The sequence below is a fragment of the Topomyia yanbarensis genome, chromosome 1 (genome assembly GCF_030247195.1).
Source record: "Topomyia yanbarensis strain Yona2022 chromosome 1, ASM3024719v1, whole genome shotgun sequence".
Taxonomy (NCBI): domain Eukaryota; kingdom Metazoa; phylum Arthropoda; class Insecta; order Diptera; family Culicidae; genus Topomyia; species Topomyia yanbarensis.
In genome coordinates this window covers 151064680-151136768 of record NC_080670.1, presented here as the reverse complement: position 1 = coordinate 151136768, position 72089 = coordinate 151064680, and the positions used below count along the sequence as shown (strand labels likewise).

The following is a 72089-nucleotide window of genomic DNA, read 5'->3' as shown; positions in this document are numbered from 1 at the left end:
TTTAAAATTAAATCTTCATTCCTTCTGACATTTTTTTTAAATCGGTAAAAATTCGGTTACACATGTCAATTTTTTCTTTTTTGTGTTACAGAAATTTATGTTTAGATAAAACTACGCAACTTTCTAGTATATTCGATTAATGTATTGTGATCCACCTTGGAGTTACAATTATGGGATCAATTCTACCCGGGGATCAAGTCTCCTCAGTCTCCCCTACATATTACAAATTGTACAATGTTCATTTTAAAATCGAAATTTCAGATACCTCCCGAAACTTTTTTTCTGGATCCGCCCCTGCCCGTATCACAACCAACCCCCTCCCCCAGCCTTCTGGCTATGCCACTGGAATCAGTATGATCCATTTTCGAGTCTCGCGTTCCTTGCTGCAGGATAAGCAATGACGATGACGAGGTTAGTGAAGTGTCTGTCGCCGTGACTCACAATTGATATCAGCAGTTCAGGAATATTCTACTTGTGATCAGTATATTAATCCAGGAATGATCATCAAAATATGTTGCGGTCTTTTCTTTTTAAGTTTTCATGGTGCCAGTAGCGCTGACACTTAGTATGATTTTATGGGCCCATCCTCATCACGGGATTCTTAAAATCCAGAGGCCCTGGCCCGCGCCCAGTGTGCTCATTGGACCGGCAATTTTTTCGAGGAGAATCCGAAACACTAAAACAAAAACCGTACTTTATGTAAGGTATGTGTCCTTATGCACAAAAAAATTGATATCGTCCAAAAATTTTCCCATTTGGGAATTTGCATAAATTCAGGCGTTTGGGTCTTCAAACCATAAGACAGTTTCGGTTCATATTCTTCGTCGGCAAACAGAACTTCTGTACTTACTATCGAGACATCACTCGGTATAAGCCAGTTGTTTAGTGTTCACGCAAGACGTGTGACTTTTTGGATTTTAGTGTCTAACTAGTGCTAATTTGGGTACTAGCTTAGATACATCGTCTAACTAGACACCCAGTTGGTGCTAGTTACTGACGAGGAGAATCCGAAACACTAAAACAAAAACCGTACTTTATGTAAGGTATGTGTCCTTATGCACAAAAAAATTGATATCGTCCAAAAATTTTCCCATTTGGGAATTTGCATAAATTCAGGCGTTTGGGTCTTCAAACCATAAGACAGTTTCGGTTCATATTCTTCGTCGGCAAACAGAACTTCTGTACTTACTATCGAGACATCACTCGGTATAAGCCAGTTGTTTAGTGTTCACGCAAGACGTGTGACTTTTTGGATTTTAGTGTCTAACTAGTGCTAATTTGGGTACTAGCTTAGATACATCGTCTAACTAGACACCCAGTTGGTGCTAGTTACTGACGAGGAGAATCCGAAACACTAAAACAAAAACCGTACTTTATGTAAGGTATGTGTCCTTATGCACAAAAAAATTGATATCGTCCAAAAATTTTCCCATTTGGGAATTTGCATAAATTCAGGCGTTTGGGTCTTCAAACCATAAGACAGTTTCGGTTCATATTCTTCGTCGGCAAACAGAACTTCTGTGCTTACTATCGAGACATCACTCGGTATAAGCCAGTTGTTTAGTGTTCACGCAAGACGTGTGACTTTTTGGATTTTAGTGTCTAACTAGTGCTAATTTGGGTACTAGCTTAGATACATCGTCTAACTAGACACCCAGTTGGTGCTAGTTACTGACGAGGAGAATCCGAAACACTAAAACAAAAACCGTACTTTATGTAAGGTATGTGTCCTTATGCACAAAAAAATTGATATCGTCCAAAAATTTTCCCATTTAGGAATTTGCATAATTTTTTCGAACTTTTTTCGGAACACTGCTAAATCAAGTGGTAATTAGCTCTGCAAACTATATGCCAAATATGAGCTTTTTCCTATAGCTACAGTTCACTCACAAGACTTTACAAGTTTCTATGGCGAAATATATGGAAAATCGGAAATTAAAAATCAGAATGCAGTAAAAACTCCCACAGGTACTCTGCATACCTTCAAACTGTAGTGTAGCTTTTTTAATAACGAATAACTTTGTTGAAAGTTGCACAATGCTTGCATGTTACCGAACAAAGTTAACTACGAAGATCAAAAGAATTTTTGAAAATGTCCAATTCTAAGCATGTGCTAGAAAGAGAGGTAGCATATAACATTATATTAGTTAGAATATCTTTTCACCACAAAGTCGAATCAATTTGTAGTCTTCTGCAATGTTGATCCTTTCATCTTCTGCTGTACATCTGAGGATATTAGGATACATAATATGATGCTGGTATTTTTTACTGAATGTATTGTTTCCATTGCCGAAATTTCATATATTTTTGCATACAAACTTAAAAATTCTTGAGTAAATCAGAAGCATCAGAACAAGATTGTATTTGTAATGGGGCATCTGGAGCCAATTATCAGTCGATTGAGTGATGTTCCGAAAAAAAGTTAATTTTTGTGCCGGTCTAGTGCCCATACAAGACGGTATTGATGATTCTATTGGAAAACCGATAAAAAATGGGTTGTGGGTGTACTTTTGCGCGGAACCGTTTATACGCAATACGGTAAAAGGTCGGAAAGAGTCGCATTACAAAAAAATGTACACAATTGATCGAGCTTTCAGATAAAAAAAAATGCAAATCGGTTGACACGTTCCAGTTTTAAAGCTCATAAGCCCTTACTAGATTTGCTCCTATATTATATAAATTAGTACTCTCCAAAGTTCGATACGTATTCAAGCAGATAATACATGTATTTGAAATTTGTACCTACTACCTGTACCTGTTAAAAAGCACACTAGGGCCCTTACGATGACCGAAGGTCGACTTTAACCATTATAATTATTAGTTATTTGACTGCCCAGCGTCTTCGAATGTTGGCGCGAGAAGATAAGACTACCAAATGTATAACGACTGCACCGGAAAATGTTCCAGATGAAAAGCGTTTGTAACCATTTGTAATTGTTCAGGTTCAGGAACTTATTGAACTAGTATCTTCGACTATTAAAACAAATATCAGTGGTGCACTGTGGCTGCCTTAAGGAACACCTTAAATAAGATTGAGCATTGGAATGCCCAGATAAAAACAAATTCTTGAAAACTCAATCCCCTGAGTTGATTCCTAATCTCGCCAGGATTTCCTGCTCGGAATATGAGCCAAATCTGTCAAATCTAGCTACCGAAACAAAGTTTGCATGGGATTTATCAACAATTTACATGAGGAACGCGTACTAGGTTGCATTTTCGAATTTTCACCGCTAAGTGGCATCGTATGCATTAGTGCATTACAGCAAGTGAAAATTGGAAAAATAATTTGATTCCCTTCAACTTTGTTGGAAAGTGCAAAACCAAGGTGCTAATAGTTCTAAGGTGATTCGTCTTTGGCAGTAACTAGGTGAGGAGTGAGGTAAGCGTGCAGCAAGCTGCGGGGAAGAAAAATGACAGCGAACAACTTTGTTGACATACTGAAATCCAAGCAAACATGCGTAGGGATGTAGTAAATAATGTTGTTGGCTGCCGTTTCTAGCACCAACATGGCTGATCAGCGATTTTGAGGATCGTATCACCTGAGAATAAAAGCTCCTTGGGCAAATTCCTTAGGTGAAGTTATTAAACTTTTAATGAAGTGATGTCTGAGTCAGTTTTGCATCATAACAGCACACCGTCACTGTTGAGCTATCTTATTGCAAGCACTATTTAGGAGAAAAACGATTTTTAATGCTTGAGATTTAATATCTTAAAACTTATAAATGGTAGCAACAATCCAGAGAGGACAATTGATTCTTCTACCTATTCTGTATTAATCTCTCAATTATTGCGAAGATCGTTTGACTATATTTGAGAGTTTTTACTAAAAATGTAAACATAAGTCGCGCTCACACGTGTCATAAGTGCGTATTAATGGCAAAATTTGTATGGTGTGTCATATTCGTGCATGGAAACATCCCCATACAAATAATGTATCAATTATTAACTTTTACCCCAACTGTGATTTGATGCGACTCCAAGACGAGACAAAACATCTGGCGAATGACCTAACAACGCCTACAGTACAACATCACACGCGCAACGCGGTGTCCTAATAGTCCTAATTAATCCCCCTAATCTTAATAAAATTGAACCACTCCCTCCAATTATTTCTAGTTAATAAGCTTGTAAAATGTTCCGCTTAGTTAATAATTAATTGCTCCAACAATCTCCCTTCTAAAAATCATAAAGTGCATTGCTATACAAAGAACACACAAAATGACCCGCCCCCCTAATCTTACGAATATTATATTGTTCCCTTTGCAATATTTCCAGTTTTACCCAAAGCTGTATATTTTACTTTTTAACGTTTTTGCCGGAGGCCCGGAGGGCCGAGTGACATATACCATTCGATTCAGTTCATCGAGTTCGGCAAATATCTGTGTGTGTATGTATGTGTGTATGTATGTATGTGTGTGTATGTGTGTGTGTGTATGTGACCAAAAATGTCACTCATTTTTCTCAGAGATGGCTGAACCGATTTTGACAAACTTAGTCTCAAATGAAAGGTGCAACGTTCCCATAGGCTGCTATTGAATTTCTAATAGATCCGACTTCCGGTTCCGGAATTACAGGGTGATGAGTACGAACACGCAGAAAATGTCGATTTTAATAAATTCTGCAATGAATGTATAAAGGTGAAAATTTTTCCAAAATATGACCACAACTGCTTCGATTTGTAGTATTAGGTCACTAACATCCATTCAAAGTCTATTTGGCCACATTGGCCACCATCATCGGTTCCGGAAGCCCCGGCGGAAGTATCTAAATTCAGAATAACAGTCACATCGGTTTCTCGGAGATGGCTAGACCGATTCGACTAAACTTGGCCTCAAATCAAAGGTATTGCGTCCCCGTAAATGGCTATTTAATTTCATCCCGATCCGACTTCGTGATTCAAACCGATACTCCGATGAAAGCAAAAAAGGTAAAAATTTCGCTAAAATGTCTCTCAAACAACTTAAATTTGCTGTTCTAGGTCACCGACGGCCAACCAAACTTTCGTTGACTACATTGACCACCATAGACGGTTCCGGAAGTGCCCGGGAAAAGCGGCCATCTTTCAAAATTTACGAACTCACATCAGTTTCCCGGAAATGGTTAGGCCGATTTTCACAAACTTACCCACAAACCCAAACGATAGCTATAATATCCCCATAGATGTCTATAAAATTTCGTACGGATCGCTTATATGGGTCCGGAAATATAGACTAAATCGTCCGGTCACATATGAAATTCCCATATAAGCCGGAACTCAATTTTTTTTTCGAAGGGGGGACCCCATGAAATTTTAGAAATCGAATTCGTATTTTTGATGCCAAACATCTTTAAAATGCATGAAACGTCGAGATTTTATGTTATATCGAAAAAAATTTTTTTTTTATAAAAATCGACTTTTTGGGACTTTGCCGATTTTGCACCTTTTTGCCTTTCTCATATAGAAAGGTTATGCAATCACTCTGAAAAACGTCAACCTAGTCCCGGCCCGGAGGGCCGAGTGTCATATCCCATTCGACTCAGTTCGTCGAGATCGGAAAAAGTCTGTATGTGTGTGTGTATGTATGTATGTGTGTGTATGTGTGTGTGTGTATGTGTGTGTATGTATGTGCGTATGTGTCAAATAATGTCACTCATTTTTCTCAGAGATGGCTGGACCGATTTGCCCAAACTTAGTCTCAAATGAAAGGTGCAACCTTCCCATCGGCTGCTATTGAATTTTGGATCGATCGGAATTCTGGTTCCGGAATTACGGGTTTCAGAGTGCGGCCACACAGAAATTTCTCATATAAACTATAGGAAAAATTAAAAACTGAAATTTTATTTTTGATGCTAAATGTATTCAAGGTGCATGAAACGTCGAGATTTGATGCAAACTCGAAAAAAAATTTGACTACGATTCACTTTTTTGGATTTTGGCACATTTTTGCCTTTCTCATATAGAAAGGTTATGCAATCACTCTGAAAAACGTCAACCTAATCCCGGCCAAATTTTTTTTTCGACTCGTTTAGGGTTTCTGGATTTTAACAGGGGCGTAGTTGATGGTTTACGGAGAGGGGTTACACCCCCCCCTCTACTGTTCGCGCCCCTCCTTTAAAAATCTCCTTAAATCACCCCTCAGACCACCACCCCATCCAGCCCTCATACCCCTCCCTTTCAACCCCATCATCTTTAAACCACCACTATATCACAAAGCATACCAATTTAAGCTGGGGAGTCGTTCGTTCATGGGACTTTCGCCCTCCTCACATACCCACCCCCGCATGACAAAATGAGTTAGCAAGCAGATAACATTGATCTAATGCTGATTAGGCTAATGGAGTATGATATTTTTTTGTTTCAAGTGTTTCACCGTCGACACGTAGCTCATCAAGTTCGTGGCTGGCATGCCATTGTGTATAAATACAAAGTGTACTAAGAATGTAATGGACATTTCCACGATTATGTTGAACATAAAAAGGCTCCGTGCCATAGTTTAGAGAAATGAGAAAGGCACAATTGCACCGCTAGGTGGATTAAAACAGGTTTTTCAGTTTAATATTACCGTGGCTGTTTTTTCTTTTTCAAAATTTTAGAACTCGAATAATGATTTATTTTCCTGTATATAGTTGTCATGTGATGTATAATAATAAAATGTAATATATGCATTTAAAAGCTTTTAATGAATATAAACAACGCACACATTCTCGTGATTCGTGATTGAGAAAGGCGCAATTGCACCGCTAGGTGGATTAAAATAGGTTTTTTTAGCTATAGATTACTAAATAAGGAAAGTTATGAAAAATTAGAGCCATAGTACTCAAGTGAGAGCAAGGATGTGAAACATACAGATCGGAAAACTAAAAGTGGCAGGGTCATTAGAAAAAGGTTTAAAATCTTACGGACTAATCTTTTGTCTTCTGCTGGCAGGAGTTGAGTTTAAGCAGTGTTACTACGAATCGCTCAAGTCTACCAACATGTTTTACGGCGAAGACAGACTTGTCCCTCTTACCATGAGAACCGACAACAACACACTGCACAGTGGGCAAAAAGCGACCCCCAGAGGCACTTAATTAGTCGCCGCGGGATTCCTATCATAATTTATATATGAAAAGTTGCGAAATTAGATAAGAAATCAAACGCACCTAGTTTGGTCCACTGCACGCATCTGTGGCCAGAGCTAGGGGGGTTTGAGTACCCGGAGAACTCCCGGTGTTAGGCAAAAAGTGATTTCCAGAGGCACTCAATTAGTAGCCGCGGGATTTCTATAATAATTTATATATGAAAAGCTGCGGAATTTGATAAGAAATCTAACGCAACTGATCCACTGCACGCATCTGTGACCAGAGTCAAAGGGGTTTTAGTATCTGAAGAATTCCTGGTATTAGGGTAAAGTAGTAAAACTGCCAAAATATTCGACTTTATTCGTTTTCATTTTAGTTTTGGGGATGTTATTTATGGAATTTAGGGGAGTGTGGTAATAGGAGAGTGTAGTGTATTTGGGTATCTTCGTGAGGAATGAACTAAATTTGGAGTAAGTTGATTTCTTTTCCGATAGAATTCAATAAAAAAGTATTTTTTCGCTGCTATTTTCCATGAGGGCAGTGTAAGGTTTTTACACATAAAGGTGTCTCAGAAAAAATTTTTTGGCTATTTTTTTTCTGAAAATGAAGCCATATTATATTATAGACATCACGCTTCGGTAATTATAATAACGTGACATTGATCGTCGGGGTGATTTTGATCACTCGAAACTTTTTTCGTAGATTACATATTTAGCTAGAATAGTCTACCTAATCATTCAAATTTGTAATGAGTTTTACTATAAAGTAGTGATTTATTATACTTTTTGAGTACATTATTCGATTTATTAGTACAAAGTATGCAAAAATCTTAACTTTTACTTTATCTTATTTTGACGAAGCTTCTAAAAGCATCTATTTTTTATACAACAAATAAATCTTAGATTTTAGCTAGAATAGTAAATTCCAAACGAGTTTTTATTTTTCTTTGGTATCGGATGTGCCAAATCGATTTTTGAGAGCTTGCTTAATTTTAGAAAAATGTTTTGTAAAACTAGTTAGCAACTATTTCAAATTATTTCAAGCTAAAATTCTCAAATTTTTTTATGTGCAATACTCCAATATGTTAAAATGGATGAAAATCTTTGTTAATTGATAAACCGCTGAAATAAAACAAATTTAGCAGTTAAATAAGTTTTTAGATACTTTTATTCTAGTTAGACCCGATTTACACGAATTTTGGTCATTTGAATTTTACAGTATAGTGAAATGCTGTATACAATGCCAATTAACATCTATTTAACAATGGGTATCGATTTAAAATTAGTTTAAACAAACATTTGAATGAAAAACATTGACATCAAGAACTTAATGTGGGTGAATATACAGGTTATCAAAGCCACCCCGGAATATGAAAACGGACTTCAAATTTTAAGGTTTTTTGAAAAAATAGTAGTAAGCAGAGAATTTCAGGTGAAACCATCCAATCATGTACTTCGTACATAAGTACATGGTTTAAAAATATTAAACTTGAAAAAATGTATATGTAATGATTACTTCGAAAAGTGATCAATGTCACCCCGGGTTACGGTACTATCGGAAAAGAAATTAAATTACTCAAAATTTAGATTGTTTTTCACCAAGATTGTTAACACCTAGAAACTGAAATAAAAACGAACAAAGTCGTATATTTTGGCAGTTTTACTACTTTACTCTAATACCAGAAAATCTTCGGATACTAAAATTCCCGTGACTCTGGCCACAGATGTGTGCAGTAGACCAAACCACTTGCGTTAGATTTCTTATCAAATTCCGCAACTTTTCCTATATAAATCATGATATAAATCCCGCGGCGACAAATTGAGTGCCTCTGGGAATCACATTTTGTCTAATACCGGAATACTCCGGGTACTCAAACACTCGTGACTTTGGCCACAGATGCGTGCAATGAACCGAACCAATTGCGTTTGATTTCTTATCAAATTCCGCAACTTTTCATATATAAATTATGATAGAAATCCCGCGGCGACTAATTGAGTGCCTCTAGGAATCACTTTTGGTCTAATACCGGAATACTCTGATTACAAAAATCCCCGTGACTCTGGTCGCAGATGCGTGCAGTGGACCAAACCAGTTGCGTTTGATTTTTTATGAAATTCCGCAACTTTTCATGTATAAATTATGATAGGAATATCGCGGTGACTAATTAAGTGCCTCTGGGAATCACATTTTGTCTAATACCGGAATACTCCGGGTACTCAAACCCCCGTGACTCTGACCACAGATGCGTGCAGTGGACCAAACTAGGTGCGTTTGATTTCTTATCAAATTCCGCAACTTTTCATATATAAATTATGATAGGAATCCCGCGGCGACTAATTGAGTGCCTCTGGGAATCACTTTTTGTCTAATACCGGAATACTCCGGGTACTCAAACCCCCGTGACTCTGGCCACAGATGCGTGCAGTGGACCAAACTAGGTGCGTTTGATTTCTTATCAAATTCCACAACTTTCCATATATAAATTACGATAGGAAACCTGCGGCGATCAGTTAAGTGCCTCTGTGAATCACTTTTTGTCTAATACCGGAATACTCCGGGTACTCAAACCCCCGTGACTCTGGCCACAGATGCGTGCAGTGGACCAAACTAGTTGCATTTGATTTCTTATCAAATTCCGCAACTTTTCATATATAAATTATTATAGAAATCCCGCGGCAACTAATTTAGTGCCTCTGGAAAACACTTTTTGCCTAATACCAGAATACTCCGGGTACTCAAACACTCGTAACTGTGGCCACAGACGCGTGCAGTGAACCAAGCCAGTTGCGTTTGATTTCTTATCAAATTCCGCAACTTTTCATATATAAATTATGATACGAAACCTGCGGCGATCAGTTAAGTGCCTGTGGGAATCATTTTTCTCTAATATCGGAATACTCCGGGTACTCAAACCCCCGTGACTCTGACCACAGATGCGTGCAGTGGACCAAACCAGTTGCATTTGATTTCTTATCAAATTCCGCAACTTTTCATATATAAATTATGATAGAAATCCCGCGGCAACTAATTTAGTGCCTCTGGAAATCACTTTTTGCCTAATACCGGGAGTTCTCCGTGTATTCAAACCCCCCTAGCTCTGGCCAAAGATGCGTGCAGTGGACCAAACTAGGTGCGTTTGATTTCTTATCAAATTCCGCAACTTTTAATATATAAATTATGATAGGAATCCCGCGGCGACTAATTGAGTGCCTCTGGGAATCACTTTTTGTCTAATACCAGAATACTCCGGGTACTCAAACCCCCGTGACTCTGGCCACAGATGCGTGCAGTGGACCAAACTAGGTGCGTTTGATTTCTTATCAAATTCCGCAACTTTTCATATATAAATTATGATAGGAATCCCGCGGCGACTAATTAAGTGCCTCTGGGGGTCGCTTTTTGCCCACTGTGCACTGGTTTGTATAAATCATAATAAAAACTAAACATGATCAGGGGCAACCACAGTAACCCAATCAAAATCTTTCGAATTGGTTTCATGGATACGCGGTTTATTATTCATAATTGCACGAACTTTGACACAATTTTCGTAAATCATGCGGTTGAAGAAATCATGATCTTTTTTCGTGATTTTATGAGCAGATTTTTAAACACAACAAATATAGTTTGGTATTTATTTTCAACAAGAAAGATTATTCAGCGTTTTGTAAGAAAGGCAAATTTTGTAATTAACAAGAAAACAAATATTTTTCCTGCCCGAAAGAAAATGTAAGCGCGCAATAGCAAGTAAGGTGCACGACGGACATCGACTACTATTCGTTATTTTTATATTTTTATCATTTTGCACTGATAAAAAAACATGCTTCAGTTACGCTATCGCATCACATCTCAATTAACCGAAATAAATGTTGACTCCTTGCTAAATCCGAATTTGATCCCCTTGTAAAACTTAAATAGATGCTCTTGAATCCTTTCTCAATGGTCAGAATGCACACTGACGGGCGATCTTTTATTATCGATTTGCCGCAAACGAACAAAATTGTTAAAGAAATAACAATATGGCAATCACATCTTAGTAAAGAAGAATAAATGATCGATTGGCCTCCCCAACTGGAAGTGGTTGCACGTCTATGTTCTAATCCAGTTAGTTGATAATTTTAATACAATCTGTTGAGTGTTGGGCCAGTTCTCAGTTTTTAGTAACTGAAAGTTATAAATTGGGACTAGTAGTAACTGTAACTGTAGCAGTCGGTATCTATATAAACCGGTATGGAATTGATACAAAATACCAAGATAAGTAAATATTTGGAATTGGAAATTTTGTCCAAAAGCAGGATTTATCTTTTTTATCTCTTTGTTGAATACACCATTCGGCAAGTTTCTGACAAAGATGCGATTCTTACAACTTTCTCACCTTCAAAAATAGGATATTCGACTCAAATTACATCACTTTATGTGAGCACAAAAATCAGTGATATTTTTTCTTGCTACTGACTACGGTGTGTCCTGTTACCGATGGATTTCCTTGTTTGATGCTCTATAAGCACACAGATAGAGCATTTTCCCATGCTTTATCACCCTCATCCTATCGCTGCTGGCTGATAGACGCATTGGCTCCCAGTATGGGATGTGAAGCAATTTTTTCTCTGTCTATTCATTCAAACAATGAGGTGAAATATGAAATGACAGCAGCACCTTGCGTTAATGTTTTCAAAACATCGGTTATCTGCTGATCGAAATGTAAGCTTTCCGAGTTTTTAACGAGTGAGGATGTCATTTGGTCAGAACTAATACAGAAGATCTTCCTCCCCCAAGCTGTAACGGGAAATGCATGCTCGTGGTTCGATTTGGATCGTGAGAAACTTTTCGACTCAAATGTTCGCATCATGCTCGTCAATTACGACGACGGTCCATCCCTGCAGGTAGGATGAGAACTTATCTGTAACACGAAAGGCAAATTAGGTAGGTATAATTGATCAAGTGATGATGATGCTCATGCTGCAATAAATTGCGTCGGAGGGAATCCGGAGAGAGTAGTCCCCTTCGACAACATTATTGTCGCTATAACTGCGAAATCGAAACAGAGGGGTGCGGTTTGAAAATTCCGATGCCGTAGAAGCACAAAGCGTAGGGTTGCTCACATAATAGAGGGTGATGTTTTTATAAGTCGGTAATTATCCAGGTGCCATATGTCGGTCGGAGCTTCGTTAGACGTTCATTTATTGTTACGATGATTTGGTGATAGGATAGTTGATAGAATTACTGTATTTAAACGCAATCACTAATATGTTTCCGAGTAAAGACGCCAAGTGCGAAGTGCATGAAAATTGCTGTTGCTAGTGATTTAGAAACTGTAGCTAGGTTTCAAACTCCGTTATCGTAAAAATCAATTCATATGTCTACTAAATTGCGGAAAATCCGACAACATGCAAAGCTCGACTTTCTGGGAACATTATTCAACATAACTATCTGAAACTTTCAAATGAAGTGTATAATTGATGTGTTATTTTTAAGAAATACAAAATAGTACCTATAGGCTAGACGAAAAGGAAGAGAAAATTTTCTTATATTAAAAGATTTTTTTAGCTATGATTATATTTTGTTTAGAACCCCTACAACGTATATCACTATCAGTAAGAAAATATAATATCACAATGATCACGCCCTCTTCTCAACTGAGAGCTGCTGCCACTTACGACTGTGCCTTGAAGACTCATCGTTTTCTCTCCGTAAAGTCAATATCCCCATGAAATCCCGATGATTTATTGCATTACAATCCTTTCCTTGTACCAAACCTTCGCCTACCCGCTGTGAAGTGCTATGTTCCCATTGATGTTCACATTGCACTTGCTGCTGGTTTCGGTAGCCATTACGATTGTAGTTTTCAAAACATTTAAACCAACCGATGGTCTAAAAGATCGCTTATCTTCACGGTAGCACGTGATATGATTGTGTGACAACTTGTGGTCACAAGTTAAAGGACTGTCCAGGTATCCGAGCTGAACCTTAGATTAAAGTCCATCCTTTGGCACAGCATGTGTCCGAACCAGTAAACCAACCCGCACTTAGCGCATCCTAAATAAACATGACCCACATAGTTCGAGTGAGTTACTGGCCTATCGGGGATCCTAATTAAATCTTCTTAGCACAATTTTTGGCACTAATATTTTTAATGAAAATTAACTCCTACTGAGGGGTTTCCCTTTTTGCACTTATTTAATCTTTTGGAAGAGTATACAGATAATGGTAATTATTTTTACAAATTCATGCTTGTCTTTGTAGGAAAGAATGGAAAGAGGATCATTTTGATTTCGGCTAATCGGTATTATTTGTTGAGCCTAATGCAAATCAAACATTTGTTTTACATTGAGTAGGTTGGTAGTATTAGTAAGATTATATTTCGTTCAGTCCGTTGCTTAGTAGTATGGCTACAGTTTAACAAATTTCAAGCTGAATTGCTGGTCGAGTAGCTGGAAGAGCTCAGAAGATTTTTTCTCGAAATGATCTTCAGATATGAATCAACTGCTGAGAAATTCCATACTAAAACAGTCGATGAACAAATTCGACATTATCCGATTTGGACGAAACGTTGCACTTGTGTTTGGTATGGGTGACTACAAGCCTTGTTCTGCGTTACGAGGGATCGCTTTTCGAGCGAATGTATTTTACATTCTTAATAATGTCAGCAAAATCTAACGGGAGTTGGATTCGGGCGAACCATCAATTTTTGAAACATCGTAATAAACAATACGGCTTCATTTATTTGCCTAAGGTCAAACAGTGACTTAAGCTTAAGCGACTTCGATTCGAGTTCTGAATCTTTTGAAGTGTTTTCTTCCTGATAGCACAGTAACTTGCCCATATTGCACTACACTGGAAAAACTTAACACGTTAATATCCGCACGATTATCCACCTCACTCCATCAGAAATATCCTCGCCAACGACCACGCCCGAGAGGAAGTGCTATTGTCCTTTTTCAAGAATGCGGGACTTTTCGACCTTATTTGACAAATCAACCACATTAGAAAAAATACAACAGCAACTACACCTATATAACAAAACAATGATTAGTAAACGTATAGAATGCGACGTTAATTACCATATTTCTTTCTTTTTCACAAGGTGAATGACCTATGAGGTTAAAGCCTTTAAATAAATAAATAATTATAATTGTTCATTTTCGCCGTCCTCCTGATCCTACGATCCCGCGAAGGTGAGCGACTGGCGTCTCCTAGTCACAGTATTCCTAACAGGTGCAGCGTTCTTTGCTGTGTGTTGTCCATGGCTGCTCTCTCTCGTAGCGGTAGCTCTTCGGACTCGTCCTTCCTGGCCCGCTGTCTCACCTGTCTCTGATTGTTCGATTTGTGCCCAATACTAAGACCAGCAGTAGCTGGGCTGCCTTCCTCGGGCGATCACATAGTCAAAGTTTTTCTTGTTCGTAGCTCCATAGTTGGGTTGTAAGTTTTAAATGTTGTACAAATGCTACACAATATTTTTTATTGTTGGATATATTTGAAAAGAATTTCCACGAGTTTTTAAACTGATTGTGCAACTATGTAACTATAGAGCTGGCCAATAGTGTTAAGTATGCAAACATCAATAACAGTTGTGAAACTAATCAGAAACTTTGCTAACTTGCTAGTCTAACAAGTTGCAAATGCCACTTTGTTTACCATTCCACCCTAAAACAGAACTGTCCAACTACCCAGTGCTCGGCAAATGGCACAGCTATTGTTTTCATTATTTTGCTGCAATTAGGAACATGTTGCACAACATACAAACAAAGTGCGCTTTTTCTATAACATAGTTGTTACCAAGAGATTACCAAAATCGATTTTATTGTGATATGAAGAAATGGTCGCTTGATGAACGAAAGTTTTCGTATTTAATAGCATATTCTTTTACATTGCTCCGGCAGAGAAAAACTCAAAATTATTCATGCAAAACCATCGAGCGATGGCTCAACTGAATCCGTACTGCTCCGGATTCTGGATCAACTAGAAGCGGAAGAGGTTTAGAAAATCCTCCTGAAACCGGCGGACACGGATACGGCTACTAAATAACCAGATCGAGACCGTCGTGAACATCAACAATTATCTGACGTATAGCAACAATGACTCCATATTCTACCTCTATTGAAGCTCTGTTGACGTTGACGGTTCGACGAATGGTGCTCGTAAATATTATAAAGATATTCGTATATAGCAGCGAACAATTCGTTTGCCGAACGAAGCTGTTTCGTAATAAGCCAACGAAAGTCGTTTCGTGGTTTTCACGAAAAACTCGTAATAAAAAATAAATGTGTTTCAATAGAACTACGAACGATTCATTATATGTACGAAAAATTCGTATATTTTATGAAAATTATCTGTACGAAACTAATGCACAGCGATTTACTAATATATTCTATCAGTGTAGTTGTTACCAAGAGAGTTACAAATACTATACAGTAACAAAGCGTGCTACTTGGGGAAGCGGCGCTCACCCGGTTCTCCCTTCCCCGTCAGCGTACGTCCAAAGATTACCCGATGTTCACTAAGGTTGCTCGAACCCCAGCTGGTACCGCGGGACGGTAGGAATAGGCGTTTTGTATCAGAGGTGAATGACCGCTTGTGGGTAATACAGCTTTACCAGTAATACAGCTTTACCAGACAGGATATGAATCATGTAAACAGCACTGTATTCAACAACAAAAATCAAAGAGTAAAAAATCATAATGGAAAAACTGGGTGCAATATACAGACTACAATAACAACAACAACAACAAGTCTAATAATAACACCAACAATTTTAATATAAACAACAGCAACAGAAACAACAATAATATTCATAAAGATCCTATTTTCGCCCTGTTTCTATCAACACCTTATTCACGTGAAACCGTTGGTTGGACCAGCATCTGCAATCTTCGTTCAACGCATCGGCTCAAATGGCAGTGCGATAATTGAGGCATTCAACTCGAAACACAAGAATTCAACCATCATCAGGCCGCTTTATATTTCGCTCAGGCCGCTTTATATTTTTGACGGCTTCTCTTGCGAAATCGATTTGAACCACCCCCGTATGAGCACCGTTGTGCTCTTATCAACCTGCCTACGCTACAAAATAGGAGAGTTTTTCTGCAGCGACTTTTTGTGTTCGATCTTCTCGCTGAAAGCATTGACTGCCCTCTGCTTCTTGCTAAGCTGGACTTCAATGTTCCTAGTAGGTCTCTGCGGAGAATAGACTTCTTTCGGCGCTCTACTCATAGCACGCAATACGGCCAGAATAATCCGGTAGATGTTTGCTGTCGACTCTTCAATAGCGTTTTTCATCATATTGACTTTAATTTTAGTAGAGAAATGTTCAAATTGAAAATAGATTTTAGTTAGTATAGTATTTTAGTCTGTACGAAAATTATTTATTCGAAGACAATATATATCAAATACATATTTCGTTGCAAAAAACTTGTATTACAAGAATGCTGATCCCTCAAAAGCTGTGTAACTAGGGACACTTTCAATGGCCGCTTACTTTTCCAAGGATTTAATTACTATTTCTTATAATTTGAACCATTTCTTTTTCATGGTAAGGTACTGGTTTTTACAGCACTCAATAATCCATATCACAAATCGCATTCTCCCTCTTTCTCTTTCTCTCTCTCTCTCTCTCTCTCTCTCTCTCTCTCTCTGACGCTCTCTGTTTGAGCACTTGAACGTACATGTGACCCTATCTCAGTTGAACATTTTCATTATGCGTCATTTCCTTTACTCATTTCATCCAATTTGTTAATTAGACTTAATGTAACTTATTCTATTATTTTTTTAATCTTTCTTTGACATTTTTTAATTTTTCGTTCTATGAGCTGGACTAATTTGATTTATTTATTTTATTAATTTAATTCATATTAATCATTCTGAACATTTTATGAATTTGATAACTTTTTTAGATTATTTTTGCTTCATTATTTTTTAAATTTCGTTAGTTTTATTGATTTTCTATAATTTATTCAGTTTGTTTGAGGTTTTATTCGCACAGGTCTAGAAACTGTGTTCATTCCACTTCGCTTGAGTTCTGCAAACTAATGAATTATCCAACAGTGATATGTGTAACAAATGTCTCATCTAACTGTTAGCTTAGCTTAGCTTAGGTAGACTGCCCGTAGTTGCACTTCGTGATTGACCGAATGAGTAAAAATGCACAAAGAACCAACAGAATGTTACTTGGGAGAACCTTAACGACAGCATTTATTATTTCAGTAAATTAACCACCCCGAGAATGCTTCCCTTCCAAGTTGCAAAATCACCTACACACTCTAATATCGTTCACGTTCAGGGCTGCAGCGATGCAGTGTGAGAAAAAGATCGATATATTCTACCTAAGTTTTGTAGTTTCACCGGTTAGGGTGTGTGTATGAGTGTTGAACGTGTTCAGAACGCGAAAAAGCACACGGCAAAGACTCGATGTGTGAATGAAAACCGAACGGTTCCCCAGTTCATAATGAACTATCTCTGCAGCCAGTACCGTCTTTACGCATGGGCACACTGGGCTAGGGCCAGGGGCCCCGGGCTTTTAGGGACCCCCAACTTCGGATGAATATAGAATCATAGTTCCAATAATTAGTAGCATATAATTGTTTATAATTCTTTAGCGTGCGGGGTAACAATGGATTGGTTGCTCGGATTCACACATTGCACCTTATCCCATGTGATTTTTAGATAGCATCAGACAATCAACCGGAGTGATGGTAGCGATAGGGAACGAGGCACTACATGATCAGGATAGTATTGGACCAATTCAAACGTCAATCGAACATGTTGATTCAAGTTTCAAATCATTTTGAGCAAAAACAATGAATTATTTTCTACAATGCTGGTTTAGTCTAGTCTACACATACACAGCCAATACATGTAGGAATCCTGGAAAATTGCAGATTTTCACGTACAATTTTTTTGTCAGTACTAATGTTTGTGGCACATATGGTATGTGACACAATCATTAAAACGGCCAGGCCAACTGTGCAGCGTACAGAATAAAGAAGATTCAAAATTATACGGTAATCAAATTATTCATTTAATGAAGAATTAATCAACGAATCATTTTGAACCTTGAATAAGGAAGAAAGGTGAGCAACCGCACCGACCGTTTCAATTTGGTGGGGATTTGGTGAATATTTTGGGCCGTCAGAATCAGGAATCAGTAGTCGAGAATTTGTGCCTCACGGCCACGTGAATTCGATGTGTTTCCTATTTCGAGTGTTTTACATTGCTGGTATTGAAATGAATTTTTTTGTAACTTTAATTTATATTCATTTATGTTTGGGTTTACATTTTGTATAATTTTGCAGTCAAAGTGATTCATCATTTGCTTTTCGTATTTGATGAGCCTGGTTGCATTTCTGTTTGTGGCTGATTATTAATGAACTGCTAATAGATGTGGTAGTGAATTGTTGAAATGAATTGTGTTGTTCATAATAATAGGTTCGAGTAATTTCAAAAGTTGAAAAGGCTAATTATTGTTATTATTTTTTTTCTTTCTGTCTCCTTCTGCACTGAGTGCTTATCACCGACATCAGAGAACCGTTCACTATAAAAGATAGCACAAAACTTCTGTTAAAATATATAACAAAAATCTACCTCATCGGCAATTTGTGTATGAAGAGACACTATTTCAAAGAATCCTGCATCGAAAAATACGAATATCTAAAAAGAATGAGCCCCGAATCGCGCACTTAGATTCGACATAATATTGATTGATTTAAATGACTGTAATATTCAATATTATCATCTGTAAATGTAGTTGAATTATGATTGAAAAAAAGTGTGGCCTTTTTTTTAAAGTTGGGAATTGACTTTTTCCAACTGCATCGTATCAGGAACGGTAAGAAATTGAGAACAACTTTATACGAATCATTGTAACTTTTGTAAATCACGTAGTCGTTATCTATTAAAAAATTGAATTTTATTGGCATATTGCTAAATATTTTTCTTAGATTGTCATAGTGTCAGGACAATGATTGAATGAATCGTCGATATTGTAGAGTTGACGTTTAACTCTCCTTAATAAATCATTCCTCATTATTGATCCCAAACAACGTCTTACAACTATGAAGATCAGATTATATCATATGGGGTGGGAATAGCGCAGCTGGTAAGTCCATTACACTGTACGCATACGGTGTGTTTGGTGGAACAATTTTATTCGAAAAAATCGGCATCGCTAAAACTTCAGCATGTGATAGAATACGCTTTTCCCTTTCATTTGAAAGTAAAATTAAAATATTCTACCGGGGGCTCCAGAACAACTTTTTATCTTGAAGTTTTTTTGTTTGCAAACTTAAGTTTTTCAATGAAACTGGTTCAATTTTTGCCCCTAGGTAGTACTTTAGACATTCAAATATTACCAAAAGTAAGAATCTGATGGACAATTTCATTGTGTACAACTTTGTTAAAACTACATCGCGATCTGAAATCTCCAGAGAAAGATGTTAAATTTTTATCAAAGTTTCTAGATTCGCTCGGGGTCTATTGGTTAAGAAGCTTTGTTCCAAAAACATTTTTATTTGTAAAAAAATGGATTGCCTTATTTTAACAGTGTGCACAGAAGAACCCGAATGATAGCAAAGTCCCACCTTTAAGCGTAAAAAACATAATTCCAGATTCCACCGTTTTATGCGCACCAATGATATTTTAGGAGCATGGAGATATAGAGAAGAGTAGATAAAATTTGAACGAAATTAAGACTCTTTTGAAAGATGCTGGGCAATGCAGCAAAATGAAACAATTTTTTTCTGTCACAGATATACAGTAAAGACCCGTTTTTATCAGCCCCTTGGCGAATTTTAATCTGATAAAACAGAGACATTGATAAAATCGGGACATATATTTTTCTGTCTTTTTAATAAACCGAAGCTCTTAAAATATTCTTCCTTAGATATAGCCTTGCAACCTTTTCTGATTATTTACTTTAAGTTCCCCTTAAGGGGGTCTGACAGCGCAAAATTAAAAAAAATATTTTTATTTTTGCATTTTTCGGATCTCTAAGATAAAAAATATATGCCTAAGAAAGGATTTACTCGAATTCAACTTGGTTCGTCTGCTAGAACCCATTAAACTACTAACTATCAATTTTCATATGAAGCTGATAAAATCGGGTCAAAAATCTGATAAAATCGCGGGTAGACAAGATGGGAGCTGATAAAATCGGGTCCCCACTGTATTTCTTTTTTCTTTTTTTTTATTCTGGAGTATGCTTGATGTAACCTTGAATCCACCTTTTTGCTCGTTAGCATCTTGTGGGATATATGTGGCCTAAATTTTAATTTTATATTTGATCAAACTCGATCAGATATTCAGTCATTTGATTTGATTTCGAGTGAGAATCCTGATTGACAGTTTCATGAAGGATAGAAAAAAAATTCGATGAGATTTATGTTCAAGTTGGTTAACTTTTGGAAATCGCTGTACATTGAACAGAAATCGCAATAGTAAATGAAAAATAAAGGTTTTGTCTATTGTACGAAGATAGCGATCTTAATATAAAAGTAGATATAGAAAGTATCACCTTTACCCGAAAGACGTGTTGCGGTTAATGTCTCCAGATTATGAACTGAACTGGCAACTCTGTCTTCTTGATATGTTGTCTTTGCTCTTATCCTATATTATGAGGGAAATCTTCAATAAACAGACTTGTATTACTTGAATGTATGATACAGCCTGATATTTTTGTTGTTCATTTTGTGTTGTGATCCATGTACAACGAGTAACGACTCCGGAATTTCTTCTTAAAGGAAATTATGGAACATGGTTTTATTCTTTTTTCTAAGATTATATGAAGTGTGCTCGATTTGGAAATTAAATTTGAGGACAAGCAAAAATCTGCATCTATAAATTCTGATGAATCTACCCCAAAAGATAACAAACATGGATCCAAAATTCGAAGAGCTTTTTTCTTTTTCAATCATCTTTCTTTTAATGTTGATAAAGACAAACAGGATTCTCAACCCGAAATTGCAATAAAATCCGTCGTAAATAAACGCACTGTCTACTTTAGTTCACACAAATAAGTGTCATTTTCGCCCAAGACCCGGAGAAATGTGAAAATATATTTTTTCTGCTCAGAATGGGACTTTGTATACAATGAAATTTATCTGAATTTACTGTTCATTTAAACCCAACATTTTTTTGTAAGTCCTTGTTAATCCATAGGCCAGCGCACACCTAAAGCTGGTAAAATTGCAATAACTTTCTCGGGTGATTTTATATAGATGTATAGCATTCTACGAAGTTGTATACAATGGGTTTGTTCATCAGATTCTCACTGTTAGTATGTTTTGAATATTTATAGTACCAATTAGTGGCAAAAATGCGAAAATTGCATTAAAAAACTTAAGTTTTCAATCAAAAAACTTTAAAATAAGAAGTTGTTCTAGACCCCCCGACAGAATATTTTAATTTTACTTTCAAATGAAAGGGAAAAGTCCATTCTTTCATATCCCGAAGTTTTACGGCTGCCGAATTTTTTGAATAAAGTTGTTCGACAAAGACACCGTGACGCAGCTCACCTGAGTTCGAACTCCCATAACCGCATATAGTATTTGATGCTCTTTGTCACTTTCGGTAAGATTGATTTTGATGTCTACAGTATTTTTAATACTTTCACATGGTTGAATGATTTGGCTTAAATTTGAAAAATATATCTCAAGGTGACATAGATGGCTCCCTGATGCTGGGGATCATTTTTTGATCATCCTACTCTACAGCAGTGTATGCCTGTTCAATTATAGGGGCCCCTCAACTCAGTTGTGCCCAGGGGCCCCGAGTGGTCTTAAGACGGCTCTGTCTACAGCAACTATGCTTGACACCAACACAAATTGAAACGGAGAGCCGCTCAGAACCTGTTCACCTCGTATGAAGACTATAATCGACCAATACCTCAAAGAGTCAGATATCGAATACAAATCTAAAAAATGGCTATCCGATTCGTTTCTTGTCTATATGAAACCTAGAAACTAACACCAACAAAACGTATACGCAAAAAGACACTAAAGCGACCCTTAACGCCCAATACCACTGTTAGCACTTTAGAGAGTCGACTAATTGGGCTTGAAGTCTTGATGGGAATTACATCAATCCGTCATTAGTACTGATCCTGAAGAGTCGACCCAACATATACACCAATACACAGTGACATACGTCATCCATATCAAAAACATGGTTCCCTGCTCAACTCCACTTCCTATCACAAACACAAAATGTATAAACTATCTGTATCCGTTTGGTGTTGCTTTTCATTCCGCTCGCATCGACGGCCCCTGGCCTTCGCACATACTCTGCGTTGGTATTAGAAAATCTCAATTGAGCCGGAACACACACTCGCATACACCTTTACAAGTTCTGGTCAGAACAACGCTTTTCAGAAAACTTCCAAATATCTCATCTAACTGTTAGATGGATAAAGTCGGTATTCATTTTTGATTATAGAGGTTTTAACCTTTGGATCAATCGCCTCTTTTCCGGGTTAGAAAAATATCTAATCCTATGTGCGGGGAATGGGAATCGAACCCAGGTGAGCTGCATACAAGGCATTCGATTTACCAACAACGCAATGCTCGCCCCCATCCACATTTTTGTCTCAGTGTCTATTCCACCAGATCTAACTTGCAAATCAATATCAAGGGTGCATTAAATTGTATTACGAAAAAAACGAACTAGAAAATTGCCTAGACTGATCTTTTTCAAACTTTTAGACCATGACAGATAACCTTTATAAGCCTTTGGCATATTTATTTCGTTCAACTTCAATACCATAACCGTACGATCGCACCTTACTCTTAACTCCACTCATTAGGTTCTGTACAAGATCTGGTTGCAGCTTCATCTGTACGGAAACTCACTTTTTCTTCATGTCTTCCTCGAATTTGACCTCCTTGAGATGTTTCCTTACTGGCTGCTCCATAATTGCCGAATATTTTTCTGAACGAAACTAATGGACAGATATAATTTCTTGGCCACATCTCTTACCGAAGCATTGGGATTCCGCTTTCGATGTTGCTTTTCGGGTGAAGCCATTTTTCGAAATACTGACAGCGATAAAAATGTATAGGGGAACCCGGGGCTATTAAGACAGTGGGGGTGACTTTCTGACTGTACATATTCGTACAGTCAGAAAGTCACCATACATATTCGTGGAACCGCTATTGTAAAACATTATTTTGACAGCAGAATCTAATTGTTTTGTTTAGAAAGGCGATACAACGTGTTTCATTTTTTGCCATCCTTAAAACAAAAATCACTATAATGCAATTATAGTAATTAAATTAAAGCAAAAAATAAAATTGAAAAAATGAAAGGTATGTCTTTTAGAAAGCTTGAGACTCTTCTTCTATGGAATGATTTATGTTTGGATGAAAACACAGATATTTTCAAGACGCTAACCACTTTTGTGCGAAATGAGCGTACGGTGCTATTCGAAACCCCTATTCTATCCAACACCGTTTAGCGGCTTGCGGCTTCGCAGGCGAGCAAAGAAAATACATGATGCGCCAATCAACAGCTGAGATTAACTAAATTAAGTTTTTGCATCGGATTTTTTTTCGTTTCTTAAGGAGTTTCTCTAATAAATATTTCATAGGTAAATATAGTTTCATTGTAAAAAAAATTGACGGTCTGAATTGCCCCGTAGGGAGGTCCGAATTACCCTTATATTGTAAAAGGTTGGAAAAACGTAGAGTTTTGCAAATCGCCACCTAGCGCTGCCATGGAGTGGTTCAAATGAACTTTTATGGCACTAAAATCTAGCTTAGGTTTCAAACTAACAGTTAGGACTTTTGACCGATTAATTTTTTCACATCTATCAACCTAAAAGGGCGATTTGCTCAGGTAGGTCCGAATAGCCCCGGGTTCCCCTAAACAATACACTCTAAACTACTTCAATCCAAATTTCCAAGAGAAAATACGCAATTAGTTATTTTATATAGCGTTTTTTTCCGTGATGCAATTTGACTTCGCCGCGTACTCCATATTCAAAAGCAAATTTTCGAGATTCATCGGGCGATTGGCCGAAGTAAATTTCCCCTGCATTGAGGAGATAGAAAAGAAAAAGATTTTTTTTTACTTTCAAGTGAATTCCCGAAATGAAAATATTTGATGACTGTTTTTGAATTGTAAGTAGTACCGTCAACTTGCCCCGCGAGCTTCACCGCCAACTTACCCTAACAGCATATTTTATAAAATACTGAAATGCTATTTTCACGCACTATTGATTTTTATTCGTGTAGGTATGCATATAGGTGTCAAGTGTAATAGCAATACAATAGACATTCTAAAATTTAAACTGAACCACTAATACTAGTGTTCTTAAAAGGCAAAATCACAATTTCAAGAAGATAACACAGGTCTTTATTTATTGTACAAGCTATTAATCCTTTTATGTCCAACTTTTTTTAAATGCTTATGCGATTCTAAAAATGTTTATCCACGAAAAATCTTTTTTCATAAAGATAGGTGCTTCCTTTGCAGTGCTGAAAGCTGCTCAATTTGCACCTTCCAATGCTAAATAAATTCAATTGTGAAACTTAATCGAAAACAGTCTAAATTTCTACATCGAAGCCTAAATCGATAATTTTTTTGAGTTTCCAATAATATTATAAAATAACGAAGATATGTCAAAATTTATTTTTCGTGTTTAACGTAAACTGTCTCTGGCAGCACTGCTCCATTCGAATCCAATCATACTAATTACAATAACTTCAGTTCTAGAGCTATTATTTGTTACTGTCTGTGCTCAAATGAAAGGTTATAATTGCCTAAACCAAATGTTATAGAAGTATAACAACGATGTTGTTTATAAACAACATTGGCATGAAGGGTTTAATTCCTTCATGTTCATGTAGTCTGTAGACAACAATGTTTTCAAATAGCTCTAGCTTCTGATGTCGTCTAGATTTGCTTAAAAAAAGTAAGTCTGATAACAGGGACTATTATTCTTCATTTGAGTACTATTACAGGATTGCTGTAATACTGTATTTTGATATACCTTCGTTGTTTTGAAGTATTATTGAAAACTGATAGTTTCAAAGCAATTGGGCCATTGTAAATACTTTAGGGGAATTGTATTGAGCATCGGAAGGTAAATATAGAGGAGCCTCTAGTACTGCTATTTTGATCAAAATAATTTATTTTTTATTCTGGACCTCAACAGCTTGAAAGAGAAAAAGATTTAGAAGCATACATTCGACGGAAAATCAATGTGTATGAAAGTATTAAGCTGCTGCTTAATGTTTTCAACTCTAAATACACTATGTTTCCAATATGCCTAATTTAATATGTATCAAAAATATTTTGCAATTGCATCTGAATAATTTGTTGAGACAACCAAGTTCTAGTTGGGAAGTTGTACCAAGAGGAAGAAGAAAATACGAATACCGAAATGTTCAGATCAGGGTCCTATAAGATAAAAGCAATCCTTGTTTACTTAGAAATTTTAATAAACATAATAAGTACATTTCATTCCAACCAAACACAATGCACTGCCTTTTCGGATCGTTGTACATCCACTTTTGAAAGGATTCCGTGATCAAAATTCAACGATGCATACACTTTGTAGATGCCTCTCGTATATATCACTCCGAACTGTGTGAATAGACTTCACGTGTACCACGAACTTGGTTGAATCTGATCCCTTTTGGATGCCAAAACGACGATCCCGTAGCGATCGCTTTTCAACAATCTCGAAACCAAGACTTTTGAGACCCTTATGACTCGGAAAAAGCAGAGCAGAGCTTCCCGTTCTTTGTTTGTTCGCAGCATTGGCTTGGCCGACCCGACTGTTGGTATTACTCGGTAATAAAATATCTCCTATTTCAAATTCTCTCGCGGGCGGTAACTCAGTGTAAGATGAAGGATAATTATTATGCCCTTTTATCGGCCGTAACAGCAGCACAAGTGATCTTCAGTCTTTAGCAAATTGATTTGCCGTAGGTATTGTTCGTTTGCCCAACAATGTGCCGTGTGCGTACGGACGGGCTTGTGGATAGATCATATGACATCGTCGTGGGAAGTTTTGTCATGTTTGCGACGGGATGGTAGTTCGTGGAAAAAAAGAAGAGAAAAATCTTTTTATTCAAAGCTGGCTTGATGGCTCTTCGCGTTGAAGGGCCTTTTCAGAGCAAAGAGTTTTGTTGTGCCTGCTTCAGTTGTAATGGGAATTATTATAAGACAAGTAAGGTATTGGATTTAAAATAGTGGTAGTAGAAGTGTAATGTGATGAAATTTGAGCGCTAAGGTTTGATGCAATAAAATATAACCGTGATACTTTTCACTCAGCCATTTCGGTGCTAAATTGGATCTAGCTTTCAAACATTCAAGCATTCAAAGTCTCATGAAGAATATGAGAAGATGCAAGTTAAATGCCCATGGAATTTTTCTGAAAATATTCATAAACAACCTCTTGTTAATTCCTGAACTCGGTGGTATATTGATAATGCAACCCCATTTGAAATCATCTTGATACACGATGATCCCAGGTAATTACAGAATCCGGCTCTTCATAGCGGATGTATAATGCTTTACATTTGAAGTATTTTCGATACATGGGATAGTTTACGACCGTTTCGGTAATTTCTGTTTTCGGTTTTTAGGACGTGATTTTTTGGTAAATATTCTTGTCACACAATGGCGACAATCGCTTCTTAAAGTAGTTGCGACGAAAGCTTAAGAAGTTAAGAAATTTTTGGGGAATCAATTTAATGCATTCTAGTACGATGGAAGTGTATCTCTTTGTCAGAAAAAGTCTGGAGATGGAGACCTAAATGTCGACTTTACTTCTGAAGAAATTGAAACTATTAAACAGTAAGTACTCGAGCGTGTATGAGCAATAGCAGTACTATCAGGAGAAGTACATTTTTATACGTTTATTTGACACGGCTTAATGTTTGAGTTTTGAAGAGTTGTGAAGTTTTTTGCATATATTTACAAGATGTAAAAAAATAAAAACTTAAAATTACTTTTATTTGGACCTTGCAAAGTCCCATACGCGCAACTTGCCCTTGCGAGCGGGATCTTCAGGTCTTCCATGTCTCTCTTGTTGTCGTTTTTATTTGTATCATCATGGTGATTATGGCCTTGATACTCGCGATCAGACGTTCTTCCTCGTTTCATGCTTTTGCCAACCAAAAATTTGGCCTAAAATATTTGAATTGCGAAGTATACTTTTTGAGTTAGAGGTATTCTAAGACAAATAAGTTTTTTACACATAAAGTTCAATAACTCTGTAACGGTTGAGATTTGGTGGTATGCGTAGAACAATTTTTTCTCCAAATATGACAGTCTATCACCCCCGAGAGGTTCTTAACCATGAACCAAACACCCTGTATAAGTTGACTTCAATATTTCCATTGTTCATATACAGGGTCCGGCGCTTGAAGTCTAATCAACTTCAGACCGTTTGCACAGCTGTCGCACTGGCATCAACTGACTATAAATTGGCTGAATGACAGGTCAAGGTATGTTTACAACCCATTTAACAAAAGTTATCGCGACAAAAAGTGATCAGGGATGGAATTCAAACGTAATAGTGTAATTGATGAAAAATCACAACCAGTGAATGTCCGTGAGCCCAAACATCTTAATGAAAACAATTTTTTAGTTTATCGCACCATAACTCGTTATAATAAAACTGGTAGCATCACAAAAACGCCATGGAGGTGATCATAAAAAGACTGTAACGACACGTGGTTCGAAAAGAGAAGAGACTTGAGCAAATCCACGACGAGGTGCCAATCAAATGGTTAAAAACTTAAAATATCCGATAGCAATATCCGACGTATATTGAAAAATAAGCTTAACCCTTTATAAGGCAGTGGCAACCATATGTCCACCTTTTCGTTTCGTTCATAACGCAGAAATATGAAGTGAAAAGTGTTCCAATCTTATGAAATCTACTTCTTAGGAGTTTGGCAACTCTTCTTATTACTTTTTATTGAGATACAGTGAAAAGTGTCAGATTGATGAAGAGTTTTTTGAAAAAAATACGGCGATTTCCTTTTGGACAATAAAATTAGCTCGATTTTGAAAAAAAAAACTCTAGACCCTATAAGTTGGTGATGCAAATTTCTAAAAACAATTATTTTTAATCCGAAAATTTGGTTTATGAGTGGTCAAAATTGCAAAGAAAAAAATTAAACGGATAAATAAACGTCTATAATCTGTGGTCTCGTTTTTCAACTTATCCTCAGAATCCAGGGGTTATTTACTGTTAATCAGGTAATAACCAGTAACTCACCTTAATTTCTTTCTGAATTTCCGATCCAGCCCGATTTGTCTTTATATTTCCACCAATCTCTTTGGAAATACATTAAACTTTACGAAGACTGATGTTTTCTAACGGCGGTACGAGCTGTACCAAGTATATTTTCAAAACACTATTTTATTACGAAATAAATGTAAATATATTCTAAACTAAGTGAAAAAATCGTGTTTCCATTAATATAACATCCATTAATAGCCCCAATCTCTGGGCCTTATAAAGGGTTAAGGTCAAGGTTTATAAGTTCCAAAAGGCACATGGTCTCACACCGAAGCAGCAACAAGTTAGATTTGTCGGGAAAGTGTTCTGGAGGCTGTTTTGAAGGCGTGGGCAATCGGCACCATCTCACAAAGCGCAAGAGAACCAAGAATGGCTCAAAATCAACTTTCCTAGTGTGGTATTCGGTCAATGCAGACGGGCTTTTGGTAAATCTTGGGGACTCAAACCCAAGTACATTCAGTGGATCTACACAACAATTGTTAGACCAATACTGCTATACGGGTGTCTTCAATGGTGGCAGAAGGGAGAAGTCACAACCCGGTTACTTGGGATTAGTATATGCTTCCTCCCAGTGTCCTTACACTTAAAAATTGCTTTCCTATGTGAGAATTGCTCCTCGCGAGGAATGTCTATCTGGCTGTATGGAACGACAACTTACGTAGAATACGTAGTTTGTTACGGTTTTTTGTTGGAGGGCCGAATTGGTTCTGGTGTCTGTTGTCGAGAAATTAGATTATACCAACTTAAATTGTATGTACCTTTAATGGGAATTTGATAACTCTAGTATTAATGGAACTGAATAGGTGGACGATTTGATCAGATCGGGTGCGGCGACTGACTTCGTTGGTTCAGTTCTACCCCTGTCGATAAGTTGGATAAAGTTTCGCTCTTGGATTCCATCTGAGCATGCCAACCATTGGCGTAGCTTGCAAACTTGCGGCCAAATAAAAACTTTTCTACAGGATGTGAGTTCGAAAGTGTCAAAGAATTTGTTGCATTTTTTCAAGCACAATTGCAGTTAGGGCACTGTCTGGACATTGAAAATTCAATTATTACATGGTTACTATTCAAAGTTCTGAGTATTGTTCGTGTGCTCTTTGTGAATCCGGTTCATATCATCTGAAATGTAACTGCCCCGAGTATTTTTTAAAAATTTTGATAATAGAGGTTAAAACCTGAGGGTGTTTAGACTCTTTTTCGGGCTGGAAAAAGTTCGTTAGAAAAATCTCTAACTGTATGTGCGGGGTTGGGAATCGAACCCAGGTGAGCTGCGTACAAGACAATCGATTTACCAACTACGCTATGTCCGTCCCTGGCTCTGCAGTAATGCAATTGCGGATCCGGATTTTCTGTGCTCCATGCATAGATGAACTTGTGGGGGACAAATCGATTAAACGAATAAAACCGCGGTGGTAACTTAGCGAAATAAGTATTTTATTCTTTGAGCGTGCTTTCACGGTTACGCTTCATTCTTGAATAAAGGTTTACTTTTTTTCTGCAGGGTGGTACTCTACTGTAGTGGAGTTCTACTGTGGTGGTGTTCATAGGGTGGCTCCAAATGATAATGCCACATATGCCGCCCCCCCCCCAGTTACACCATGAATCTAACACGGTGTCCTGCTGGTGTAATAACTGTGTGTTGATCATCCTTGGGGTAACTTGACAAGCTTTGGCCGCAAATAAAAGCTGGTTTCACTCGATCGACTGAAACTACTTGGTTCTTCCCGGATATTGTGATTTCAAAGTATTTGTCGCCCCGCTTTACTACCTCATATGGCCCTTCGTACGGTTGTTGGAGTGGTCGTCTAACTGCATCAATTCGTATAAACACATGGCTGCAATCCTTTAGTCTCGGATTTATAAAGACTCGCTCCTTGGAATGACGAACGCTCTTTGGTGCTTTCAAGTCCGAAAAGGTTTGATGTAAGACTTGTGCAAATTCCGTACGATCCACATTTTGTACCGGTGAATCGTAGAATTCTCCGGGGATTCTTAGTTGTTGTCCGAACACGAGCTCAGCTGCAGAACATCGGAAATCTTCTCGAAATGCGGACCTTAAACCAAGGAGACGATCGTGCCAATTCTTTGGATCGGTGCACATTAATGCTGCCTTCATAGTGCGATGAAAACGCTCCACCATTCCATTTGATTGCGGATGGTAAGCGGTGGTAAGTATGTGATGTACTCCAAGGAGATGCGTCAACTCCTGAAACACTACCGATTCGAACTGACGGCCTTGATCAGTGGTGATTGTTTCTGGAGTACCATATCGTGAAATCCATTCCATGTACAGGGCCATTGCTACCGTTCGCGCCGTCATGTCCTGAAGCGGTACCGTCTCTGGCCAACATGAAAATCTGTCGACGATTGTGAGTAGATAACGATATCCTTTTGATGGCAACAGTGGCCCAACCAAATCGACATGAATATGTCGAAATCGAGCCTTTGGCGTATCGAAAGTCGAGTTAGGTGCAACGGTGTGGTTTTAGACTTTTGGCACTGCTGACACTCTCTGACAAACTTCGTTATGTCCTTGTTCATCGATGTCCAAACAAATCTATCGGTGATGAGTTTTCTTGTGGCTCTGATTCCAGGGTGTGCTTATTCATGTATCTGAGTCAACACCGCCACTCGATGTTTTTTCTGGAATGTAAGGTCGGAAGCAATTATTTATGGAAAGATCGCAATATATCGGAGAAGATATCGATGGAAAACGATGTAGTTGAAGATTAAGCGACGTTATTTTAGAATTAATCAAATCCTGTAGCTGGTGGTCAGTTATTTGGTCTTTCGCAATAGTGTTGGAATCGATTTTAGAGACAATTTCATTCACACTTGACATTGCATCCGCGACAATGTTGTCTTTACCACTGATGTGGCGTATGTCCGTTGTAAACTCTGCCAAGTATTGTAAATACCTTTCTTCGTGTGGAAGGCGGCTGCTTGGATCGGTAGTCATAGCGTAAGTCAGTGGGAAATTATCGGTAAAAATCGTAACTTGTCGTCCCTCTATCAAATGTCTAAAATATTTCACCGCGAGTTTTGTTGACGTTAGCTCCCAGCCAAAAGTAGAGTATTTCTGCTGACTCGGGGAAAACTTTTCAGAGGAAAATCCTAGCGGTTTCCAGACCCCCTCTTCAAGTTGCTGCAGGACTTCTGCGGCAAAGTTGGATGCGTCAACCATGAGACCGAGGGGCTTTGATGCGTTTGGATATTGTGGCAATGTTGCGCCTGCCAGCGACTTTTTACATGCTTCAAAACAACGTGCAGGCTGTTCGTCCCACGAGATTGGTCTAGAATCATTCTTTCGAATCATAGCCTAGGAACTCAATCTGAGGGAGAGAAAATTTGCATTTCTCGACGTTTATGGTAAGGCTATTTTCCTTCAGACGATCTAGCACGGTCCGCACATGTTCTTTGTGTTCTGCATCATTTGATGATGCAATACAGATATCATCGATAAAGACGGTGACGTCATCAAGGTCTGCGAACAATTTGTTCATAAATCTTTGGAAAGTTTGGCTTGCGTTGCAGAGGCAGAGGACATTCGAGTAAATTCGAATAGGCCAAAAGGCGTTATGACGGCAGTTTTCTGTATATTGGGCGTTTCGACTGGGATGTTGTAATAAGCCTCAACAAGATCTAACGTTGTGAATATACTCTTACCTTCGAAACGATTTAGAAGATCGTGTACATGGGGAACAGGATTCCGATCTGGGACCGTTGCTTTGTTAAGTAGCCGGTAGTCCCCCACGAATTTCCATTCGCCAAAAAAGTTTGGGGATGCAGTGCAATGCACTAGCCCAGCTGCTGCTCGATGGTCTGCAAATTCCCATTTCACACATGATCCTGAACTCTTCTTTCGCGGCTTTTAATTTTTCTGAATGCATCCGACGAGGCTTGCATGCCACCGGTGGTCCACGCGTGACGATGTGAAGCAGTCTTCAAACTTCCTGTACTGCGAAGATGGGTGGTGCCATCAATCAGTTGGCGGCGCCCCAAATCTATGAGCAGTCCAAAATGGGCCAGTAAATCAGCGTCGACGATTGCACTACTAACGTCTGCCACCAGGAATTGCCAAGTAAAAAGCCGTTGTAGGCCAAGATCCACTGAAAGAAACTTGCTTCCGTATGTTTTTATTTTCGTGCGATTTGCGGCATGCAATGAGAATGGGACTGCACCCTTACGCTTATCAGACATAGACGCCGGAATTATAGACACATCCGAGCCAGTGTCCACAAGAAACCTGTGCCGAGTACTGCTATCAAGTATGACTAAACGACGACTTTTGAATTCGTCACCCACTTGCGCCGCTTCTAGAGGGTGGCGAGCTAGTTTTTTGTACGATTGAATGAACAGGGCTCTCGGCAATGCTCCGCTTTTCCGCCGTATTTCCGATGATACCAGCAAAGTGAGTCGTTCGATGTTCCGGACCTGGAAACGGATCGGCTACGATTTATATTTTGTCCACTTTTCAATCGGCGAATTTCAGTTGTGAGCACCTCGATTTCCTCCTTCAAAGATGCGAAGTCAGCTGATTGTTTGTTCGTGGTAGGTGCTTTATTCACGGCGTTTACGACCACTTGTTCTCGCGTCGAAACGATAACGGCGGAAATGTTGCTGCTGGCGGAGTCAATCATTTTATCAGCCATTTCGGCAAGCTTTGCCAAACTGCCATCGCTGATGGATAGAACGGTTCTAATGTTAGCAGGCATTCGTTGCAAGAAGAGCATCTTCATGAGGTTTTCATCAACGTTGAGGCCCGTTGCGATTTCACTCATCCGGGCCAGCAGATGTGTCGGACGAAAATCACCTAGATCACACGAGCTTAAAAGCTGCGAGCCTGCGGTGATAATGCGAAGCGTGCAATCAGCCGGTCCTTTATCGCCTTATATTTATTTTCTTCCGGTGGGGCCGATACAAGATCTGACACGTGGCAAATGACGCTCTGGTCGATTTTAGCGATAATATGCCAGAATTTGTTATCGTCCTTTGTGATCTTGGCCAGACTAAATTGTGCTTCAGCTTGGGCGAACCACATGTTTGGATCGTTCCGCCCAAGTCCGGCAACTTTACGGAAATATGTGCCGTTGCCGCTGCGACGTCCGGATCAGTCATGTTTGAGGTTATGTAGCGTTTTCGAAAATCCAGCAAATTTGGATTTAGCTTTGAAATTTGCGATTGCTGTAAAGCCTCGAGGAACTGCGGGAACCACGCGCGTCGGGGTCACCAATTGTGGGGGACAAATCGATTAAACGAATAAAATCGCGGCGGTAACGAAATAAGTATTTTATTCTTTGAGCGCGCTTTCACGGTTACGCTTCATTCTTGAATGAAGGTTTACTTTTTTCTTCAGGGTGGTACTCTACTGTGGTGGAGTTCTACTGTGGTGGTGTTCATAGGGTGGCTCCAAATGATAATGCCACAAACTTATAGAGTTAGAACTCCAGGATTTTCTATTGTTCCTCAATGTGGTGAAGAGCTTTACACTTTATCAGTAGGATTCATTATTCCTTTGGGAATGAAGAATGCATACTGTTTATTGATTTGTGTTAAGATAGACTCACACTGGTTAACCGTCTTTAAATTATTCACTTGTATTGCGAAAATAAGCGTTGCGAGAGGAATGTGTTTCGTGCGCTCCAACCATACTATGGTCGACCATACTGTGGTTCACGGTTTTGAATGATGAATCGTGCACATACAGCACGCAGACTTCAACAACTTGATTGGGCGGATGATGGGCGCAATGTACCATGTTACTTAAATAATGTAACAATGGAATTATTTACTCGTTCTGTGACTCTCGGATCGATCAGCCTATTCTTCCAGTCCGTGCAGTGTAACGATCAAAATAATAAGAAAAATAGCATTAATACGCTCCCAAGGTTATCTTGCGCATTCCCTGCCACGTCGAGGTTTCAGTATTTTCCCCTTCTTTTGTGTTTCTGCGAAATTACCGTTATCCGGCTAGTGAGTAGTGAAGCGGTGTTTTTCTAGTAAGCCGTCTGGAAACCGTTATATACACAAGTTAACTAGTGTATAATATTACACTTCCTGTCCTTGGCTGTAGTACCAGCTTGCACTGGGCAATAGGCCCGTGCAAAAATGACTTCCCCTGACAGTGGGATCTATCTCAAGGGGAGATAGATGTCGAAACCAAACTCCTCGGCTCAAAGTATATCCATGTTCGGTTAGCGGGCCTTGCGCGATCTTTTTCCGGGTCTAAGACAAAAAGTGTTTGAATTTATTGAAGATTTCTCAAGTTCTGACGGAACGGTATTCAGCCGTGACAGAAATATCGAACATTCACCCCGATAAGCTTCGGGTTGTGGTAAATAGCTTGCATCAGGAAAATGATATTGCTGGCTACAGTCCCTTTGTGTAGGAGTAGAGAGTGCATATACCAGCAACTCGTGTTGAAATCTACGGGGTCGTCTCCGATTCGAGTTTGAATTGCCAGGGGCTGCTGACACATGGGGTTGGATTTTTGTAAGAACCCGTGCTCCAGCCAATGAAGATACTGGAGGGCAAACATTTGCATTCAGCATCAGTCGCAGCTGACGAGAAGAGGACATACGTCAACTCAGACTCATATCGTATGATCTTCGCCAGGACTGCTCTACCCAACTACCTCTTCTTTGACAAGGTTCGTCAATCTGTTCGCCTTTTGTGCCGCGGGTCATGAACTGTAATAATTGCAAAACACTGAAACACACAGCTTCCCGTTGTAGCAACAAGGTTTGTTGTGGGAAATCCAGGGATGATTCCTGTTGAAATGATGTTGAAAAGTGTCTCTACCGTTGGGGAAATCCACAAGATTTCCTGGCATGTCTCGCGTACACACAGAACGAGAAGAAAATTAATCTACGTTCTAAGCATTTTTTTTCAGAAATATTAAAGATAGCTTCGCCTCGGATCCTACGAACATCTATAGTAACTTTTTACTGAGGAGGTTGATTGTGATGAACTCAAGGAGGGAACATCTTCAGTTGCGCCTAGGAGCAATAAAAAAAGAAACATTTCCTCTCATACACTTCGTTACAAGGGACAAAAGTTGTCTCTTAAATGTCCTCCAAAAATAACTGCTCGAGTACTGGTAGAAAACTGAAGCAAGTAGCTCCCGATCTCAGAAACCTGAGCACAGAAAAGGAGTTTCCAGCACTTCCTCATGCCTTAAAAACCCCAAGTGTATCCCGAAAATCGATTCATTTACAATTTTACAAACTTGAAATGCGATACATTTGCATTATACGAAACATGACTTACTTCAGAAATACACTTCAATGTTCACGATTTTAAAATTATTTGCCTGGATCGAGAAGCCACCTGGATCGAGAAGACTTCCACCTATATCCCTCCAAGGGCCTCCGTTGGCCACCGACGGCTTTGCGGTATTAGGGAGCTCCTCCTCGCATCGAGGCTAGTTTTAGGTCATTTCAATTCCCATGGTACAGCATGGGGTTGCCTTCATGACGATGATCGATCTACATCACTCCATGAGCTTTGCGACAACTTCAATATGACCATTTTGAATACGGGTAAATTGACATGGATTCCGGTCTCTCCAGCGCGTTCGAGCGCCTCAGACTTGTCCCTCTACTCTACATTGCTGCGGCAATCCCTGATCCCCACGGCAGCAAGCATCTGCCAATCGTCATTACTGTTGCTAACGGTTCAGGGCCACCGAATACAATTCATGTTTCGTATGCCCTCACACGAAATATTGATTGGAAGAGCTACGCGTCCGGGATATCCGGCAAAATCTTGTGCACATAAGAGCTTCCTCTGGAGGAAGAGAATGGGTTCCTAGCTGGCTTGATTCTCGACACCGCGATTCAAGCCCACAGTTAATGCGTATCAGACGCAAACTCTCGCGGACGGCCTCCTAACCCATGGTGAGGCAAAGAGTGCTCAGAGGTATACGCAGAGATAAGATCTTCCGGGGCGACGGGTTACCCGCTAGTTATCGACAGTATGCGACGTCAGGCACGCTAATGAAGAGTTTGATGAAAGCCAGGAAACGAAATTATTGGCGCCGTTTCGTTGTCGGACTAACGAGAGAAACATCGTTGAGCACTCTTTAGGACACGGCCCCGTTGTATGAGAAACCGAAACAGTACTAACGAGAGCGTGAAATATTTAAACCGTTGGATATTCGATTTCGTCAAGAAGATTTGTCTGGGTTCAGCCCCAGAACAGAAAATCCATCGCGTCGTGCCCCCTCACGATAGCGCGAACACCTTTTTCGATTCGAACTAAAAAACACTTGCATTTTTCGCATGGTGGTCTATCGATATCACGAATGAGCTTGATGGGTCTTTCTCAGGGCTTATGTCTTAGCCCCCTTTTATACAATTATATCTTGAACCCGTTAGTAGTTGCAAATTTTGAGAAGCTTGTCGAGCTCAACTCGTATATCTTATGATTACATACATGGCATAAAATATCAATTCTTTTTCGTACTATCCCAAGAATGTCAATCTCTATCATGCTTCTGATTAAATTCCATTCCATTTAAATTAACACCCTTGAAAGACGAGAATTTTGGAATCCCGAATCACATATGTCCGCAAGGGATCCCAAATATCTTTCATAGTAAATTTCGAGAAGTCGACTGTTTTACGACGACGGGTTGAGCTTCGACGGCACAACTGGCTTCGGTTTTTTCCAACCAAAACCTCATCGCCTCATTCAATCTTAAGCAGGATCTTCAGTTTTCGCGGAACTCGCTGCTATTTAGTATACTTTTGGGAATATTGATACTTTCCCCACCGATCATTACTTAATTGTTTCAGACAGCCTCAGCTCAATAGAAGCTCTCCGTTCTGTGAAACCTAGAAAGCACATTCCGTATTTCCTTAAAATGTGGGAGCTCCTGCGTGCTTTGTCTGTAAGGTCGTATAAGATTACTTTAGTTTGGGTCTTTTCCATTGTGCCTTTCCAGATAATGAAAAGGCGGACTCTTTAGCTTAGGCTGGCGCTTTAGAAGGTGACATCTACGAAACCCCAATCCGCTTCAATGAATTTTTCGATATCGCTCATCGGAGGACGCTAGAAATTTTGATAAACATCGTGGATCAATGGAGAGCTAGGACGGTGGCTACATTCTGCCATCCCGAAGATATCAACGAAACCTTGGTTTAGAGGAATTAATGTGGGTCGAGAGTACATTCGTGTGATGTCTTGGCTCATGTCCAATCATTACACGTTATACGCTTATCTTCCATCTATTGGGCTTACGAATAGCAGTATGTGCGCTTGGGGCTACGGTTACCACGATATCGAACATATTGTCTGGGTATGCGCCGAGTACTCTTCTGCCAGATCTCAACTATTAGATTACACTAGTTTACAAATTTTGGGTTAATTGCATGAAGTTAAGAAAAAAGGTGTTTTTTAAGTCAATTTTGGGTCGCTGAGCACGAAAATCATATTAATTTTCTTTTTCAAAGAACCGTTTCTGTGATTTTTAAAAAAAGGTGTTTTGAGCACTTTTTGCAGTTTTTGGTCAATATCTCAGGAACAAATCTTCGGATTAACACAAACGACTCGCCACTTCAAAGGTATTGATATGCCCATTCCAAAAATGTATAACATGTTAGGATAAAATATCAACAAGTTAGGATTAAGAGCAACCAAAGTCAAAAAAGTAGTGTTTGGTAAAATTACTAGTTTTTGGTTGATTTTTCATAAAAAATAAATCAGCAAAAAAAATCTTTTAATATCTTATGTGATAGGCAAACTTCTCACGTGAATTTTAAGCCTAAGATCACGAAAATCCGACAAAAACTAGCGATGTTATTAGGCACCGAATGAAAGTTGCTCTGCTTTTCACATATCTCTTTTGGTCTTAAATAAGATTACACTAGTTTACAAGAAAAATGAAGTTACGAGAAAAAGTGTTTTCTAGATAAATTTTGGGTCGCTGAATACGAAAATAATACTCAATTTCACTTTCAAAGCAGTTCGAGTTTAAAAAAAAAACGTTTTTCTTTTGCTTCGGCTTTTTTTGTTGTTGCTCTATTTTTTATTACAGAAAATTAATTTTTCATATTTTCAGAATCTAATGTGACAGATTTTAACAATTTTAAGGTAATCGCGATAAGCTAAGAAGAAAGGTGTCTCCTCAGTTAATTTTGGATCGCTGAATGCGAAAACCAATTCCATTTTTTTTTTCAAAGATGCATTTTCAAGATTTCTTTGAAAAAGGTGTTTTGGGCATTTTTTTAGTTATCTTGTTCAAATAGGATCCGATAGAAACAATTCGAAAGGTATTGATGTGCCCTTTCCGAAAATGTATAATATGCGTAGATCAAATCTCGACAAACATATTATTACGGCTTAAAAGCCAACTGTCAAAATTCTCTTTGAAATGAAATTTCAGACATACTGTTACCCGCCAATCACAGATGTTTATAGTAAATAAAAGAAAAAAGTTTTCTTTTGAATTAACTGCTATGAACTGCGTTTAGCCAGTAACGGTTTGTCCGGAATTTCCTTTCAAAGAAAATTTTGACAGTTGGCTTTTAAGCCGTAATCGTATGTTTGTCGAGAAATGTACAATTATTATGATTACAATCGACCAAAGTAAAAAAGGTCTAATCAAATACAAATATGTTAATACGGAATGCTCTGACGATTTTTCGAGGACACATTTTATAACCCAGGTACACTGAAAAAGGTACACTGTCAAAGTGACAGTGTACTTTGATGAAAAATGTTAAAACTGGTTGCACTGAAAAGCAACTTTGTTATTTATATTAGACAGAACCATGGGAACAGAAAATTTTGATCAAAACGATGTAAAGTTTGCAGATGTTTATTCTAAAAGGAAGGAATTTATTCTAAAAGGAAGTGAATTAAAGCTAAAACGGTCATAGTTCCTAATGATGCAGCCAGTACCATTTGTGGATGACGATCCCAGTCTTTTTGTGAGGCCAGTTCGATCTTTAAGGACAGTGATGGCTTCAGAGTATACTTAAGGATTGGTTTGGGTTAAATTTACTATTGGCAATACCATTTTTACATAATTACTAAAGTTATACTTACTTTATAGGGTGTGTAAGTGAAAGGCCACACTCATGCAAATTTTATGCATGGATGATTCAACTTCTGCTTTGGAATAAATTTAGTCCTGCGTAGCTTCTCATTGGAGCAACCTCCATGGCAGGAGAGCATCGCAATTTAAATGTACTATATGGTTTTATCATTTGAAGTTAAAGCTTTAAATTTCCAGTAATGAACTTTCGATATGTTTCAAATGTCTGCAAAAGAGCTACAGGCAGATTATTAGTACCCATACAAATCTGTTAAAATAGTTTCTAACGATTTACTTGTACGTTTAGGTTTAACAAAAGCATGAGCACATTGGCAACTTCTAGGTGTTGTGAATGAGCTGAGGGAAAGTATAAAACATTATGAATGGTGCAGTATGAATTAAAGTGTTATAGTAGTTTATTGTTACTAATCAATAAACATTGCACTTGTACCGTGCATTAAAACATCAATTGTTACATGGATACTAGAGCACGCAAAGAGCAATTCAGGTACGAAATCCAAAATGTAACGATGCCGTTTTTGCTATTAATAGACAAGCGCTATAATGTGTTGTTATGAGCACCTAAATATTGTTGAATTTACAGCACTAGATCATTAGTTGAGAACAACAATGTTTCAGGTCATCTAGGATAACTGCAAATGCCCCTGAAGAAATGCTCAGAATTATACATGCAAACCATACCAATTAATCTCGTTGATCCTGGCTGTGGCTACAGCATGCGTGCTCATGAAAAGCACTCACAAAATTTTGTAATTTTATCTTGTCATTAAGAGTTTATCTGAGTTCTGCGTAAGCGAAAGTAGATAGTAGTTGAATTACATCCCTGAGAACTCCCAAAAAGACTTGTTTCCGGAGTAGTCAACGAAAGACAATTGTATGATACATTCACCGGTAAATTTATTAGTCTAGTTGTTACCTACGAATAGTAAATACATTGGATTCTAAATTGATATTTAGTTGAGCACGTTAGGAAACGACTCCATCGCACCTCCGAAGAGTGTGGTGGAGGGTATTGCGATAATCGAGTCCTACCTACTACATTTAGCAAAGCTCACATCAGACCGCTTACGGACTTTTCCTCATCGTTGCTTGAATTTATCACATCGATCACAGTACTCTCGGGAAGATTGTCTGTTTCGGGCGTTTCCAGGAACTCCAGAAACTTCTTAGAAACATAATCGGCCATCTCCTCCTGTTCTTCCTCGAATCCAAAGTAGTCAAATGCGCTGCATTCCTCGCTGTTATACCCGTACATCGCACTTAGGCCGATGACATGCTTACGCGATTTGCGATGCGGTAGCGGTAAGCGAAGCGAATGCGTTTGACCTATCTCTTTGGTGTGTGCATGTAGAACGCGTAATACTGTCATAGTAAAAGCGGGGCGAACGCGGCAAAACACTATGACGCGTCCGCAAACGCTTCGCTTTCCGCTTCAGCTTGTCATCGGCCTTAGAAGCTGTCGCGTCAAACCTTCACGACTCTTCTCCTAAGTACGGCTCTAGTGGCAGACTTTACCGAATGATGCTGCAGCCACTGCAATATCGCCTCAATCCATTGTTGTGGAGCAACTTTTGGCTAGTTTTACCCACTCTCCTTGAAGTGTAGTACCTGGTCAGCACGCGCCTTTCGATGTAATCATTACCAAGCATGGCGGCTGTTCACACTGCAGTCCAAGTAGCGATACGACTCTTTAATAAGATCAATTAGGATCTCACCTTCACCTTGATTAACTATAAATCGATGCTTACGTTTGTTCCTACGATCCATCAGCTCTATCGCATAATGCTTATCATTCTCTGTAACTTATCGATAGATCTTATGTGTCGCCGTTACGTACGGTATATACTTAACATTGTGAATATAGAAATCGCTATCGTAGCTTAGTACAGAGAGGCCAAGTGCACTTCCTAGCCAAAAATGCAATCTCATTATCCGCTTCAAAAAGACACTGCATGAAAGGAACTTTTGTCGGTCTCAGTGCATCCACAAAAACTTCCCGAATCAACAACGGAATAATCGGTGGACTGGAAATCTCTTTTACGTGCTTGATAATTTGAATCCTGCCCAGGAAACCTTTGCACACGGTTTTTTAGTTTTTTCTTTTCATAGCCGCCGTCCAGAAGAACAAACGATTTTACGTTACACTTGGAAAGCAATTCGTAAAATGCTACCACAGCGCGGAAATAGTGGTCATAATTCCTTCCGAACGGATAGAAAGTTGCATGTACAGGTTATCATGGTGATCACTGTCGATTACCAGTTCACAATCGTGTAGTTCGAACGGTTGCAGATATAGCACTTTTAAAACCTCGGACTCTAATGTTCGCTTCTGATAGTAAAATAAAACATTGGTAATATAGTTCCAAATATTAAAAATTTGAATATTTACCGAATATTGTCCAGAGGAACTATTTCCTATATTAGGTAAAAATTGTTGTTGTGGTTTTATCAATAAGCAAAAGGACACCAAGGATACCGATCGGAAATGAACGAAAACAAGCACAGCACACTTTGATTTGGTAATGTTGCCAGTCTCATTTTTTTCGCCATATCAAATCTGTCAAGACGAATTGGGTTGTGTAATTTGCATGTTCGGTGAACCAAAAATGGATCACCCGTTTGTATGGGACATTGGCGTATTTAATTTGTATTTGGTCTAATGTTCGACCTTTTTTTTTTTAAAAAAAAATGCATATTTCTAGTAATTTTTTTATAATAAATCAAGGACAGAAGAAAATTCTTTTAGAATCTAATGAGATAAATAATCTTTTTGCATAAATTTTAATCCAATGGTTACAAAAGTCCGATGAAAAATGTAGATTATATGAATCACTGAGTAAAAATTGTAACTTTTAATTTTTCGCACAATCATACTTTCGGCTGAAATAATCTTCTATACTTGATAGTTATTGTTTGTGTTGGGTACTGTCTTCTCGAGCTTACATCCATCCATCCTGCGGCATTTGAATGGTTTTGGACATTTCATTGTACAACTAAGTGCTCTTTTTAAAATGTGGAAATATCGTTGGAAAAGTTTTGTTTTGTCTGCGGTGAGTACATATTTTACGAATTAAAGGAATTTTAGCCTTCTGCTTCAACAGGCTTCACAACAGATTCTCAGTTCACAGAATATTACGTGGCCAGTGCTACGATCCCACTGAGACTCCTTCCCGATAGGGACTCGAATATTTGACGACTGGCCAGGCACGTAGCCAGAGGGGGGGCTAGGGGGCTAAAGCCCCTCCCGAAATTTTTCAAAAATAAATTTAAAAAACCGGCGACTTTTGACAAAATTTGTTGCTCATTTGGTTTGAACAAATTATTGAGAAAAAGTTGAAGGAGGCTATTTCTAACCACCGAAGGCAATGGTCATGAAATTCAGTGTGCTTTATGCTTTTGCTCGAGCCAGTGCGAAGCGAACGACAAAAACAGTAACTTTTATATTGTGTGCCTTGTCTGAAGAATACAAGAAACTATTACTTTAATTGTAGCTGTAGTAATCTTTCGAGATTAGTGAGTAACAGAAGCAAGAATTGGTGCTCCAGCCAAATACGGTGATTATAAAATTATTGATGATTCGCATAGGACAGAGCATTCATAATGTCGAATGTTTCCTGAAGGTGTAAATGGAGACTAGACTTTCGGAAGCCGCCTTTATCGAGTTCTACCATTGCAGGCATTTAGCGCTCAACAAATTAGCCCAGACGAAACCATTCATTTTGCATAACTTAAAGCACAAGGTTATGTGTGACAATACTATAATTAAAATCCTCCTGTATATGGACGATGAGAAAATGAATGTTCCGCTACAAGATCAGATACCGCTTACTCGCAGATTAATGTCACATTTGGGAGAAATGGGATCTAATTGGAAAGGCAATTATTGAGGGCGAGAAGCAAGGAAGATATTCGCGAACATAAAGGCAGCAACTACGATGAAGACATGGAAATGTACAATAGCGAGATAGAAATGAACCACTCCCCCCCCCCAAGAGATATTTGGTGAGGAAAAAAATATTTCCTCGCCTCGTAAACAGGTTTCCACATGCAATGGCTAAGCGCTTACGCGAGATCTGTAGGACAACCATTTAAACTCGTTATATTATTTTTATTGTTTACATAAGGAAATATATAAAAGACGGGTCGTGGGTCTTTGTTATTTTTAAATGATAAGTTTTTGAATAGCACACAATTTTGAATTTCTGTATTAGGTTAGTGCACACTGTACACTCTGTTCTCTGTACTGTGCTACACAAAAAGTATTTCAATTTGTCTGAGAACGATTGAGCCGAGAAGAAAATTTTTGTTTCGCGTCATTTTAACGCAATACCATTTTTATTGACGCTTCATTTCATTGTTACGAGGAATTCGTTCCGCACTAATACACTGTTGATCCGTAAATCCGTGATATCTGCAACAAACGTGTAAAAGAAAATTCTTTTAAAAGTGGACCGGGCAAAAACAATAGGCAATCACGAAGAGGGACTAAAATGTTGTGACTGATTGAATCTATAAGCCAATAAGTTGGGATAAGTAGCTGTAGTAATCTTTCGAGATTAGTGAGTAACAGAAGCAAGAATTGGTGCTCCAGCCAAATACGGTGATTATAAAATTATTGATGATTCGCATAGGACAGAGCATTCATAATGTCGAATGTTTCCTGAAGGTGTAAATGGAGACTAGACTTTCGGAAGCCGCCTTTATCGAGTTCTACCATTGCAGGCATTTAGCGCTCAACAAATTAGCCATGGAAATGTACAATAGCGAGATAGAAATGAACCACTCCCCCCCCCCCAAGAGATATTTGGTGAGGAAAAAAATATTTCCTCGCCTCGTAAACAGGTTTCCACATGCAATGGCTAAGCGCTTACGCGAGATCTGTAGGACAACCATTTAAACTCGTTATATTATTTTTATTGTTTACATAAGGAAATATATAAAAGACGGGTCGTGGGTCTTTGTTATTTTTAAATGATAAGTTTTTGAATAGCACACAATTTTGAATTTCTGTATTAGGTTAGTGCACACTGTACACTCTGTTCTCTGTACTGTGCTACACAAAAAGTATTTCAATTTGTCTGAGAACGATTGAGCCGAGAAGAAAATTTTTGTTTCGCGTCATTTTAACGCAATACCATTTTTATTGACGCTTCATTTCATTGTTACGAGGAATTCGTTCCGCACTAATACACTGTTGATCCGTAAATCCGTGATATCTGCAACAAACGTGTAAAAGAAAATTCTTTTAAAAGTGGACCGGGCAAAAACAATAGGCAATCACGAAGAGGGACTAAAATGTTGTGACTGATTGAATCTATAAGCCAATAAGTTGGGATAAGAGTTTCGATTTCATGTCTTCAGTATGTGACAGTCTTTCGTTCCGTTTTTGCTCGTCATGGAATAAAATGAGAGAGATAATCTTAAATAAGAGAGAAAAGAGAGGAAAAAATCAACCAATCGAAATCGACTCAAGATCACTCTTCTATCTTTACTATACACTCAACACGAGTTCTTTCCGAATTGCGCTCTGATCTTCTCATTTCGTCTTCGTTGCGTTAGGTGCAACAACTTGAAACATTTTTCCCAAATAGTGGTAAAACAAACATGTAATCAGACAAACATTACAACTTTCTTCAAGAAATCATACATCATCTCTTCCAATCTTGATGATGATTGAAAAAAAATCAAGAGCTAATTATTTTTATTCATAAACCAACCTATTACTGATCAGATTAGAGATTCTCATATTTGTTTAATGAATTGACAAAAAGTTTTGCAAAAGTTTCACAGGAAACGGATAATTTGCTGTAATTTAAAAACAGACAACTCTAAAAGAAAGCCTCTTCGGCAAATTAGATGCAAGGGCGATGTGTTCTCTTCCATGTGTCGGAAGCAAGTGATGCTGAAATTATTATCTATGTTTATAGTTTCTAGTTATTTTGATGGTGTCATCAATGTTATATTTACCAAATTTTACGTAAATTAGAAGCATTGACTAATCATTGCTAAGTAATTTTCTTTCGTACTATGTTGCGTTTCGGCTTCGCCTCATCAGAAACCGACACTAACGTATTGTCGGAATAGATTAGCGCCGGCTTGACGCAAATCCCTTAAAACTAAAACACACTATGTGTTTCAAACAAACGACTGATCAAACGTGATGTCCCGTTCGAGCAGAAGTTCTGTTTATGCCGATGAGACACAAGTGAAGCCGAAACTTGTCTTGGCTTAGCAGGCCTATGCGAAAGCACTATGCTATATTTCACCCTAAGGAGGAAAATTTGGTAAAAACCAAAATTTCTCACTAGGGTGAAAATTTGTTGGTAAAAACCAGTCTTTGTACAGGAGGGCACAAATCCTTATTTCATACTATGTTGCGTTTCGGCTTCGCCTCATCAGAAACCGACACTAACGTATTGTCGGAATAGATTAGCGCCGGCTTGACGCAAATCCCTTAAAACTAAAACACACTATGTGTTTCAAACAAACGACTGATCAAACGTGATGTCCCGTTCGAGCAGAAGTTCTGTTTATGCCGATGAGACACAAGTGAAGCCGAAACTTGTCTTGCCTTAGCAGGCCTATGCGAAAGCACTATGCTATATTTCACCCTAAGGAGGAAAATTTGGTAAAAACCAAAATTTCTCACTAGGGTGAAAATTTGTTGGTAAAAACCTAGTGAGAAATTTTGGTTTTTACCAAATTTTCCTCCTTAGGGTGAAATATAGCATAGTGCTTTCGCATAGGCCTGCTAAGCCAAGACAAGTTTCGGCTTCACTTGTGTCTCATCGGCATAAACAGAACTTCTGCTCGAACGGGACATCACGTTTGATCAGTCGTTTGTTTGAAACACATAGTGTGTTTTAGTTTTAAGGGATTTGCGTCAAGCCGGCGCTAATCTATTCCGACAATACGTTAGTGTCGGTTTCTGATGAGGCGAAGCCGAAACGCAACATAGTATGAAATAAGGATTTGTGCCCTCCTGTACAAAGACTGGTTTTTACCAACAAATTTTCACCCTAGTGAGAAATTTTGGTTTTTACCAAATTTTCCTCCTTAGGGTGAAATATAGCATAGTGCTTTCGCATAGGCCTGCTAAGCCAAGACAAGTTTCGGCTTCACTTGTGTCTCATCGGCATAAACAGAACTTCTGCTCGAACGGGACATCACGTTTGATCAGTCGTTTGTTTGAAACACATAGTGTGTTTTAGTTTTAAGGGATTTGCGTCATGCCGGCGCTAATCTATTCCGACAATACGTTAGTGTCGGTTTCTGATGAGGCGAAGCCGAAACGCAACATAGTATGAAATAAGGATTTGTGCCCTCCTGTACAAAGACTGGTTTTTACCAACAAATTTTCACCCTAGTGAGAAATTTTGGTTTTTACCAAATTTTCCTCCTTAGGGTGAAATATAGCATAGGAATTTTCTTTCGATTAGTGAATAAATTCTGAGCAGTTTCGCTCAGTAGATTAAATTCTGGGTAGTTTGCATTAGTAGATTGAATCATTGAAATATATATTTGACATTGTCCAAAAACCCACGAATTCCGAAATAAAACCTTCAAATGCTCAAATAAATAATTTTTACTTAATCTAGGTAATCTTCTCAAGTTACACCGGCTTTGCAAGATTGTTAAAAGTCAATAGAGCTAAGGTATTCTTGCTTTGTAATGAAATTTGTAGTTTTTTGTACTCATTTTACATTTTGACTTTTACTATAGTTTCAGGGATCTAGGAAAATCAGTCTACGATATTTTTAATTCGTAAGTGCAATGATATAAAAAGTATCTAAAAAGAATCTACTTAAATAGATAAAAAGATAGTTATTCTAAGTTGCCTGATAATATTGTCGAAGATAGTCTTTGACCCATTCCCCATGAGAGTCAACTGAAAAAACATGTGTTTTTCTCAGGATTGTTTTGATTACGACATGATCAATATCATTTAAAATTTCATAAAGTCGAGTTAACGCAAACTTCGGATAAAGTCACAGAACTAGTAATAGTAGAAAGACGCCTGATCATGAAAATAGGAGTTGAACCTATTTTCTGCATCTACAAATCGCCTGCCTTATTAGACGATTAGAAGCAAATTTCGACATTGGTTTCGTTCTCCTGATTAGCGAATGCGTGTAAAGTTTCGTGAGACGGGGTTTTGGATATTTTTTACTCATTCCAATTTGGCGTCTTCTACAAATTGTAAAGGTGTAGCGAATGTGTAGCATTTTCAAGCAGCGTAGCATGCAGCGTAGCATTTTCAAGCAGCCCTAAATACTTTGAACTCTTGAATATTCATTTTTGTAACTAGAAAAATTTCTAACTTGTAAATTAAAAATAATCAAATTGAATTCGTCGATGCACTAAAGCCTTTCTTGTAACAGGCAACATATTATTAGGGTTTTTTAGTGTCTATTGTCTTAGTTTTGGAATTGTTTTCACTAAGAACTTTTCATAATTACGTTCAGTTTCCAGTGATTATTTCAAGTCATCAGAATTAATACATTTATGCAATAATTTTTAAGCCCCTCCCGAAACAAAATCCTGGCTACGGGCCTGCGACTGGCTTATGAGACCAGTGCTACACCCTCTAAACCGCCGCATCAGGGCAGGGTCCGCTCAAATCATACAATTTCCATTTCGCTCAATGTGCCATAGCATCAACATTTTCCATCCGATGTTAGTGATATTAGGCTTAAAATTAACGTAAACATATTATTTGTCATCTTAGCTTCTAAAAGGTCCGAAAAAAAATTTGTTTTTCGGTAAAAAAATCATTCAAAAATGAGCAACTTTTAAAAATGGTCAAAAATGCACTTTTTTTAAACTTTGGTCGCTTGCCGCACTAAATTTTTTACATTTGATCGACACATATAATATTTTTTTGGAAAGGGCATCTCGGCACCATTCAACCTGCATATTTACTAAATAATTTGAATGATTTTGATGCGAAATATTGACTAAAAACTACAAAAAGTGCTCTAAAACGTATTTTTTGAGTAAATCACAATATCTCTTCTTTGAACAAAAAATGAATAATGTTTTCGAGTTCAGCGACCCAAAATTAGTCTAAAAAATACTTTTTCTTGAAGCTTAATTTTTCTTGTAAACTAGTGGAAAATTAGTAGTATTTTTCTTGGTTTTGATATTCCTTTCTATATAAAAATCCAGCTAACAAATTTTCTATTGCGATTAGAGCTATGTTCACCTTGTTCAAAACATGTTAATATACGTGTAAGGAACAACCTTTGATGATATGTGGGCATGTAGGGCCTATAGAATCAGAGTATAAATGATATTTCTATGGAAACATAACAAAACACGATTTTTGGTTGGAGACACCTCTAAGTCATGTCCAAATTTAGTCATTTTTGGCGATAGTTTTTAAATTCACACTTAGAACAAAAATCTGAGCTGACCCATGTATATTTCAAAACTTTTTCAAAATGTGGAGAGGTCTAGTGTATATGTATAGGATAGCTGTAAAATTTTCTTAGCTTTAGTATAAAAAATCAATTAAAGTGCAATCCCTTAGTATTAAGAAATTTAAAATGTAAAATATAGAAATTGGCATCTATATGTTTACGTTTATGTTTATGTTTATGTTTTCTTCAAACTTATTGATCCGAATTCGTTCGTGGTAAGAACCACTAGCCACTTATCTTCGCAAATGGTCACTAAACATCAAACTCCTCCGAAATGCTACACTTTTTACGAACCTTATTGAGAGTCAAATCAATATATGTAGCCCAATTCGACTGTCAACGACTTTTGCCATCTTCGACTTACCTTTACCAAAGGCAAAGTTAACTTTTTGATTGCGAATTTGCCAGCTCACAGTTCTATTGTTTCTTTCTAAATGCTTGTGAAATTCAAGAGGATTTCATTCAAACGCTTCTTAGAATTGAGCTGACGGAGCAGCATTACTTTCATTCTGCTTTTTTTTCATTCTGGTTTCTACTCAACGTTCGAGTCTGAATGAAGCGATCGCTTTCTTTTGTATGCAGTTCTTGAAAATGCTAGAGGAAAACGATATTGGAACGACACAGGATTCGATCTGATTGCAGTGAAATTCGATCATCTTGAATACGGTAGTCGTGTACCCGGCTCGTTTCAATGAGTGATTAAGAAATGCATTTTACACAGGTGTGCCGATGAGGATCAAGCTCGCGGATGAGTCCAATAATGTCGGATATCAACTGTGATGTAGAATAGTAGGTGAAATGTTGAATCCGTTGACAGTCAAGATTGAGAATACATAAAACACAAAGTATATTACCGGTTACATAAACCATTTCTTCTTCTTCTATTTGATGGAGTTTTCATAGAGCGCGTCGATAATCTCTCTACCAATTACTTCAGCAACAAAATGTTAGCAAAATTTAAACAGTTTTCTGGGCAATTTTTGAATCGCAGAATATTGATTATCTTTATATATTATATTTTCGAAGTCCAACAGAGAACAATACTTTTCAAAACGTTCATGTTAGTCGAATGAATCCCTACCATGCTCCTATGTTAACCGTTGATTTTCACAAGTTTTCTTTGCATTATTGAGTATCTGTTTTTGTTTCAATTTGTTCATTAGATGTTTCGATCGATCTAGTTATTTGAGATCCTCAAACCCGAGTTCTTCGAAGATAAAAACCCAGAAATTCATTCATCAAAGTTAGAATTAGTTTTTACCTGTCTGGTGATGCTAGCAGGGATAAAATTCATAGTTCTACGTGTATCCTAGTGAACTATCGGAAAGGGTGAGAAAATCCAGGTACGAACGTTGAGGAATCAAATGATCATCCGCGATCCTTTCAGCCGGATGCTCGTAACGAATAATTATCATCTACATTTTCGTTTGCGACGTGCGGAATCAGGATCCGGCAGTGGCTTTTTGCTGTAGAGGAACGTAAAAAAATCTCAAATTTCTTCTCTCGTATGGGACTTTTGGAGGTGTGGTTTTCCTCTTCATTTTGACGACACCGTTGATTTCAACTGGAATACGCAATAAAATACGTAGGGGCAAAATTGAATGCGGCCTTCTTTTTTGCTGCAAATGCTCATTTCTTTATGTTTCTACACTTGTTTTGCTTTTCGGAATGGTGGCGGGTTTCTTTGCTCTTTTCACAGACTTTTTGCTCCTTTCTCACTTGTTCTCGTTTTGTATTGGTCCGTCTTGACCCGACAATTGGAACTGGAAAAGCGGATAACGACCGTTTCGACAGGATGTGATATCATAAACGTTATAAAGTTGTAACGACACTTCCTGTCTGTTTGGGAATCATTGTCAGGGGAGTGGTTTTCTCTTCTGAAATTAATGGGAAGTCTTCAATTGAATCATTTTCGTGCAAATATCAAGGGTGCCCGGCTAAGTTGCAACTTAGTGCTCTATAGATCACAACTAAAATTTGTTCAAAATTGAAGTTTTACTTTGTTTAAGTGGGTCTTCTTGGCAATCAGTTTCAAAAGATCGATTTTTTGGCTCCAATCATTAGAATTATTATCAGAGAATATTATTGCAAAATTTCAGAGAAAGTTCATTACCATCTCATGTCTTATAATTTCCTTCAATTTTCTTTTTTTGCTTACACAAGTAAAATACTGTTTTGAGCTAATTTAATTGTGCACAGACTGAAATAAAAATATATTTCAAAATCTCATTTTACAATTTACGCACTTGCTGCCAGAGACATAAATGAAGTGCAGTAGAATACACTTAGGCTGTTCCTGATTCCTGAGAATACTCTTAGGCTATTAATTCGATTGCTGTAATTTTTGCTATTTTCTGTATGTATGCATTAAAATCAGCTATTTCGGATTTTCTGGTGGAAATCCCGATATAATGATACATGTACCTTGCAGCGAAAAAATTCAAACATCGGTATCTTTCTTCAATATTATAGAATGAATCTAGCATAAATTTAAGTCATATGTTTTACTTATGGTTATTGAATATTTCATTACACTTATAGCGGGATCAGGATATATTCATCTAGCCGCATATTTCTAGTGATTGGCTAGTTTAAAGCGTGGCATGCACAAAAAAGTAAATTAAGGGACAAATTGACAAGAAATACTGTTTGGACCTACTGTGTGAAAACCCCATTCCACACTAGTTAAAAGCCAATAGAAGGTTTATGCTAATTAAATATTATATTTTTTTGTTTCAAATGTGTCAGCGTCGTCATGTTGTTCATCAGGCACGTGGTTGTGGTCCACTTACATTTACTAACCAAGAGTAATAAGAATCTAATAGACATTTCCACAATGTTACACTGAACGTAATCAGCTTGGATGAATGAGAAAGGCACAATTGCACGAGAAGGTGGATTGGATTTTTTTTAAATGAAGTTCGATAACAGTTGCATATGTTTTGTTCAATGCTGTATATAATGACCTCACGAATGCCGTAAAGATCAGACATAGATACATTAGCTATAGATCGATAGAGTTGTATTTAAAATGGTATTAATTATTCGGTTGTGGTGGGACTCGTTATGCCACTGAAGTTCAAAAATGTGTGTCCATAAGTTTTCTGAAACATATGTTTTATATGAAACCAAACAAAAATATTGAGATCAGATCAGGTTGAACGTTTCGATCGTTCTAAAGATTAAATTTTTCGAAATCTTTTGCCTAAATGAATTGCTTTGAACTAAATACAAATTTTGTGAAGTTTAATCAAGTACATCGTTTTTCTATTTTTGATGCGAACTGCTTGGATTATACGTTATATTCCTTTCAATTATGTAGGTAGTTGGCTCATCTGTTTCGGCCTGTATCCCGGCCAACCGCCGAAATCAGTAGTTCAAAAAGCTGTTTCGAAATTGCAAGGAAGCAAGTGCAGTCTTGGCAAAACCAAAAGTCTTTCGTTTTTACAATACCAGCAATAAAACTGAATCCTTTCCCTGGGAATCCCACGCGTCTGGCACCAGCCGAAAAGGGGTATCGTCGGTGCCGATTTTACAACCATCAGACGCCAATATTTTTATGATAGTTTATATATTTTCACAGCTCGTTCTTTGCCCTCAAACACTTCAAAGGCTGAAATAAGACTCGAAGTCCTGACAATGGGAAGACAGAAACAAATCATTGATAAATCATTCGAGTCGGAAATTGGTCGTCAGCTGTGTGGCCGAGACGTGAGAAGGTGTTAGAATAACATAAAATAATGAATGAAATAAAGTGCTTCATTTGGTTTATGATTGTATGGATGCAATCCGTGAGACGAAATGTAACTTATCTTTTTTGTAATATGTTATAAAAGTTTTAATGGAAATGTTTAGCTGATTTGGAAATTTCCATGGAACCACTCATCTGTTTAGAATCAAAAGGCATTTTTTGTTGTAACTGTGTATTCTATGAGGATTTTGACCAGTTGGTACCAACTACGATAGAGAAATATAATTTAGAAATTTATTATTGTATCTATGTATAATACAAATTGAATCCTTGCCGTTGTACATTTTGTTTGTAGCAATTCGCATAGGGACCATCCATAAATGACGTGGCATTATATGGGGGAGGGGGGAGTTTTGTATTTTGTGATGATGTGTGACGACATCATATGGGGGGTAGGGGGTCTTGTCATGCTACGTAGGTTTTTTAAAGGGGAATAAGAGTTACCGTCAGGCTACGTAATCACCAGGGGGGGGGGGGTATTTAGAAGTTTGTGACGAAATGGTACGATGGGGGAGGGGGTGTTAAAAATCCCTCAAAAAATGCTACGTCATTTATGGATGGTCCCATACCGTGTTGATAATTTAGTAAAAGGACAACGAAAAGTTAGCGTTTTACCATGGAAAGGAGGTGCTTTATAAAAATAGTTCACGTGAAATGCTTTTCTTGACATTTGTGGAGAGTGTCTTAGAATTTAGCAAATTATGCACAGAAATTATTTAAGATGTTCCTCACGAAACTACTAAGAACTGCTGGCATCTCTTTTATTCATCGTTAAAATAAAGGATTTCCAAAAATATGTGAATACTTGCACGAAAGGGTTATGCACACAAACTTTCCGAATGGAACACTTTCTGGTTGAATGGTAACGCTCCTACGTGTTACAAGCTCTAATAGAGAGCGTCAATCGCAAATGTCGAGCATTTTGGTCAAACTCATTCTAAAACTTGACCTACATATGTAAGTGTAAATAAATATATGTAGGGGAGACAGGGGCTAGTTTGCGGTGTTTTCAGTTTTAAATTTTTACCACTTTGATGTAGGTAGATCTTGCCAAATAGAACACGTGGCATAAAAGAGCAGACCGTTGGCAACATCTCTGGTTTTTTTTATGAAATGTTTGATGCATTGTCTCCATTTTTAGAGACAAAAATATATATGACGCGGAAAACCCGCCAACTTACCCTGGCCCCGGGGTAGGTTGGCGGTATGTGTGGATACGCCAAAAACTAAGCAATCAAATGGAGATTCAATTACTTCAAGGGTCCTTTTGGAACGTGCTGAATGTCTTTTCAAGAAAACTGTATATTAACCGACATTTGCTATTATATTTCAATTTCAATACCCCGGTATTTTGACTTTGACGTGTACTCCCTATTCAAAAGCAAATTTTCGAAATTCTTTATGCGATTGGCCGGAATATATGTCTCCTGCATTGACGAGATACACAAGAAAAAGATTTTCTTACTTTGAAGTGAATTCCAGAAATAAAATTTTTAATGATTTTTTTGCACTGTAAATAGTACCGCCAACTTTCCCCGCGTGCAGCACCGCCAACTAACCCCAACCGCATATTTTATCAAAAACTATTTAAAAATAAATTTTGTTTGTGGATAGATGTAATATCTATACGGATACTGAAAGCTCTTTTCATGCGCTATCGAAAAATATAATCATTTGGGAAATAGATTGAAAATCACCCAAAATAACGCAAAGTATTTAAAATTTAGAAAATTTACTTGGTATGCTAAAAAACACAATTTCACCCACAACTTCCACCAAACAAATCGTTTTGCAACAAAAACACATTGGATAATGGGTTTCACATAACTTGAGGTACACAAAAAGAGGCAGCGCTATATGTCTAATAGAAACAGAGAAAAAGGGATTCCGCCAACTTACCCCAACCGCCAACTAGCCCCGGGCACCCCTACTAAAGAACTGTAGCATTTTTGTTGTATTTCGATAACTATAGCCGATTTAATCCTTTCTTGTACAGATCAACATTTTCAAACAAACATTTTTTTAAGAATTATCATTAGTAAAATAAACAACATTTGTCTTTTTACCGTGTTTTTCTCTCCCCAACATTCTGTTTCTATAATGTGCGTCCTGCATTAGAACTCCAACCATCTGGACACTTTAATTATGGGCAGCTTATCGATGCTGCTATTCGAGCTCTGAAAATGTTAAAAAATATTTCGAAAATCGATCATCACTAGTTATGAACAAAGACGCAGACGCTGCTCTAACCAGCGGCATCAAGTGATGGGGATGCTAATAGGATGAAAATAGGTTCAACATCCTATAAGATCTGTAAAAGGATGAGGATGGCAGAGTTGCAAATATTGAAATTCATTGAATGAAAATTGATCATATTCAGCTGCATTCATTTTCAATATTCACTTATCCATGCAGATTTTCATTCGTCTCCGATTATTAGGGGAATTACGGGTAAAACCGACACTGTGGGTAAAACCGGCACCACACAACTTTTCCCTGATGACACTTTATAATTACAATGAAGACCCGGTTTTATGGGCCCCCGATTTTACTTACCCCCGTTTTTATCAGCTTTTTGACCCGATTTTATCAGCTTCATCTGAATATTGATAGTTGGCAGTTTGATAGCAGACGAACCACGTTGAATTCGAGTAAATCTTTTCTTTGGCGTATATTTCTTATCTTAGAGATCCGAAAAATGCAAAAATAAAAATATTTTTTTTTAAATTTTGCGCTGTCAGACCCCCTTAAGGGGAAATTAAAGTAAGTAATCAGAAAAGGTTGCGGGGCTATATCTAAGAGCCAAAGAAGAATATCTTAAGAGCTTCGGTTTATTAAAAAGACAGAAAAATATATGTCCCGATTTTATCAGTGTCCCTATTTTATCAGCTTTAAATTCGCCAAGGGGCTGATAAAAACGGGTCTTCACTGTAGTACGATTATGTAGAGAATTTGAAGACAAATTGGATTTACGTTAGTGCGTCGAAAGTTATAAAACTAAGCAAAATATGCGACAGCAGCGTTTATATTCGTCTGGATGATAGATTTTGTTGGTAGATTTTAAGGTTTCAACCGAACAAATGCTTTTCAAATCACCACTTTTTTCAGCACCTATTATTAACGGACTTTCCTATGATGAACTAGGTGCATTGAAGACGAGTTTGAGGTATTTAATATTTTTTATAGTTTAAAAAAAGTTCGCTCTTTGGTTGGGGTAAAACCGAAACGCTGCTTTTTTGGCTCTAAAATTTTCGATAACTACACAGATATAAGAGATAGAATTAAACTTGCGTTTTTTCGTGGTCAAAACAATTTCGATCACGTTTTTGCCTATTTGAAAACACTGTGCGCTGTAAAGATGGTTGTCTTTAATTGTGATTCATTACAAAAGGTTGGGGATCTTTGTGACACTTCACTTACACTATTAGCACAGCATGGTAACAGCAGAAATGCACAGAAAAACTTTTATTGTGTTTAGTTATTGTACTGCCCATAAAAGCATAAGAGTCCCATAAGAATTTTTGTCATTTTTTTGGATTGAGTGTTGAACAGGATTATAACGAAAGAATATCGTCAGAAGCAGTGTCAATAATCGATGGATTTTTAATTTTCTCGCGTGTGATGCTCCTGGCATTTGAAAAAGCTGTCGTCGATTTATGCGCAATCACTGGAAAAAGTAAATTTTGTTGTTTATCCGGCTTATTAAATAATTTGTCGTCACCGAATCTCAAATAATTTGTGTAAGAAATAGATCATTCCTTTCGAAAAATACTGGACAATCGCTAGAACAAGTTTATACAGAAGCAGAGAAAAATGGACAGAAGAGCAGTCTAGCCGGAACAACATTGTCTCAAGCGAACGAAGTTCATGAAGATTTGACAAAGTTCATCCCTAAAAAGTGGCATCAAAAGCCTTTAAGCAGGAACGAATTTCATGTTTTGGATACCGGTGAGATCGTTTCTAATATTTTCTTTGCGTTTTCTTTTTAAAAAGCATTACTAAATATACTAAATATATGCAGAATTATATAATCCCCAGCTCCCTTTTTTCGCCTTTTTACATCTCCGTCATCTATGAAAACAATTTCGGTTCCGAGCGTTTTCCGTGAGTAGATGATAGGACTATTATGAAATAAAAACGCTTGTAAGGACGTGGCCGGTGTGTGGAGTTGAGCGGGTCTACGTCATTATAGATCGTTGCGAAGTCTGATATGACAATGGATATGCTCAATTCTGCAACTCCATCTACGATTTGTGCAGGTGTTCGTGCTATGCTATGCTAAGAGTCCCATAAGGATTTTTGTCAAAAATGAGTAATCTATTGGGTTGTATTCTGTATCACCACTGAATCACAATGCACTAATAAGGTTATCAGGTTTGCTTAAAAAATATAGAAAATAAAAATACCAAAACATGGTTGTCCCATCCATAAGGCTCAATGAATATGTAAATCTTAAATAGCGCTTTTCTCGGCTTGCTCTTTTTCAATATGGGATTCTTATGCATATACGGGCAGTATAAATCTCTAAAAATCCAAAATTGGAATTTTTGCTTATCAGGTCCTATTGAAGCTTTTGCTATTTCTGCAAAAATCTTATCAAACCGAATTTCTAGTGTTCTTTTTCTTTGTCATAAATGAACTTTATCACAATGATCTTTTGTATACACCGTTGATGGTCACTTTTTCCAGAACACTAGCTCCACCTTTTAGTCACGATCCCAGACATTCATTTACTGGTGGGTTACCCCTCAGGTTTGGGAGCAATTTTTCACTAGTTGTTTGGGAGCAATTTTTCACCAGTGGCGTCATAATTTCAAATTCAGTCCAAACTGCAAATATATTTAAAATAACCGTTAAAGCGCGCGAAGCTTTGTTTTTAAGTGTTTTGTCTGTTAGTCTGTGGTTTTACTAAGAAGTGTGTCACTTATAAGAGAATGGATCTTATTAGCAGAATGAAGAGCGCTTGCAAATCTTATCTTACGAAATAAAATAACACTGAAAGGTGCGATGATGTGCGAAAGGATTGTTTGGAAATATCCAGACTAAGAAATACCCTCACGACATGATGAAGCTTCAAAAAGCACATATTTGCATCACACCTACTCAGGCATATATCACATTTTTAATAAAGAAAAATATTTTAATAAAGCGGAGAGAAAATAAATTAAAGGGGATGTCGATCTTACCCCTACAGGGTGTCGGTTTTACCCCCGTGCCTAGAAGAAGTTGCTTTGTTTTCCATGTTTTGAAACCAATAATTTTTAATTAAATTAATTTTTTAAAGCGCTGACAAAATTAAGCGTGATTAAGAATTTTCTGATGAAGAATCAAGGTAATCAAGAAAAAGAATTAAGCTTAAGGTGTCGGTTTTAACCATAATTCCCCTACAGGAAGCGAACGTGCAGTAACGAATCAGTCGTGTCACAATCTATGCGACGATAATTATTATTTTATATTTTACGAACATGTAAAAACATTTACCTACATAATTAGTGAAATGAATATTATGGTTACCGGAACCCAGTAACGTTCAACCGGAAATGAATTCTGGTTGGTAGTATTCTGGCTGCGATACAACCGATTAATTAGAATCGGGTCTGTCACTAGAGCCGGAATACGAATTAGAACCAGCCGGCATTCTAGCTGAGCTTAACTAAGAAGTTTCCTGAAATTGAATCTGGTAAATAAAAATTTTTTGGCAGCGCTCCAGCACCCCGTTGAAGAATGTTTGACGCTATATTGGATGAACTTTGTTTCCTTTCGACAAGTTTTGATTCGAGCCAACGACATCCAGCCCAAAAAAGAGCTTCGATTATTTTTAACTCTACTTGATCGGGACATATCTTGAAAAGAGATTCACATCATTGGCATTTTCCGATTTTCCCTACAAAAAGAAACTAATGGGGTTTTTCATTGAAGAACCTCTGGACGGTGGATTGCACTGGTGTTGCGTTTTCTATCAGAAGTGCAGTCCACTAGATGCGTTTCATTCCCACTTCTGCTAGAAAGTGCAAAACCAGTGCAATCCACTGCCTCAGTGTTTTTCAATGAAAGACGACATAAATTATGTAGACGAGCTTTATTTTTGAAAAGCTTTGTGAAATATTGCTTCAGTTTAAATTTCATACCAGTGAGAAATATTTCAATTGCTTCTACTATTGAACTGTAGGTGTGCTGCGATTGTCATTTTGATGCAAAGCTCAATTATCTACTGCGACCTCTACAGATTAATAGCGTAAACATGATGACAAATATTTCACGAGTACTTTTTCGAATAGACGCATCTCATTCCTCTTCTGTTAATAACTCGGCCTCAATATCATTAGTTTATCTGTATTTGTTTAAAATTAAATAGAATCCTCAGTTTTTAACAATATCACAGAAAACGTTTCAAATTTCAACGATAGCCAAGAGGAACCGGTGGAAGTGATATATTTTCAAATTGGATTTAAGGGGGGCGTCTGGTGTAAAGTGCTCAAATCGAAAGTTGTTTGTTTTACGATTTTGAAGGCAAGGGAACATTAGATCTTTTGTGTAATGTTAAGATTTATTTATACATTCATTGTGTACAAAAATATATTTTCAGTCACGCAGAGCCACACATACGAGTATTCCAAGAGTAGATGCCTGACACAGGAAATTTAATAAGATTTGTAAAACTTAGACTTGTTGTAATTTGTAATTTGTAGTTTTATTGCGTACGAAAATCTTTTAGTTTACACTGTACATCAGGTCAAGAATGTTATTACTCGATGAACCAACAAAATAGAAAAAAAGTTCCAGTTTCGGAAAATAGCTTAATGAAAACCGTAAAATCGCATATTTTAATGTAAAATTCGTTCATTATCCTTCAAAATAATAGTGAGAAAACTTTTTTCATTCAGTTTTCTGTGGTTCACCGAAAGGCTACATATATTGTGCATTCTCATAAAATAATCAGATCAATTCGTTGATTGGTTTTTGAGTTATCGTGTTCGCCAATTTGAAAAGCGCTGTTTCGAGAAAAATGCTATTAGAGGGTGTCCCACATCAAATTGTATGAAAAAAACGCTGTCGGAAATAACCCATTGGGTGTTTACTCTTGAAAATTTGGATAGAAGTAGTTTAGAGTGTAGGGGAGACCGGGGATAGTTGGCGATGTTTCCAGATTTCATTTTTTATCGCTTTGATTTATCTTTCAAAATTGAACACTTTGAATGAAAGGGTAGATTGTTGGCAACATGTCTGAATTTTATTGAAATATTTGATACATTGTCTCCATTTTTAGGGACAAAAATATGTGACGCGGAAAACCCACCAACTTATTCCAGCCCCGGGGTAAGTTGGTGGTATGTATGGGGTTAGTGGGCGGGATGCCAGAAAATAATCACTCGAATAAAAATTAGATTACATCAGTAGTCCTTATGAAATATGCTGATTGTCTTTTCAATACAAGTGTATATTATTCGATACTTGCCATCAAATTTCAGTCTCAAAATCCCGGCATTTTCTCTTCGACGCATACTCCATATGCAAAAGCAAGTTTTCGAAATTATTGAGGCGATTGGCCGAAATATATGTCTCCTGCATTGACCTGAGACAATACAAAATAATTCTCTTACTTTGGAGTGAATTCCATAAATGAAAATATTTGATGACTATTTTTGCACCGCCAACTTACCCCGCATGCGTCACCGCCAACTTACCCCAACCGCATATTTTATAAGAAATGAGTTAAAAAACCTCTTTTGTTTGTGGATAGATGCAATATCTATATGGATACAGAAAGCTCTTTTCGCGCACTATCAAAAAATATAATCATTAGGGAAATAGATTGAAAATTACCTTAAATAACACAAAATATTTAAAATTAAGAAAATTTACAAAGTATGCAGTATGCAAACACGATATCGCCGACAACTTCTGCAAAACAAAACTTTTTGCAACAAAAACACATTGAATAACGTGTTTCACGTGATTTGAGCTACACAACGACAGGCAACGCTATACGTCTAATGGCAACGGAGAACAGGGGATTCCGCCAACTTACCCCAACCGCCAACTGGTCCCGGGCTCCCCTTTTGCTTACACTATTTTTATCGCTGTCACTTTTTCAAAAATTGTTGCCGATGTATTGAAATCCACATGTGGTACAGCAACTACGCGCGGGGATTCCATGGCAGCTTAAATCAAAAGAACTTCAGCTTGTCCACCGAGATTGCGGGAGACTATACTAGCAATCCGCTTATGATAAAAAAGAAGTCGATATCAGATCAGACGTCCCCCTTAAAGGCGAAGATAAAAATTCACCAACGCTCTGCATTATATGAAAACACAATTTGTCTATTTTTTACAAGCTGGATGTTTCTGTTTTTGTCAGGACTATATTTAAATTTCAGATCGCGATTTTTGCAATAAAAAACGAGTTTAGATGTATTGAAATTCCTTTCATCTGAAGTACTGGATAAACCTTCAAGGCATCTATTACAAAGCCTAAATTTTTGTCATTTGAAATGTTTTTCCATGCATCGAATAATTTACGAGTGATCAGCGATTGAAAGATATTTAATTTATGCACTTAAAATACTACAAATTCATAAATCCAATTTATAGTTAAAAACCAAAACAATATCACTTTCGAAAAATAAAAATATGTGTTGATTATTTGTCACCTATGAACGAGACAAGCTATAATCATATGCAAGATATTACAAATTGCTTCATAATAAATTTTTGTCGAAATACAAATCCGGGCCCTCCTCAGAACTCCGGGTCCTGGCGGAAACACCTCCCCATCTCGATAGGCCTGGAAACAACTATATAAAATAAAACCAAGATGGAGAGAAAGGTGGGAACATTTGACACTTTTGAGTATTAGTATTATACTTGCAAAATTAAGCATGGTGGCCGGGGCCCTTGAAGTAAACATAAACATCCGAACGAGCATTCTGATTCTTTGGCGCACGATGAAAAGTGAGAAAAGGCCGAGCTTCACTTCGGGTCTATCGATTAGAACACTTATGGACACTTTTTACCTAGAAAAAAATCGTTTAAATTAACTATGACCGAACCGAAACAAACTTATGGCAACAGAAGGGCCCGCTACGTCAACTGTTTGTGCTTTTCTTCTTCATATCCTCTTGTTTTTTCGGCTTCATCGAAGAAAAATGACAACCGCACTCACACACAGAAAAAAATGTGCACACCTGTATCCGTCTTGAAATAAAACGCTGCAGAACATGCACTATGTTTTAACGGGGAGGGTTCATTGTATTAGTTTCAAAATAGATACTGTTTAGTTCTGAAAATGTCAAAATTTCAGATTCGCACGGTAATAACACTGTAATTTAATATGCTCTTTTTGCATATATTTACGGAACAGACCAACCTATTTTTGATAGGTGGATTAGCCAAATAGTGCTATTTTTTCGATTGATCGATTAATAGCAAATTGATTGTTTTTCACATAGTTGTTAATTGTTATGATTAGTTTAAAAGTATAGAAGAGAGTTATATTAGGTTTTGTAATTTATTTTACTGGTAAGTAACTATTAATAAATTATGTTTTAACGGGGATGGGTCTATAGCAAATTGTAACATATTGGAGCAGGAGAGTAAGCTATAACGTGACGTAGCATATTTTTACTTAAGATTATATAGTCTCCGGTCTGCAGGTTAGTCATTAGTTGTGATAGATTAAAATTCATTCGTGACTTATATTGTAAGATCTTGAAAAAAGCTGTATTTTTAATGTCACCGTGGTCGAGTCCTGTACACAACCCTTTAGTTTTTGAAATCTCGACAAACATATGATTACGGCCTAAAGGCCAACTGTCAAAATCCACTTTGAATGGAAATTCCGGACAAACCGTTACTAGTCGAACACAGTTCACAACAGTTTATGAAAGAGAAAACTGATTGGCGTGTAACGGTTTGTCCGGAATTCCCATTCAAAGTGGATTTTGACAGTTGGCTTTTAGGCCGTAATCATATGTTTGTCGAGAAATATGCAATAAATTTAATCAAAAAAGTTATTGTTAGCGCAAATTTTGCGCAGAACATGATACTGATTTTCGGAAAGCTGATAAAAAATCTTCAAAATGGGCCTAGCCTGATATGCGAGAAAGTGTGTTCTGTCATTTGAAGGGTCTGTTTTAGTTTCTCCATCTATCTATCTATCTATCTTTCTATCTATTTATCTATATATATATATATATATATATATATATATATATATATATATATATATATATATATATATATATATATATATATATATATATATATATATATATATATATATATATATATATATATATATATATATATATATATATATATATATATATATATATATATATATATATATATTTAAAAGTCAATGTTTGTATGTATATGATTTATGGACTTCCAAACGGCTTAACCGATTACCGTAAAAAATTTACACAGTAGGCAATTGTTATGGAGCGTGTTGCGTTGCGTTGTGATTAAAACCTCAACAACATGATAGCCATCATTGCCGGCCGCCATCTCCATCGCTCACGGGGAAGGATAAAGGATAAGGTAGATGATGCTCCACCTACTTAACGGAAGGACGACGATTCATCAGACTCTTCCATAGGTGTCGCGGAATTGGTGGTTTGGAAGGGTATAAGGTCTAGGATTTGCTCCAAGCAAGCGATGCGACCTGTAAAGCATATTTTATTAGGTAGTTGTTTAGTTAGTCTTCGAGTACACGATCACTCGAAAATGATCTTGTTTAGTTTTTGGTTCTTTTTAATCTCTGGGCAGCCGACCACCGTGAGTATCCTATGTTCCCTAAACAAAAGCAATTTGAACTCCACACGGCCGACCGTGGGAGTATTGCCGAGAAAAGCTAATCTTATCTGCGTAATGGGCCGGATCACTATTTATTGCAAAATATTTAGACAGAATTCGCTTTTCTTCTCTACGATATATTTATTGGGTTTGCAAAATTGCCGAGTGATAACACATTATACAGGCAAAGAGTTATGATAGCGCGAGATGTTATAAATCAAGGAAAGTATTTATTATTTTCCATATCGTATTGTTTATGGAATACAAGTATACGAGCGATAATAACAAACACTGAAGGGAAATATAAAGGATTGTTAACCTGATGCATGGGTTTGTTAGCAATAATGGAACTTGAAATTAGGTTAAAAAAACAGACGCGGTGAATTTTCAATACGCATTGACCCGTGATCATCGATACTAGTCAGAATAAAGTCTTATTGGGTCTAATTTCCGAGCAACTATTCATTTTTACGGCAATGTTTTCTCGACTAGATCTGTTCGCAGCCTCTCATTCTGCTAGTATCTGCAGAAGGCTGATAGCACCCAGTCGTCGCCGGTCTAAGGACCAAATGTCATCAATAGACTTAGACTCGCGTGGAGGCATGAGATAGGAAACTTGTGAGAATTTTGTTATCCCACCGTTTGACGACCGGACCGTGTTTGTGTACTATTGATTGGGGATTATCAGCCCGCCAGATGGCGCTTCGGAAGAAATTGTGTTTTACTCCTATTTCGTTGAAAGTCGTAGCAACGCGCGACGTGTATTAGCTAGTGATTTAAAAGAAAGGAATAATCAGCCAATAAGTGCACTGAACTTTGAAATATTGTACCAGGCAACCCATTCATCCGAACCTTCTGAATTTATGGCAAATAAGTTAACTTTGTAATATTGTGTAGTATAAGTACAAAATATTCCAAAATAGCCTTGGGACGAAATTAAATGGTAATTGTATCACTTTTTTCGCCTCGGCATCACTGTGCGTCATCTTTACCAGGAACTGGGGTAAGTTTGTGAGATTTCAGCGTCATATATTTTATCTATAATGAAGAAGACATATTAATAAAATTTAAAAATGTTACCAATGTTTATGGACGAGTTCTATTTTGCAGGATCTTCCTTAATCAAAAAGATAAATGAATAACTTTCCTACTGAAACTTTTATTAATATGAGAATGATTAAACAATACGTCGTACTAAAAGGCGTTATTTTCCATAAAATCAAAAGTAAGTCCATTAAATCATTAAAACATTAAAAATTATAGCTGTTGTTGCAGACGAATGGAATGCGATTTGCTTGTGTTGAAAAATCTAGAAAACTCTACTAATTCCAAAAGTATCTATAATATTTTTTTTAAGTTTAAATAATTATATTATTAAACAAATTGCGGCTGGTTTTCTTTATTTCTTATACTACGTTCACACTACGAGTTAAAACATGTTTTAACGCTATGTTGATGACATTTTTCTTGTGGCTAATTATTAAGACGTGCTATTACTCTGTAGTGTGAATATAGTATTAGACACTTAATTAGGTATATTTTATTATTTCATTATGTTAAATAAAACATCGTTGCTGTTTACCATACACACTGCATAATGTGACTTGTTCTCCATAATTTCCTGCTCGTATGAGGCAAATAAAAAACCAAATGAGTACTATAAAATCATTAATGTCATCAATCAGTTCTAAATTATTTGTTTATCACTCACCCACCACTTTCACGCGAATGGAGCTGCTTTGTCTACTACCGCGAACCGGACCCATATCGGTAGCTGGCAGTAGTGTTCAGATTTGAATCAACTAGGTGTCACACCTTCCCAGGATCGGCTATAAAATGTTAATGCAAATCAAATAGTAAGGCATAATATACCTGAACGAGGATTGTCGGAACTCACGCTAGCACCAATAAAGCACTATACATGTGTGCGGTTTAGATTTTTGATTAGATGATTAAGTTATCATCCAAGGCGGTGAATGATAAATATTTATTGCTTTGGTAGTGCCAATATATGCCAACTATAATTACCATTATTAAGGCGATCAAGAAAACCATAGCCATACTGAAGTATATGGACACGCGTCAAAAGCAAAATACACACAATGCAGGAAAGGGTGTTTCAAGGAAGGAACGGTTGAATGCATCAAATGCACTTCATCAATTATTTACCAGAGTTTATGATTTGGATGGATAAATCCGAAGTTTATGTTCAACTTTAGTTCTGTCTTATGCAAATTGGAAACGAACTGGTAGCGACTAATTCACTTTGTTATAATTATGCCGAGGGGTCCAAACTAGTGCTATAATATTCTATAGCTTATTATTTAGCTCCTGTAGTCTTTATAAAAAGTCAATTTACCCTATTAACAAACAAAACAAGGGCCGGTAACTCAATTCCCAAAATTTGATCGTGAACCCTATGTCCAGAGATCCACTCTATCTAATCATTCATAGAACCTTAGTTTAGCAATTTCCGTTAAGATAATCCCTAGTTTTTTGCAGTGACTCATAAATTGTACACGAACGCTTTTGTTGAAAAGATTGGAGAGCTAATAAATGTAGCCGGATCTTTTAGTTGGAGTTGAAGTCGTTCAATAGCCTCCCACGCTTTACCGTTATTATTGTTGTATACAGGCCAGGTCCATAACATGCTCGGAAGAATGGTAACCATTTAGTGTTAATCCAAATTGAATGGGGAACAACCTGATAATTTGGTTATTCAAATCAAGAAGTGTAAAGTTGTTTTGGTAGCGTCGCGACTGAGTAAGATCGGTATAGTTTTGAATGGCTATAGCATTTGTATTGTATTTAGCATTAATAATAATCACTAACTCTCATATCTTACAGTTTTAACGGATGCATAGGTGTGAAACGTGTCTAGTTTCGCAGACTGGGGATCAATTAGAACCGGCTTTCTGTGTCGGCAGTGGAACCGTTTTCTCCCTTTGGGCGACACCGTGTGGCTGTCAATTAGAGTAATTGTGTGGTGTTGAGTTGATTAATTATTTGGCGCTGTTAATAACAAGTTTTTCGTTTTTTCGTGAACTTAGCCTTCAACATATTTTAATGCTGTTGCATTTTAAATTACATAGACTTGTGATTACTGTCTTGTTGCATTTCAAGTTGTGCTATAACCTAAGTCAGCATATATTTAACAAAAGAATAGATTGCATAATCGACAGTTTCAGGATACACCAAAGCTATTCTCGCGAATTTCTGGAAAGATAATGAATAAATTTTCTTTGAATTTTGAGCTATCTTGCTTTATGAATTATGTACTTGTAGTGGCATGTCCCATAAGAAATCAAAGGGGTTTGCTGCAAGTTGAAGTTCTTATTTGGAACCGAAATCAGCATTTGTATCATTATTGGCACATGTGTCCCTATAGTGGTCCGGGCAGCTTTAAATATACATCAATTGGTTAATACGCAATCTTGATAGTTTTTCTATTTAATAGGGATTGGAAGTTTCCATATAACATATTAATATCGTCCGTAGTTCTCTCCATTGATTTTTTAACAAAAGTTTTCCAAGCATGCGACTATTGGTAAATCGGCCCTAATGGATTTTCTGTAAATAGATAAAGAGATTTTCTACATCTTCCTTCCGCCAACAAAAGTTGAGAATCTTGCGTCCGAAATAACCAAATATATTAACGACTGAATGATAGCCATTCCTTTCGTCTACCTATATGTAGGTGTTTTTTCCCAAGACAGTTGGGTCTATATCTGGACAATATCTTATTCAATGCAACCACTACTTAACTTCAAGTCATTGCCACCCGTGAGTCCCATAACCTGCCACAGCTGACGAATCCACAATACCATACGATAGTTTATGATATAAGGTTCGCTGCGAAAAGGCGTCTCTTCAATAATTTATAAACCGCTGAATCGGATCACTTCGTCCAGTAAAATAATTACGCTGGTTTGTTCTGATTGGCAGACTAGTGGAACGAACAACGAAACAATGCATTCACTTTAGAACTTGAGAACCGGGCGAGTCGCATTGTGGACGAATCTGTCGTCTCCACCAGGGCAGAACCTGCTTTTCGATATAGTGGGGAAATGAGATTTGAAACGAAGCCACATTTTTTCCTCTTTTTTTATCGATTAACAGAAGCGATCCTGATGACTGGTTCTATTCCGTAGCAAGATACGTTAGTTGGACCAGCCCTCTGTTAAATGAGTATTAAGATTGCTGCTTTGTTTATGGAATTCTTTTTCGCTAGGTATTTTAGGAAAGGTCCCTAGTTTGACGGGTTGATGATGACGTGGCTACAATTGATTGGACTTCGTGAAAGAGGTTTCTATGATGCTTTGTTATTATGTAAACGGGTTTACCTGGGAGTGGCACATTCTGCCTGCCACAGCGTATGCTAACGTTAGCTTTCCGATTGTATCTAAAAATAACCTAATGATTATTATCCTGTTTTCCTGCTACCGAAACCAATTCCATCCAATTTTCACACATTGCGAAAACATTTGGTTAGTCGAGGCTGCAGTTGAAAAAAATAAGCACACTATACTACCCATGGTCGCAAAGTTATCCGTTTTCTATGGGATTTCCTATCTTTATGGGACTGATATGCGATTATGGGCAGTATATTGAATAAAAAATAACATGAAAACCATGTTATTTTTATAAGTCATATTATTTGCAGTCATAAATGCAATTTTCATTTTGAATATGATTCTAAACGCCATTTTAAATTAAAACGTCCAAAAGCAAACATTTTCTGAAATATAGTAATTTTCGAGATATTTTAACTTGTTTTAACAACGCAATTAGGAGAACATGGGGAGACTTGACTAGGTTTTCAGCTAAACCTGCATAACACTTAAAAAAAATTAATCTCTCAAAACTCATTGAGATATGATGTGCGAAGGTTTTATGCATGTTCATGATTTTTTGCAGAATTTTTAATTTATTTTTACAATAGTTATACAAGTTTTTCTGCGCACGTTTTTTTGGTCCAGTCTCCCCACTGCGGGGAGACTTGACCAAGGCCTGGGAAGACTTGACCAAAAGAATATTGAAAAATCAGAACAAAAAATAAAGACATGAAACATACTGTAATCTTTTTTTTCTATTTTGTTAAGATCCTTAGGTAGCAGTAAAAAATATAAATGGATGGCGTTTCATAAATTTCGATTTTTTAAATGCATTTTCTTTTAAGGATTATCTGTACTGCTTACACTGCATGTTCACACGTTACGAAATTACCCATATTACTGCTAACTTTGATTCCTAATACTAAAAGATAGAGACTGATGTTTTCGGTGAGATTTTTGTATGACGTGATTACCATTAACAGTAGGTACCAAAGCATAGTAAATATCAGAAATTTTGTATCTTTCTTCAGCTTATTACCACTTGGTCAAGTCTCCCCATAAAATCTTGGTCAAGTCTCCTGAACATTGGTTCTTACGTTCAATGTCGTGCAAATTTTAGTAATAACTATTCCAATGTTCCGAATAATGTAAAATCGTTACACTACTTCATAAGGAATAAGATAAGATATAAGTACTTTAAAAGTAATTTATCAATCGAGTAGCTATGTCCATACAAAGCATGATAAAAAATTACATTATTTAACTCAAATTTTTCAATTACGGAATATTTTTTATAAAGAAAGGACTTTTCATTCCAAACTTTTAAAACTTTTTAAGGGATGGAAGCAAGCATAAAAATATTTTTGAAAATTTTTAGGAACCTAATAGAATACCTCATAGCCATTAACAGAATTCTGCGCTTGGTCAAGTCTTCCCATGTTCGCCTATATTGTTTTATAACGACCTTTTCATAAGATATTCGCGTTTCTCTATGAACAGTGAAAAGTTTTTCAAAAGGCCAATAACATTTTCTGTAACTTTCCCTATGACATCAAGACGATATTGTAAATCATTTGAAAGCAATATGAAAACAATCAAAATATGATTCAACTATATAGGTTGCATAATATTTTGATTGTTTTCCTATAGCAGTCAAATTGTTTACCATATCACCTTGATATCAAAGAGAAAGTTACAGGAAAATTTTATGGGCCTTTCGAAAAAACCAATTGTTTATTATGGAGAAATGCGCATCACTTATGGAAAGGTCGTAATAAAAAATATCTCGAGAACTACCATATTTCAGAAAAATTTTGGTTTGCGTTTAGAATCAAAAGGAAAATTGTATTTTTGACTGCAAATAGTATGAACTATAAAAAATTGTCAAAAGTTGTTAGGAGAACTTTTTTATTGTAAACTTATTCATGATCAAAATATACTGAGAAAGTTTCTTTTATGTTTTTAAAACGATAAAGTAACATGGGGAGACTTGGCCAGGTTTTCAGTTAAACCTACGTAAATATCTAAAAACGTTTTCAATCCTTCAAAACTCATTTAAATATAATGCGCAGCAGTATTGTGCGTATTCATGATTTTTTGCAGAATTTTTGGTTTACTTTTTCCAAAGTTTTAAAAGTTTTTCGGAGATGAGTTTTTTTGGTCAAGTCTCCCCACCGCGGCACAGTAGTCGGAAACGCCAAAAACGTGAACTTAATTCACTAGAGGCCAAACCATCGAATATATTCACAGAGTGTCTTTGGAAGAATTGTTTGTATGAATATTCCCCATAATCTGATAACAATTGAAAATAGGCATGGCTTACTATGACCGAACTAAAAAAATAACTTTTTATACTGACGACGTAGAAAGTTGGTGTCTTCGACAAAGTTTTGGAAATGCTCATAGTGACGAATATTGTTGAAGAACTTGACCTTATAGGACTAAAGGTTATCGAGTTATAAGGCGTTTTCTATGGCAAACCCCTTAAATCTAGTTTTTTTTTAATATAACTTTTTTCATTGTGACTTTTCGTGCAAATTATGTTCAAGACAAATCTGTAGGTATCAAAACTACATAATATTGTCGAAGACTGTATGTAAAAATACTCATTCGTTTCAAAGTTATTGAAGATTTTTATATTTTTTTACACCAACTTCAACTACGTATAAGAAAGAAAGGTGCAAACCAAAATGCACAAACAGGCACTTTTTTAACTGTTTAAACTATGCACAATAAAGCTAAGAAGGTTTGGTGCGTGGCACTCTACAACCCTATGAATAGGGTAAGCTTACTTTATCGTGTTTTTTGACTTTTTCCATACAAAAATAAGCAAAAAAAATGTTTTTGATTTTTTTACCCCTATTTTTTAAATTTTTAGTTTGATATTCAATTTTAAGTATTATTTCAACTTATACCTGAATAGTTCAGATTTTTTAAACGTGGGAGCAAAAATGTGAAGTTTTTAATATCATTAGAGATCTCAATCAAATATTAGATATACTCAAATAGACATGTCATAATGAATTTAATGCTCACAAAAGGATTTTTTTGCTGATTTTTGTGCGGAAAAAGTAAAAAAAAACATAATAAAGTAAGCTTACCCTATTCATAGGGTACTAGAGTGCCACGCACCAAACCTTCTGAGCTTCATTGTGCATTTTGGTTTGCACCTTTCTTTCTTATACGTAGTTGAAGGTGGCGTAAAAATGTAAAAATCTTCAATAACTTTGAAACGAATGAGTATTTTTACATACAGTCTGTGACAATATTATGTAGTTTAGATACTTACACATTTGTCTTGAACATAGTTTGCACGAAAAGTCACAATGAAAAAAGTTATATTAAAAAACTAGATTTAAGGGGGTTGCCATAGAAAACGCCTTATAACTCGATAACCTTTAGTCCTACAAGCTCAATTTCTTCAACAATATTCTTCACTATGAGCATTTCTAAAACTTTGTCAAAGACACCAACTTTCTACGTCGTCAGTATAAAAAGTTATTTTTTTAGTTCGATCATAGTAAGCCATGCCTAATTTCAATTGTTATCAGATTATGGGGAATATTCATACAAACAATTCTTCCAAAGACACCCTGTGAATATATTCAATGGTTTGGCCCCTAGTGAATTAAGTTCACGTTTTTGGCGTTTCCGACCACTCGGGGAGACTTGACCAAGAGAATTTTGTAAAATAAAAACAAAAAAATATGGCATAAAACATGCTGTCTACATATTTTTATATATTGTCGAGATCGTTAAGTACCAGTAAAAAATATAAAAGCACCGCATTTCATAAATTTCGATTTTTTTTGGTGCATTTCCTTTCAATGATTAACTGTACTGCTGACATTGCATGTTAACACGTCACGAAATCAGCCATATTACTGCCCTATCTTGTTTACTAGTACTGAAAGATATTGATTGATGTTTGAGGTGGGATTTTTTGTGACGTGTTAAGCATTAACAGTAGGTACCACAGCATGGTAGATATTAGAATTTTTAAATCTTTCCTCAGTTTATTTCCATTTGGTCAAGTCTCCCCATAAAATCCTGGTCAAGTCTCCCCAACATTAGTTTTTGCGTAAAATGTTGTGCAAATGTTAGTAATAACTATTCCAATGTTCCGATTTATGTAAAACCATTTCACCACTCAATAAGGAATAAGATGATACATACGTAATTAAAAAGTAATCATTAGTCGAGTAGATATGTTTATACAAAGTTTGATAAACAATTACATAATATTATACACATTTATTAATTGCGGAATATTTTCTATAAGGAAAGCATTTTTCATTTCAAACTTTTAAAATTACCTTAAGGGATCTAAACAAGTATAAAAATATTTTTGAAATTTTTTTAAGATCCTGATAGAACACGTGATAGCTAATAATAGAATTTTGCGCTTGGTCTAGTCTCCCCATGTTCCCCTAAACAA

The 72089-nt window shown here is 37.1% G+C and overlaps 1 pseudogene; it reads right to left on the bottom strand.

The window, feature by feature from the left end:
- Positions 1–40995: 40995 nt before the first annotated feature.
- Positions 40996–70809, bottom strand: LOC131676010 (protein asteroid-like; annotated as a pseudogene).
- Between the last annotated feature and the right edge of the window lie 1280 nt (positions 70810–72089).